Raw genomic sequence first — 72,089 nt, 5'->3', positions numbered from 1 at the left:
CATTGACAAAATGAGCCACTAAAAAGGTGTGTACTCTTTATAAAAAGCCCTATATTTTAAGTATCTCCTTTAAAAATATGATTTCCTTCTTAAAACCATGATGTTGAACTCACTGCTGCACCAAAGCAAGCATAACAATGCTATCTGTTTTTCAAAAAGGCTGTGTCTATAGTGAAAAACTGAATCATTGGTAGTTGAACTGATTGGTTAGCACAGTTGAGTATCGACAATACAGCATATCCGTGTTTAAGTTTTGCCCCACATCGACACATGGATTGAATTACAGTACTGCAGTTGCATTGCCCTGTGGGTACCTATCAGAGAGACTTCTGGAAACTTTTGAGGAGGCCGACAGAATTATGGAAGGAGAGAAACTCCCATGAATCCTCGGGTACCAGCACCATTTCCTCTAGGACTTTTCTCAAAATGGAGGTCAAGGTGAATGTTCAGAAAGAAAGGTTTCTGCCAGAGCTTGAGAAAAGCAGTTGCATGGTGACTGCAGCAATACGGGGAAGCTGTTCTTGATCTTGCAGGCAGGCAATAGTTGGAGGTGTTCCTGCAATGATTGTATATCCCTTACCCCAAAGAAACTGGGTCTGTGTGGAACTTGAGGATGAAGGAGCACAACTTTTGGGTCTGAACCATGAGCAGCTTGGAAGAACAAAATTGTTTTTAAGTTCTAGGATGAGCAGCAACGGCTGCTGAACTTCAGAGTTACAGAAAAGCTCCTTCCTAATTCTGTAGTGAGCTAGCCCCAACACCACACCACCAGAAAGAAAGTTCCACTCTCCATGAATTACCCTATGGAACCTAGTTATCCCAGATAACTGTTGGTCAGTAGAGCACCAGTTCAGGTCAGGAAAGTTCATTTTGTTGTGGAGGTTTATGTGGCAATTTGAGTTCCAATTTTAAATTGGAAGGGACCATTAGATCATCTAGTCTGACCTGTATATAACAGGCCATTAACTTTCACCCTGTTATCCAGCCCAATAAATTGGGTTAGACTAAAACATTTTAACTCCATGGGGAATCAACTGTTGTGTGCCACTGGCAGAGAACAGAAGAGCCTGACTTGCCACCAATGTTTGAGGCCCCTGCAGTGGCAGGGAACTGATTAGGTGAGATGTGCCCAAACATATGCTCTTCATATGTTGCAGGGACTTGAGAACTAGCTGGCAGAGATCACTGAGAACTTTAAACAATTGGGATTCATTTCCTGTGCTGTAGCAGCGGAAGGAACCCATATGCCCATTCTCTCTCTCCTTCCCCAAGCCAGCCGTGTCCGCCGCCTCCCCCTCCCCCCACACTACAAAAACAGCAGTCTAGGATTACATTAGCAGAGAAAGGTACTACTCAGTAGTGATCTAGGCATAGTAGCAGACTATTGGACATAGGGTGGTGGCCAGGCTTTGACTTTCAAGAGTGGACATTGGGGTCCTATGTTACCACTGTGCAATATTGACATTCATCATAGCTTATTGGCATGATCTACCCCAAGGTTCTGTGCTGGCACCAATTCTTTTAACCTGCACACAAATGACCTTCCACTTATCCACTCCTGCAGGTTCATGTACACAGATAACGTTTGCTTAGGCATCCAAGCAAGGTCATTCCCAGAACTTGAAGACACTCTAAATGCTCACTTGTTTAAGATGGCCAAATACTATAGTGGGTCACATTTAGTTGTAAATTCCACCAAGACAGTTTTGAGTGTGTTCCATCTTTACAAGGCCAGAGCAGCCCAATAACAATATTTTTCTCAGTGGTCATCGCTTGAACACACAAATCCCACCTAGTCTACCTCAGGGTAACGCTAGATAGATCTCTCTCATATCTTAACCACCTGAGGAAAACTGCTGCTAAGGTGAGGTCATGTAACAACCTTCTAAGCAAACATGGGGAGCAAACTCTCCAATAATCTGGTTTAGCCCTCAGTTACTTTGTAGCAATACGGTGCTCGAACAGAGCCAGATCAATCTCATGCCAATTTGATTAATACACAACTACACTCAACCATGAGCATTATAACTGGGATGATTTGACCCACACTAGTACCTTGGCTCCCTGTGTTAAGCAAAATCACTTCTCCAGACTTCCATCGTGAGGATGTTACATCCAGAATGATTGAGACGATCAGGGCAAACCTAAGCCTACCACTATACACTGATCTCTCTGACACCCACGGGCACGCTTGTCGAGGCACCTGTTGTGAGGCCACTTGTCCAGCTCAGATTTCTCTGTGATGTCGTGGTATGAAGAATGGTCTGCAGCTGATGTCAGAAACCAGTCTCCTGTAACTGACCCGACCATGGATGGACCCAGCTTTGATTTGCCACACCACTCATTGGCCCTTCTGAACCAACTTAGAACAGGCCAGGGTCAACGTGCAGTCAGCCTTCACTCCTGAGGCCAAGAAGAGAATCCCACATGCTACTGTGGCCAAAGACAGACATCACACGTCATTGACAACCATCCTCGGACCAGATTTGATGGTGGTCTGAGGACTCTACACTTCACTGATGAAGCTGCCACAAATTGGCTAGGCAAGCTCTGCACCTGATAAGCAGCAGCAGCTCCAAAACCACAGCCAAGACCTGGTGTTATCACTTATCTTGAATAGTTCTGTGGGAATACAAGATATTGACAGGGGAACGCTGCCTGATGCAATGCAACTGCTTCCCTAGGCTCTTCACATTTGAAGTCATTCCTTTGCTTTCACTTGGTCATATATCATTAGTTTTTGCCATTTCAGCATTCACTTGATTTCGAATACACCAGTGTTTTCATTTGAGGTCAGTGCCTGGAGGGAGGAGTTCCGAAGGAACCAGGTTCTTCAAGATCATCAGCATTTCCCTCCATTTTGTTCTCTGTAGCCTTTTGCTTTAGTATTTTGGGGTAAGGGATTTTCTGAGGCAGAGCTCTATCCCAGTGATTCTCAACCAGGGATCTGAGCACCTGTGGGGGGCCGCAAGCAGGTTTCAGGGGGCTGGCAAGCATGGCCTGTGTTAGACTTGCTAGGGCCCAGGACAGAAAGCCAAAACCCCACCATGTAGGACAGCAGCCCAGAACCCCAAGTCCCAACACTTGGGGATGAAGCGGAAGCCTGAGCAACTTAGCTTTGTGGGGCCCCGGACAATTGCCCTGCTTGCTACCCCTTAATGCTGGACTGGCTTTTATATGGAGAAAAACAGTTGTGACATAGCTAGGCTGTGGAGTTTTTATAGCACGTTTGGGGGTGGGGTGCCTTAGAGAAAAAGGTGAGAACTCCTGCTTTATCCAGACTTCAGCCTTTTGGGTGCTGGAATGTGTCCAAGCAGTGGATGCCTTGAATCATTGTGTGCCTGCTTTTTTGAAGAACTACTACATGTCAGGACAAGAGCACAGAAGTTGCTGCTTGACAAATTCTTGTATGGAGATAAAGTAGATACCCAGGCTGTGAAGACAGCCTGAAACGGTTGTACTACCGAACCACATAAAAACCCTAACTCCGAAAAAAGTTACTGACTAGTATCATTGCTTTGCTCAACCTCCAAAGTTATGTGAGCAGATAATGGGTAGAATAGTACCAAGAGGGGAAGGGCAGCTGACTGATGACCATGTTGGTTTCTGCCCAGGATGTTCATCCTGTGGTCCAGTTGCAAGCCTAACTCAATATTGACATTAAGTGTGTCACCCTGATTCTGGGTAACCCTGCCTACCCCCTTTTACCACTGTTAATGAAATCATTCCCTGATTACACAAAACCTAGAATACACAGATTTATCTATATACACAAACAGATGAAGGGCAGCAATTGGGGGGAGACAAAGCAAAAACGTGGAAATATTTGCCAGTTTCATAGACTTTAAAGGTACCTTTTTGAACCTTTTGAACCTTAAATTGCTGCTAAATAAAACTGATCAGAAGACATATGACCTTATTAAACCAATCTACCAATCAAACATTGGATAAAAACTTTGCTAATTATAAGCCTGTCAGCATGACATCACTCCCAGCCAAGTTAATGGAGCAGCTGATACAGGACTTGATTAATAAAGAATTAGAGGGTAATGTTAGTTTAACTATTTTCCATAAACCCATGTTGATTTGCATGAATTATGATTTTTCTTTATAAGATTACAGGTTTGGTTGATAAAAGTAATAGTGTTGATGTGAAAGACTTCTCTAAGGCATTTGACTTGGTACCATAAGTTTCTACTACAAAATTAGAATGATATAAAATAATGTATGTCATGTTGCTGTAGCTATGTTGATGCCAGGATATTCGAGACAAGGTGGGTGAGGTATTATCTTTTAGTGGACCAACAGAAGTTGGTGACAAAGACAAGCTTTCAAGCTTCAGGTCCTGAAGAAGAGCTCTGTGGAAGCTCGAATGCTTGTCTCTGTCACCAACAGATGTTGATCCAGTAAGAGATTAGTTCACCCACCTTGTCTCCATAAAATTAACCTGACAAGAAATGTCATCGAGTGGGTGTGTTTCCAGACTGGTTCCACAGAGATCGGTTCTTGCCCCTACACCATTTAACATTTTTATCAATGACCTGCACGAAAACAAAATCACTGATAAAGTTTGCAGATGACAAACATTGGGAGAGTGATAAATAGTAGAGGACAGGTCACCGATTTAGAGCAATCTGGATTGCTTAGTAAACTGGGTGCAAGCAAACCATGTGTTTTAATATAGCTAAATATAAAGCAGTACATTGAGGAACAAAGAATGCAGGTCATACTGACAGGATGGGTGACTCTCCTAGGAAGCATGCTTCTGAGAAAGATCAGGGGGTTGCAGTGGATAATCAGCTGAACACGAGCTCCCAGTTTGGCACTGTAGTCAAAAGAGCTAACATGATCCTATGATGTATAAAAAGGGGAATCTTGAGTAGGAGTAGAAAGCTTATTTTACCTCTGTATTTGGCACTGGTGAGACCACTGCTGGAATACTATGTCCATTTCTGGTGTACACCATTCAAAAAGGATCTTGATCAATTGGAGAGGGTTCAAAGAAGAGCCACAAGAATGACTGAAGAACTGAAAAACATGCTTTATAGTGATTGAGCTCTTTGAGTCTCTTTAGTTTAACAAAAAGGTGACTTGATTACACAAAGTGTCTACAAGGGGAACAAAAATTTAATACTGGGCTCTTCAGTCTAGCAGAGAGATATATTAATCCAATGGCTGAAAGTTGAAACTAGGCAAATTCAGACTGGCAATAAGACATACTGTTAAATAAATAAATAAAATAGTGAGTAATTAATAGCTAGAATAATTTACCAAGGGTTGTGGTGGATTCTTCATTACCAACAACTTTTAAAACAAGATTTGATATTTTTCTAAACACTATACTCTAGGAACTATTTTGGGGAAGTTCTATAGCCTTTGTTGTACCAGATGATCATAATGATCCCTTCTGGCCTTGGAAACTATGAATCTAAAAAAAAAAAATCATATGCAGAAGAGGATAGAAAGAATATTCAAGGAAGAGCAAAACAGGGATGGCAATCTCTACCAGATCTTGTTCAACCTGTGTTTCAGTGAACTACCATCCCTACTGCAGCAATCCTCAAGCCCAGGACACCACTAAATGACTTAGATTAAAATACCTGCTGTACATAGTGTGACAGGGTCAGGCCAGATGGCTATAGGAGAGTAATAGGAGGCAGATATTAGCCCCAGGCTAAGTAGGTCCCAGAACAATCAGGAACCTTCTGGAGACCATTAAGACAGGCTGATTAGAACACCTGCAGCCAATCAAAAAGCTGCTAGAATCAATTAAGACAGGCTAATCAGGGCACCTGGGTTTTAAAACAGAGCTCACTTCAGTTTGTGGTGTGCATGTGATGAGCTGGGAGCAAGAGGCACTAGGAGCTGAGAGTGAGAACGCGGACTGTTGGAGGTCTGAGGAGTACAAGCATTATCAGACACGAGGAGGAAGGTCCTGTAGTATAAGAGGATAAAGAAGGTGTTGGGAGGAGGCCAAGGGGAAGTAGCCCAGGGAGTTGTAGCTGTTGCACAGCTGTTCCACGAGGCACTCTAAACAGCTGCATACCACAGGGCTCTGGGCTGGAACCCGGCGTAGAGGGCGGGCCTGGGTTCCCCCCAAACCTCCCAACTCCTGGTCGGGCACAGGAGTTGTTGTCCTGGACTGTGGGTTCATGAAAATGGCCAAACTGTGGGCTGCTGTGAAGCTCCAAGGCGAGCAAATCCGCCAATAAGCGCAAGACCCACCAAGGTAGAGGAGGAACTTTGTCACAATAGATGATAGACATACGATCACCCATGCAAGATGGTCTCCAGGTAAACCTACTCCAGTACATGGACTCTAAAGGTCAACTGGGGAACTAGGGGGAAGGAATCAAATCAAAACCAAAATATTACAAAGACAGAGCCTAAACACACCCTAAAATTACACACACCTAGTCCTCACAAAACATGCATCAGAGCTTCAGATCAGTTATTAAACCATTACAAATCAAAAGCTTTACAGACCTTCCACACCATAAAATAAAGCCACTAGAGATACACAACCCAGTAGGTAAGCTTCTGCTTGAACTATTCAACCCAGCAATAGTCCAACCCATTCTAATATAGGTGTGTGAAATCTGGGGTCAAAATTTAACAACTGACTTCACACTATTGGGGTAAAACCCCAACAGAATTCTCCACATCTGCAATACTGCAAACAAATCATCCACATACACTAGTAGCAACAGCTGAAGAGCAGAACCAGGCAGATTCCTCTGGCTAATAAACAAAATGTTCAACTTCTGAGGGGATCTCAACCAAAGCCACTAACATTTCCAACACCGCAACAGTCTTTGGGACAGAGACTGTCATTTATATACCTAGCACAATAGGGCCACCCTAGCTGAAGTGTTTAGGTGTTACTATGATACACATTAAACAACAAGTACTAGAAAATCAAAAACTAAATCCAAACAAAATGAGCCACATATATATCATCACTCCAGGGGCTCAGCAACCTTCTCTTCCTCATCAGTGGTGCAACCAATCCCATGCAAACTGAAAATTACAAGTCACCGGAAGAACAAACCAAAAACAATAAGACTACTATGGATCCTTGCACAGAACTATCATATTAACTCACTGCAGTGAAAGTGTGCAAAATTAAGACTCAGAATTGGGGACAAATAAGGATAGGAAACTGGGAGGCAAAAAGCAGTCTAGTCTAAGGGCAGGTCTACACTTAAGTCGCAGCTTTTTAAGTTACTCAGGGATGTGGATTTGTCATGCCTCTGAGCAATGCAGCTGGGTCAATCTAGTTTTCTAGTGCAGCAGTTCCAAACTGTGGGTCAAGACCCCAAAGTGGGTTGCCACCCCATTTTAATGGGGGTGCCAGGGCTGGCCTTAAGACTTGCTCCGGCCCAGGGCCAAAGCTGAAGCCTGAGCTCCACTGTCCAGTGCCAAAGCCCAAGGACTTCAGCCTGGGGTGGAAGGTCTCAGGTTACAGGCCCCCCCATGTGGGGCTGAAGCCCTTGGGCCCTCTCCCCAGCTGGAGAAGCAGGGCTCTGACTTCCGTTCCCCCATCCAGGGTGATGGGGCTTGGGCAGACTCAGGCTTCAGTCCTCCCTCCTAGAGTAGTGTAGTAATTTTTGTTGTCAGAAGGGACCACAGTGCAATGAAGTTTGAAACCCCTGTTGTATTGTATACCAGCCTTCAGTCTTAACCCTCCCTAATGAAACCACCAGCAGGGAAGCTAAATGTGATATAAACACCTGTCCACTGGAAAGTGAGTTAGACCAATAAAATCAGTGCATGCAGACAATTAGGTGTCCATCAGATAGTAAGAGTTTTCACTCACTACTGACTTGGAGCTGAAACTTGAATCGGTGTCCTAAAGCTCAAAAGCTTCTCTCACTAACAGAAGATGGTCCAATAAAAGATATTAACTCACCCATCTTGTTGCACTCGGAGAAAGATGGTAGAGATGGCATGTGGTATATAGCAATCTACCAACAAAATCAGAAATGGCCACAATCCAACCCTGAAGGAGTGTGTAGTCTTTACTGTGGAGGAATCTCACCTACCTTTTGCAGATACTGGGAGATCTGTCTCTCCTGTTCGTATCTATATCCTCCTCATCCCTTACCAATACAATCCATAATGCCTCCATGCTATCCAAAAACACTTTGGGCTAGATAGAAATGCAAGTCCTGAGAACTCGGGCCAGCTCTTTGCAAAAGGGGTGAATTTTCCACTGTAAATCTGACTAGTTTATTGTCCCAGGGCTTACTATACAAGACCCATCTCTTAATTTTCTTGCTTTACTGCTTGACACCCCAAGTAATGCCTGCACACACACACAAAGAGCATCTAAAATCTTTTCTAGTGTAGGCCGTATTTTAGAATTAACCTGTGAACCACCTTGCTTCATTTGCAATTGTGAATATCCTTGTGCCACCAACGTAAGTTGTTTATATGGAAGAAATATTTCCAGCGGTTTTATGCAATTTAGCAGCTAGAAACAAGGAAAGCTAGCACTATAGGATAAGCCAGAGCTCTGCAAGCCACTTGCACATTCTCTTTGGACCAGATTGAGAACCAATGCATTAAAGCAGCAGTTCACAAACTTGCAGCCCTTGAGGGTAACTTAAGAAAATTTGTAATGATTATGTATTGAAAAATGTGCTCCTGGAATGGCACTCAGTAGTTCAGTTGAAGTGTCAATCAGCCCTGTGACCACAAGAAGGCAGAGGGGACACTGCCTCTTACTGCTTCCTCTGCAAAGCCTGGAGGACTGAGAAGCTGCTCTCTTGCTTGCTGCAGTTGATCAGCAGCTCCCCTGCTGCTTTGCTGGGGAGGGAGGAGAAGATGGTTCTGGCTGCTCCATCACCTGCAAAGCTGTAAGAACCCCAGGAGAGAAGGACAGATGCTTGAGTGGCTCTGCCTGAGTTCAGGGGGATCCCCTAGCAATGGGCAGCTTCCCCTCCTCCCTGCACTCAAGAGGAACAAAAAACTGTAGGCAAAAAACCAGTTACAACTGGCTGATTCTCTGCCCAGCTGGAAATGGTTACCAAGATCCATATACCAGCTGTGGATAGCCAGAGGGTAGTACACATTAGCCACTCACCTTTCCTGCCCTCAACATGATCCCTGCACCAAACACTGTGGGGAGGAAGATAAAAGGGGCTGAATATTCTGCCAAGGCCTCATTCACGTTGATGGAATCCCCTGAGGGGGATTTGGGGATGGTTTCTGCTTCTTCTTGTATTACCTGAATATGACAAATGGAGCAGAGCAGGCCAAAAGTATCTCCCCTAATGTATGACTGGCCCTTTAGCTGAACACCACTGCACTAAAATACTGCAGAGAATTCAGTTGATCCTAAATCACCTCTCTTCAGCTACCAGTGTCCACATGTCTGCCTTTGGCTAGCTGGAAGAATGCTTGAAAGCACCTTTTTGGAGACATGCAGGTGATCTGAATCAAATTAATCATTGCAGTTTTCCCAGCACAAGCTTCATGCAGCTTTGCTCCACAGTGAATATTTTTTTGTATAGTTGGTGGCTGCTGCCAGCTTGATGCCTGGAAAGTGAAACGCAGAAAGTAGACCAGACTGGCCACCTAAGTACTGCATGGCACTCTATAGGCCAATTATGGGGAAGTTACACCAGCAATCTGTCCATACCAACATTGCACCAGTGGAGACTGACAATGGCGGACCACACTGTGGTAAAAGTTTATTATAGCATCATGAGCACTTGTGTGGACAAAATATACATTAGAAGTGTGCTATAACCACCATGGTAACGTGCCAAATTTCTGTAGTGTAGACACTGCTTTAGTGACTTATTTTTCAGTTACACTTAAAAAAATAAGTCTTTCCACTTCTCCCCCTTTTTTTAAACTTGAGAATTCTGTGCTTCAATCTGTCCATCTGTAAAATGGAGATTATTTCCATTCCTTTGTAAAGTGCTTTGAGATCTAAAAATATATAGATATAAAAAGTGAGCAACCATAATAAACTCCCCAAATTCAATACTTAGATTAACTCAAATGTCACATTATAGCAATGTTAAGAAGCCCCCTAATGTAGGCCCCAGAAACTTTAATTCCCTCAAATCTCACCATGAGTCAGGACAGTGCTTTTATGGTACCAAATATCTTCAGATCTTCCAAGAAAATTGGGATCCCACTCATTCTCCACACCTGTAAACCACCCAATGCATTTCTAAGCAAGTGAAAGTATGAGACATTGATGTATGGACTAAATCTGAAAGCTCTTTTGCATCAGTAAATTTTGCCCTTCAGTGCAGTAAAAGGTTAAGCGTTCTATTTTCACTATTACTTTTTGCATAAGAGGGGGGGACATCTATGATAAATTTCATTTGTTACACATCACCCCATTCATGTCAAGATAAAAAAAGACTGACAAGTAGTATTCAACATTGGTAAGCACACGATTGCATCATCATAGAATGCATTAAGATATTAATTGCTCGTTTTAAAACTAATGCCTGTATTCACCACTTTTTTTTTAAGTTAGGTTTGTATTTGCCCTTAAAGTATCGAGAGTATCAATACTGGTCTTTCCTTGTTTTGCTGAATGTTTTAGATGTGGAAGAGGAGTTGTCAGCCCTGGACTGGGCAGGGTATTCAGGTCTAACAGACAATTTATTCTGGCATTTTAGTTACAGATGTTAAGTCCATCCCCTACCCAGTCTAAAAATCACTTCCTCTCAGTCAGATTTCACTTGTATGGTATTGCCAGTGTACGATGATAGTTCTCCAGGAAAAACATTACCTCAATTTCTATTATAAAAGGAAATAGGAATTTTTAAAAATTCCTAAGCCAGACACTCTCTGAAGACACTTGAATTCTCTTCTGAAGATCACCTTGAGGAAACATTTGCAATGCAAGTGAGCACACAATGTATACTATCCAACTCTAGACACTGGTATTCTAAAATACCTAAAGCATTTCCTAATTTTGCTTAGATTCTGAAAGTATTAATCTCACTACTTGATATTGTGATTTCCCCCCTTTTTTGGGGGGGTGGGAGAGGGAGGAGGAAATTTTGGAGACCAATGCCTGGACAGAAATTCAGCCTTTCCAAACGTGAACTGATACAGTCATCACTGATCAAATCAGAAAAGCATGGTATGGCTGTCCTGATGTTACAATACCGTAACATTATGAACCAAGTAATCAGCGCTCGCCTCAGAAAAGACTAAGCCACTGTCCAAATAGCAGCTGATCCAGTCTGCCCCAAGGACCGAAAGATAAGTATTAACAAAATAAATTGCTAAGTAGCAACTGAAAAGTTTTATAATAACCAGACAGACTTCTAAAATCAATTAGACAACTTTTACTAAATGAAAAACTACATTTAAAATATGCATTTAAAACAAAATGGAATTAGAAAAAAAGACTTAAATCCATTTTAAAGAACTTTTCCCACTGTGTCAGAAATCATTTTGCATTATATACTGTGCCGGTTCATAGAATGTAAGTTGCCAGAATCCTCAATTTAACATTTTCAAAGACAATATTAAAGTCAAGAGTTTTACATCTACTGTTGCACATTTAGAATGGTATAAATCTGAAGCTTTCCCCCCAAAGAATCTTGGCAAATTTGCCATGTTCAATAAAAACTTTTATAATCATATGCAATAGTGTTACATCCTAACATCAAATCTGTGTCTTACAATTTTTACCCTACTAACAACTTTATAACTTCCCCTACACCTTGCCATTTGTCAATATGAACCTTTTTAAGAAAGGAGAGAACAGGAAAAGAAATACTGCATAACTCTTGATCATGTACAGAAATTATTGCTACTATAGTACACTACAAAGCAAAAGTCTATACAATATATGAACTTTGATCATGAAAATCCAGGATATACTCTTTAGTGACATAAGCCTTACAATCATGTAGAACATTCACATGGCAATATTAGACAGTTCGACCATCACTAGTCAGTTGATCAGTGAACAGTAGGTTAACACCCATTTAAATACACCCTCTTACGAAAAAAAACTTCAGCTTTCCAAGGCTTATCAAATAAGGATCTTCATGTTTTGTGGAGCTACGCAAGATGCATTTTGATGCAAATAGTATGTTACTGGGAAGCTAAGCATGCCAAAGGTGTTTTGTGCTAATAAGACCTAAAGCCAAGGTACCACATAATCACGTTACCAACTAATAGGCAATACCGTTTTAGTTCTAAGTGAAGTGCCACTGCACAGTGTAATGTCAATAATTTAAAACAGTGTAGTGCGCAAATCCATTCTGTGGCAATTTAAGTTAAAAACCAAGACAGTTTTCTGTCCCTCAAACAATGCTGACCGTCAGGGTGGGCAGTCAGGGCGCTTTATTGGGTCACTAGATTAGACAGTTTGCCTTTTTTATTCACAACCATCCTATCACCTTTTTGTTACAATGGGGCACACATTTAAATAGCAAGATTAGAAAGAATGGGGAAAAAAGAAAAAAAAATCAGTGGCTGTCCTAAAAAGCCCCTTCCGTATTTCGTTAAAAATAAAAAAAAGCCAGGGAACATGACTAGATACCATACTTGCATCATTCTAGCTACAAAATAACCAAAGTAAAAGCAATCAAGCAACTATAAGACCACATTACACAAACAGAACATCATGCTCTCATCTGGTCTAACTATTACATCAAGTTTTAACTGGGATGTTGGTCAACTTTAAAAACCGTGATAAGTGAATATGTAATTCAATAGATATTTTTGAAATCTGGATTTTACTCTACGTTGGATATTAGAACTTGGAGCTATACTTGTTACAATACAGTGTTGCACATCTTTCTACTAGAAAAAATTAGTAAAGATCCTTTACCCGTCTCTTTAAGTTAAACGTGTGACATCATAAAGGGTGTCAAATGGCTGGATGGTTTTACAGTGCACACTTATTATATACTGTAATATGGAGTTTTGTCCTTGATAGATCTGATGGTGTTTTGACATTGTTCCTTTCTTCACCTCTTCTTCGGTGGATTAGCTGTACGAGGTGGAGTGACTGGACGTCCAGAATTCAATCCACCATACTGGTACTTGGCTTTCTTTTCAGATGGTTTCAATATCTTTGAAAAAACAAGGAAACATTTTTAGTAAGTCCATGACAATTGAGATACGTTTCATATATTATGAATCAATGTGACAATTCAAATTTGACTGTAGTTTGGTTACTTTTGATGAGCAAAAAATATAAACCTCACCACCCTGATTATTTCCTTATCCCACTCATGTCTCCACATATTACTCTTTAGACTGACTTAATTTCCAACTGCTTTTGTGTCCATTCTAGCTGGGTAAAAAACAGAATCTGCTAGTATGTGACTCGTCTGAAGCACAAAGAAAACACTAGTTGAGGAGAGGAGTCACAGTACAGGATCCCATCATCTCTGAATAAGGATTTGTTCTGCTGCCCAGAATTGGACTCAGAAGGAAGATTAAATCCAGTTCTAAATGTGCACTGAGAATGCAGACAAGAATCTAGCATATGGCAGCTATGGAATACGGCAAGTTTATTTACAGGAATTCCAGGCCTCTTAAAGAGCTCCCTGTGGCAAAGTTGGTTTGATGCCAGCCTGCTGTGTAGTACTATCTTCTGGAGCTTATTTTCCCTTAGTGGTGCATGTTCAGTGCCAATTTATAGTTTCTATAAACCTATCTACTAAAAAAAGAACACTGACTAAACTTTAATCTAGCAGCATAGTATACCTGAAAGGAACACATCAAAGTTTCATCAACACTCATCATGCCTCCAGCATTATCAAACTCTCCACAGTAATTTGGAGCTGAAAATAGGGTGACCAACTGTCGTTTCGCAAAGAATTCATATCCATCTTCAACCACCTGTCAACGGGAGGGGGGGAAAAATTTTAAGTCAATACAGCGATCTACTGAGATGATAAACCCTGTAGGAATTAGATTCATACTACCACCTAAGCTCGAGTTCTTAGGCAGGCACCAATTGCTTATCTTATGGTGGTGAAAAGTAGACAGTGAAAGGAACAACGTTTAATGATTGAGAGGTGACTACACGGAACACTGGGCTGTGGTGCCAAATCAGAAAAAAATTTAATATCTGAAATGAAATAGCTTAAAAACAACTATTGCTAACATGCGGATACATTTGATTAAGATTTTCAAACTTGAAGTTTGGTGACGATGCTTTCAATTGATAAATATTTGGAAACCTTATGCTGAGTACAAAAGTAGTTTTATAATTCAAACGTTTAATATTTTTAAAAGGTACCACATTACTACTGCATCTCATATTCTCTTACTATACTCCGGTGCCATTCATACAAACTCCTGTAACATGTTACAATTCCCATTTTCTAAAGAGAGGTTTCATGAAAATGATTCTACTGTACTTAGAAGAATTAGCATCTGCCAGAGATATCGATGATTCTCTTTACTAAAGAGAAAGCAGTAATTCAGCTCAAACTATAGTGCAAGAATGACCAGTTCCCAGGTAAGGCAGATCTCCATGCTGCATCCCACCACCACCACATACATACCATGGGGCAATGGAAGACAAAGTAATATACGCCTAAAATAAAAGAGCTTCCATGGGCAGCTAATCCTCATTGTCTGGGTAACGGTTACATTAACACCTTTCATAATGACAGGTTTCAGAGTAGCAGCCATGTTAGTCTGTATCCACAAAAAGAAAAGGAGTGCTTGTGGCACCTTACAGACTAACAAATTTGAGCATAAGCTTTCGTGAGCTATAGCTCACTTCATCGGATGCATTAAGTGAAAAATACAGTGGGGAGATTTTATATACACAGAGAACATGAAACAATGGGTATTACCATTACTATTGTTACAGTGTGTATGGTAACACCCATTGTTTCATGTTCTCTGTGTATATAAAATCTTCCCACTGTATTTTCCACTGAATGCATCCGATGAAGTGAGCTGTAGCTCATGAAAGTTTATGCTCAAATAAATTTGTTAGTCTCTAAGGTGCCACAAGTACTCTCTTATTAACATCATTGTTTGTCTAAAATCTATAAAAATAGTCCAGACATAAAACTGAAGTTATTTTGCAACAATAATGCCTAGAAGGATGTTGTTAAGGAGATATGGTAGGTGAGGTAATATCTTTTATTGGACCAAGTTCTGTTGTGGGGGGGGGGGGGGGGCTTTTGAACACCACAGAGCTCTTCTTCACATCTGGGAAAGGTACTCCCAGCATCACAGCAAAATGTAAGGTGGAACAGATAGTTTAGCATAAGTAGTTGGCACATACTCCAAAAGAGCCATTCAAGGTAGAGTCACATACTCCAAAAGAGCCATTCAAGGTAGAGTGACCCATTAACACCTCTGCAGTCATAAGACAAAAAAAGGGGGTTAGTGGGTTACAGATTGTTATAAGCAGCCATAAATCCAGGGTCTGTTCAGTCCATGGGTTTTTAGTGTATAGAAGAATAATAAATTCAAGCTACTACACTTGAATTTCAAAAATGTTGTGTAGGTTTCCTTTGAGGATGAGGACTGATAGGTCAGATATAGAGTGACTCCTTTGTGATAAGTGTTCACCCACAGGTGATATGATATTATTTGTCTTATTTTTCCTATGACAGTTTATTCGAGAGCCCAGAGATAGTCTGGTTTCACCCACAGAGTTATTGGGGCATTTAGTGCACTGGATGAGATATACCATATGTTGCGATAGGCATGTGTAGGATCCATGGATCATGAAAGAGGTGTTGGGGGCGAGGGGGGTGTTGATCATTGCAGCAGTGGAGATATATCTGCAAGATTTTGCATCTCTTCTGGCAGGGTCTGGTGCAGCTTTGAGTTAGTGTTTCCTGGTCTGTGTGGAGCTTGCTTTTGATGAAGAGCTTGGGGGATGGTTTGAAGAGAAGTGGGGGTTCCTGAAAGATTTCTTTCAGGATGGGGTCCCCTTCAAGTATGGGTTGTAGTCTGATGAGACCCTCTATGGGCGTGGCGAGCTAGGTGATAACTAGGGGAGTGTGGTCAGAAGGGGGTTTCATTTCTGTATCGAAGCAGTACTTGCGGTTATTCTTAGGGTACTTGGGTTGCCTGTTCCATGATGCAATCTACTTCTCTGGTGGAGTGTCCGTCTTTGGTGAAGGCGGTTTTAAATGTGTTAAGGTGTATATCCTAGACTTTTCCCTTGGAGCATATACTGTGGTATCTGAATGTCTCGCTGTATTTAACAGATTTCTTGGTATGTTTGCGGTGGTTACTGGATCTATGAAGGTAGCTGTAGTGATCTGTAGGGCTGAAGTGGATGCTACTGTGGGAGTGTTCCAGATAGAGTTTAATGGACGGGTGGTGGTTGTTGAAGTTGTGGTGAAATTATGAGGGAGTTTAAGCGGTCTGTCCAGAGGATGGAAATCTCATTGATGTATCTCAGGTATCATTTGTTTTGTGGTGCATTTGTCCAAAAATTCTGCTTCAAGGTGGCCCATAAAGAGGTTGGCATATTGGGAAGCCATCCTAGGACCCCTGGCTGTTCCCATGGTTTGGACAAAGTTTGTTGAACATAAAATCGTTATGGGTGAGGATGAAATGGATGAGTTTGGTGACGTGTTTGGGGTGGGCATCTGAGGGTCGTCCATTGTCTTGTAAATATTTGAGGCAGGAAGCCATACCATCATTGTGAGAGATTCTGTGTACCGAGAAGTGATATCCATCATGGTGCGGATGGTGTTCTGAGGGAGGCTTTTAATATTGCAGCGTCCTGGAGGAAGGTGGCCCTTTGTGTGGGGAATGTTTTGAGGATAGTTTCTATGGGTCCCAGTATTTCTTCATATCTAGCCATGGGATGTTTACTGATGGCTCTGCCTGGGTTCCCTTGTTTGTGTATCTTGGGAAGCATGTAGAAGGTCCCTGGGATGGGTTCATGGGGGGTGAATTTGTAGTTTCTCTTGGAATTGTTTGGGGAAGGATTTGAGGATATGCTTATGTTTCTGGGTAAACTGTGGAGTGGGATCTTCGAGTTCTTTATAATAAGTGGTATCAGAAAGTTGTCAGTGAGCCTCATTAACACAATCATGGTTGAGGACTACAAAGGCACCTCTTTGTCTGATGGTTTGATCACTAACTGGAAAACTACTCAACATTTTCAGACGACAAGCCTGGGAGCTTAAATTCATTACTCTGCTAGACACTAAAAATCATGGGCTGAACACAGTCACTGGATTTATGGATCATTACAACAGTTTAATACACCTTTTTGTCCTATGACTGCATGTGTTAACTGACTACTTTACTTTGAATGGTCCCTTCCAGCATGTGCCAGCTACTTATACTAAACTATCTGTTCCACCTTGCATCTTGCTATTATGCTGGGAGTATCTTTCCCAGACCTAAAGAGCTCTGTGTGGCTCAAAAGCTTCTCTCTCTTACCAACAGAAGTTAGTCTAATAAAAGATATTACCTTATCCATCTTGCGTCTAACATCCTAGGATCAACAAAGCTATAACTACACTGCAGGTTTTTTAAGAGACTGCCTGAATAACTGATACATTGGCAGCAGTGCCATCTGAAGGTACAGATCTTAAAACACCTACTGTCTGTCACAATTATTGCTGCAGGAGAAAAGATCTGTGACTTGCATCAGTGGGGACACATCCATTAGTGTCCAATCAAAGTGCCTGTGCAAAATGTTGTTAGTGCAAGACATACAGTAAAAACTTGCATCCTTTTATTTTCCAGAAGTAGAAAAAGTTGATTAAAAAAACCAGTACAAGTAGTGAAACCTAAACTCCAAGATGGGAACCACTCTCAAGAGGTTAATTCTTAGTCTACGAAGCTTAATGAAATGTTTCTATTCAAAAGGAATATAACATTAAAGTCATCTGCATACTTAAGCATTACATTAGGCAGTTTCAGAATCTTTAACAAATCGCACAAATAGATTCTTCCATGGGAAAATTTATCTATGTACTGGAACCAGAATAAAGTTAGCAACTCTGGAATGCGGATTTCAACACATTACATTTGTTTATATTTCCACAATTTAAAGGGGCTCAGTATCTCTGAAAATGTAGGTGTTAAGTTGGAGACCCAAAAACATAGACCACCCAAATCAGTGTCACTTAAATTTTGGCTTAAGCTGTATTGCTCAGTGCCTCTGATTCCATGTCCTGTTTTTAAGCCACTAGTCTACACCATTCTTGAAGCCTAGGCACCTAAACTGTTCTTGTAAAATATTCACATGCTCCACTGAACAAGAGTGTCACAGCAATTACATAATGTGGGGGTGCGGAGTAGGCATGACTTCATGGTTGTTGAAACTGAAATAAGTATTTACAAAATATTGGTGACAGGAATTAGATATTGTTTTTTGAGGAACACCCCTGTATTTGATGCTTCTAGAAGTACCAAGACAACTACATCCGGTCAAACTGTAAATGCTAGATTGGGAAATGGATTCTGCAGATTAAGGTACCTGCAAGTGATATTCTAAATATAAATGAAGATAATTCTTTCAATCCCTAATACCTCAAAGTAAGACTAGAAGTGGAGATTTAAATTAGCAAAGATAGTAGAGTTTGTACCTGATGAGCTCGACAGATCAAATCCAGATCATGACGGTTGAGAAATTTACTGACCACATCAGCACCAAAAGTGAACGAGACCCCACGATCATTTTCGCCCCATCCTTGCACATCTTTGTCTGGATCCGACCACAGCAAGTCGCATAGCAAGCCTTTGAAAGACAGTAATCTTAGAAAGTGTCCTAATATTCCCTTTTAAAAAAACCCTATAATTGTGGGGATCAATAGTCAGTGATTACTTATGCAAATATGATGAAAAGCTCTCCTCAAAACAGGGTGGATAAAAAAATATTTTGAGGGAGAGGGAAAAAAGGATTGTAGTAAGTCTCTTTCTAAAAATAAACCTGTTTAAAGTGAAATCTGAATTTAACACAAAATATGTTAAGGCCTAAACTTATTCTGATCTCTATCCACATTTACATTAAAAAAGTTTGCTGCATCTATGAGCCCCTATCAAAAACTTTGAGTTAAAGGCTGCTTTTTTATATAAAGAAATTCAGGGTAAAAAATTTACTTTTGAGGTCAAGCTTAATTACTACAGCACAAGGAGGTCAGCCTAAGTAACTTAGGAAACTCTTTTTCAAGCGAGATATAGGCAAGTGGGAACTTAAATTCCAGTCAGTTTCACTTAGGCATATTTAAAAATTTATCCAGTTTGAGCTGAAATAATCAGCTTGATTCACTGACTACAGTTAATCTGTTTAATAAATCATTTAGTTGTAGATATGAAACATGTTTTGATAAGAGACGCTAACATATGCTATTGTGTTTAATTAAACAGCAGCTTGACACAAATTATGAGCAAAAACTATATACAGTAAAGAAATATAACATTTTCTAACATACTAAAAATGTACAATTAAGAATCTGAAAACACTATGCTATAATCGCTTAAATAAATGTATGTATTTATAGTGTACCCTCCTACACATCAAAAAGATGTAACCAAATCTAGAATAAAGGCTCTATTTAGTTGTAAACAAACACGTTTTAATGGTTATATCAATGAGACTGCATCACGGGTTTCTGCTTGGTGATTTAAATGGCTGATTTGAGTTTATTTATTTAAATAAATAAATCAGCCAACCAACCTTGCCTCAACAGATCCACAAATGCTATCACCCAAACTAGCAAGATTGTAGAACTGGGGCCAGGCCGTGACCTTTTGCAGCTAAAGGCCTGTGGGATCTGGTAAGCTGTAGTATCATAGAATATGATTAGTAAGAAGCTTATGGAGGTTTTTGGGTGGAACATGATTGAAAAACATTTAGATGAACTACATAGTAAGATCAGCACATTTACTGTGATTATCTGAGCAGTTCTTGAGTACTGCTATACATCCATAATTGCAGAGCAGCAACCAACTCTGATTGGGGTCCACAGATCAATGTTCAGTCTCTGAACTAGAGTCTCAGATGGCTCTCCACAATATTGTAGTACAGCAGTCATGCTGGCAAGTACGTTCTTTGATATGAAGTGTCAAAAGGATTTCATCTTTGTGAATCATTGACTCAAAACCTCTAAAAACCAAGAAATGTATCTAATTACACTGTATAGTATCTAGTCAAGACCACCACTTTAGTACTCCTAGTTACAAATTGCTGCAGTCAAATGGGTTACATCCAGGCCCCAATTAGTTTTTCAGAGAGTTCCACAACAGCCATGACATTTGACTCTAGATGTATAATTTCAATTTACATGTTTAACTTCTTAAACCTCCTCCATTTATAGTCAGGCTTCAAGTGTAGTTACAGTAAAACTACATAGTAGGATTAAGTGAATCAGGTATTCTAGGTAGGTACTCAATTACAAATATGAAAATGCGCTAGTCTTCTGTTATAGAAAAACACACTATTAAGTAAAATAAATCTAGCTATTGACAGTATTAAAATGATCAGTTACTGCTCAGTGTCTTATCTAGATTGAAGCAAGTGATGCTACTGTACACTTTAAAGCTGAAAATTTGCCATATGAGCTTATTTGTGTGGATGTTACTTCATAAATCTACTAATCAAATACCAAAAAACATTGTATTTATAAAGAAAACAGTTCACACTTCTTCCTTTTGTTCTGCATTCAGCACTCCAGTTTGGTGCCCATAATAGTTATTCACTCTGCCAAAATAAAGTTACTTCATTTCTTCCCAGACAAAACCCTTTTCAGGTATGCAACTTTGCCATAAAATGTTATGAGGCAAAATTTTGGTATACTGATTCAGTCAATTTGTTTCCCCCCCCCCCCAAACACTAGTTTTGTGGTGTACTACTTTTCATAGAACCCATTTACCATTTTGAAATCTGAGGTTGTCTACACTAGAGCTGGAAAATGTCAATTCCTATTTGAGGAGCCATACAGGTCTCAGATAGGACTATATGCAGGGTGATTAGCCTCTCCCATCACTCATGCTACCACAGACACACTTCTATTTTTTTAGAGCACTAGCATCAATCAGATGTCTCCAAGCTGTAATTTATACCTTCCGGCTCCTGTGTAGACACACACTGTGTGTAAGCCATTCGCTTTTCATCTGTACTTCTAAACAGTGGCTTTGTTTTAACAATTCTTGCCTGCTTGAAATGTAACTAAATAGACAAATCTGAAAGTCTAACATTTGTCATTTTAACTAGAGCTTTTAGGGTACATCTACACAGAAATTAAACATCTGTGGCTGGCCTGACTTGGGATCACAGGGCTGTAAAATTGCTGTATAGATTTTCAGACTCAGGCTGGAGCCCAAGCTCTGGGACTCTGAGGGGGGAGGGTTCCAGAGCCAGGTTCCAGACCAAGCCCGAACATCTACAAAACAATTTTTAGTCCTGCAGCCCGAGCCCAAGTCAGCTGACCCAGGCCAAAGCAGCCATGCCATGGGTCTTTTATTCCAGTGTAGATGTACCCTTAGATAGATAACAGATGTATGAACACAACAAAACTGTTTTACAGTACAAACGAACCAGAAAAAGGAGGAGTCTGAAAGAGTTTCTGGTAAGTGTTTAATAATCTTCCATGAAGGTGTCTTCAATTTCTTTTCACAGTCACTGTGCTCTGTCCTAACTTGTCCCATCCCCACCAAATAAAGTACAGACATTAAAGTTTACTTGTCTATTTTGACAGGTCATCCAAAACACAAGGTACAGCTAGAGACTGCATGGAAACATCTAGTCCACCTGAAATACTAAAATGTACTGCCTGCATTCAGCAATTTGTATCTACCAGGAAAGCTTGCTTTTTGGTTAGTACTCTATTTTAAAATATTAAAGAACCTGCAAGAGATTGAGACCCTCAATTCTAGGTTTGGACGTACCTTGAGAGGGGGCAGAAGGTGGCATCACTGCCCTCCCTGATGGTTCTCTCTATAGGAACATGCTGACAGAAAGATTTCTATAGGAACATGCTGACAGAAAGATTTCTATAGGAACATGCTGACAGAAAGTACTCTGGAGCTCTCACTTTTTGGGCTGCACTTGTCCCCTGATGAAGGGGATCATATGACCTTTCCTTTATGACTCCACACAAGTGTCATGAATATGTTAGATGAATATGGCCCATGATATTTACAGTGCTATAACAAAACTCCACAACATATTTTGGTTTCATCTATACAATTAAGACTAAATCGTACTACCGCACTGTATGTTTAATGGTATGCTAACATGATCTCCCAACACCACGAAAACAGCATATAGACTGAATCTTAGTATACTCAATAAAATTAATACACGCAATTCTGAAGACATTGGAATAGGAAAGCACAGTGGTAATTTTCCGATGACCATTCTGATTACCAAACACTCAATTCATAGTCAGACTACACCAGCCACTTCAGTTTTATCACATCAAGTGTATGAAGGTGAAAATACTATTTAAAATTACTGAAGACAGGAGTATAGAGGTAGGCCGCAGGGAAAAAAGACTTAACAGCCAGAGCCCCACAATATTGCCAACTTAAAGGTGTGCAACTTTATGTTAAAATTCAATTTCATAGGCTTTTGTGAAGAAAATTTAATGCTAGAAGGGACTATAATAATCTAGTCTAACCTCCTACCAACAGACTACAGAATCTTTCCCAATGATTTCTGCATCAAGCCCAATAATTTGTGACTGAACTAGATTGGAGAAACAGCCGGTCATGATTTAAAGAAGTTATTAGGAATCTACCACACTTTTCAGAGATATCTGAAATAATTTTTTTTTTTTTTTGGAGGCAAGGGGGGAATTTAAGTAGATTTTCCCTGTTGATGCTTAGAAGACCAACCCTCCTTTTTCTCGCTCTCTACTCACATATTTTTTCTTCAACCTCCTCAGTTTCAGCTTTGATTTTACTGTTGCTGGTCAACACTGTCTTATAGCTTGGCAAGGGCAGCCCCAGCAACAGAACAGTGAAACTGAACAAGTGCTGTCAAATGCACCAAGTAAACTGAAAAGAAAAAAGTGTTTCTTTAATCTTCCACTTACAGTAGTTTTGGGGGTCGTTTGCAACAAGAGCAGGTACAAGATTTTCAGAAGAAAGTGTCCTTGTGAACTAGAATCAAATAATTCTGCAGGCAGTCTTAAGATGGATTGGCTCTAGCAATGACACCAGACACGTTGGTTAAAAACCCCTCCTTTTTTAAGACTCTTTCTGATGGAAGCCAAGTACTGAAGTTTAAATTTCTTCTTTTCATGTTTTTTTAAAAATCCAGTTAAAGAATACAATGTAAGGAGACATTTTAGGTATGAATTAGTGTTGTAATTTACACTTGTGTTGTGAAAGTTCACTACTTGCCTCATGCTGCATCTGGATGCAAATTACATAGGTATTAACTTGCACCCTAATATATTTTGCTTATGGTGATGGACAGGACACTACCCACTCCTAAATCGACACAATAAAATTAATACAGACTGACATTTGAAGTCAGCTGTGAAAAAGGAGCTTTATAATAAAATCTTGGACTTAAAGGAGATGGTGTACTGATAGAAAAAGATAACCCTCTCATAAGACCTCCCTTAACACGCAAATTGACTTCAAACCAACTACTCAAAGCAAGATCATACATTACTAGACACCACCTATGCAGGGCTAAGGATCTTCTTTGATACTAGGGAACAAAATACTAATTCCATCTCCTACAGTTCTGGGGAAGGGGGTAGTTTTCAATAAAAATGATACAGAAGTGGCTATTGTAGTGGTAAAAAGGACAGATCAATTTGCTCCCCCCATAAAATGTATTTATGCAATATTAATAGGATAGTGGAAAAGTGAACTTTAGGGCTACAACATTAATACAAACAAGCTCAACATCTGGCAGCAGAAAAGTAGCAGTAGAGGTTATAAAAAACTGACAAGCCTGCACAGCATGGAGATAACTACTAACCTGAGATTAATTTAAACTCTGATGCTATGATGAGAAGCAGAGGCCTGAGAAACCAAGAGAACTCTAGAAATGTGGGTTATTTTCAATAGATTTTGAATAATTGTAAATGTTTGGGCCCTATTTAACCAAGGTTAGGGAGAGAGAACCTGTATTTTCAGTTTAGTTTCTCATTTCACTTTCATATTCTATTGATTTTCTAGAAAGCCTTGTTTTATTTATTTGGGATAATTCACTACAGTCCAGTCTCTTAAACAAGGAATACAAACTTCGTAATTCTGCCAAGCAGCAGCCAAAGGGTGCAAAACAAACACCCAGGTGCTCTGTCAAAACAAGTACTCAGTTAACAAAAAGCACAATTCACAGTATGCACCAGGAAAGCCTTGGGATCTTAGGTAGGAACAGGAATAGGGTACTGAAGATTACAATTAAAGCACAATTAGACTGTTTCAGGACTCTGAACTGCATAAATAGAAATTGGTTCTGATATTCTAATGCCACTGGTAAGTTTGCTTTGGCATCACAGCAAGATACATATAAAGATACAATAAATTGTGTATGGCTTACCTGTGTCAGGAACATCTGTGGGTCTCATAATTCTCCGAATCTGCTCCATTGACTGGAGATCTGGTGACAGTCCTGTAAATATATAAAATAGATAAACTAAGCTTCCTGTATTTTTACTTTTAAAAGGGTACCAGGAAATGCGTAACTGGAGGCTCAAGGTGATAGAGCATGCATCATTTTCACTGTAAGATAAAGTGAAAAAATCAGGAGGTTTCTAGACACCACTTAAAAGACAACTGGTTTGTGCATTAGGACTGTAACAGCACTTAATGGGCGGACTACAGTAGAACCTCAGAGTTACAAACACCCCAGGAACGGAGGTTGTTCGTAACTCTGAAATGTTTGTAAGTCTGAACGAACAGTTAGTTGTTGTTCTAAAAGTTTATAACTGAACATTGACAGAGGTTTGAAACTTTATGCAGAAGAAAAATGCTGCTTTTCAGCCATCTTAATTTAAATGAAATAAGTACAGAAACATTTCCTTACCGTGTCTAATTTTTTTTAAACTCTTTATTTTAATAGTTTACATTTAACACAGTACTGTACTACGCAGTATTTTTTTTTTTCTGTCTCTGCTGCCTGATTGCGTACTTGTGGTTCAAATGAGGTGTGTGGTTGACTGGTCAGTTTGTAACTCAGATGTTTGTAACTCTGAGGTTATGCTGTAGTACTTATTTATTTGTATGCCACCTTCTCATTCAAGGAACTTTGAACTGCAAAATAAGTCAGTCTCATACCCATTACACAAACAGGTAAACTTAGGCAGGTGAACTTTATTTCATCTGCATAAGGCACAAGTAACTTGTGAAGCAAAGTTCATTGAGAAAACTAACTTAAACAGCATACTCCATGCTATAGTCAGGATGCAAAGCTGCAGCACACCACTTGTGCAGAATATGAAGGCTAGTCTCCACTAGAAGCACTACAGCAGCATTGCTGTAGTGTGTCTGGTGAAGATGCTCTACGCCAACAGGCGAGAGCTCTCCCATAATAAAACCACTTCTGAGAGAGGCAATAACTGTCCATACCAGCGCTTAGGTCAGCGTAACTTACAAGCAGAGTGGATAAAAATCAATGATTTTTTTGAGTTGTATTTTTTTTTTAAATTTAAATCTGATTTTTTTGATAAAATGTTTGAGGAAAAAACTTATCTAAAGATGGTTTTAATTAAGATATCTTTGAGCTATAATGTATCTCATCATGGAATAGGGATTATAAATTCTAATTCTATAGTATGAGACAATATATTCATGTAATGTTTAAGAAAAGTTTTGTAAATGAATTCTAACAGTTCATGGATTAGGAACCCAATCTTATGGGGTTCCACAGGCTTCTGTATAGATTATTTAGATTAATCTTTCTATCTACCCCGAGACTCAGTGCTCAGTCTAGAAGATCCCATCAGAGATGCTTAGTTTTGCAGTTCTCAAACTGTGGATTTGTGTCTCCAGAGATATTTTTGCTGTTAACAAGCATGTTGTTTATAAATAAAATAAATAAAGATGTGAGAAAAAACAGGCCTCAACCCTATTGTCCCTCTGCAAATTTGTGTACAGAGAGTCAATCCCTTACCTCTCTAAAAGCCCAAAGTTTCAAAAATGTCAGTGAATAGAAGATTGTTGGGGGCAGAATAGATCTGAACAAGAAGTCTAGAGATAAATGTGAGAAGGGAGGCACAGGCAGTAGAAACAAAAGTGAAACTGTCTGAGCAGCATATTCCAGAAGTCTTGAGGTCTTTGAGTGTAGCCTTCATTGATTTGATATCTACCATACCATTCTCACTAGAAGGGAAAACCTATAATGGCAGTAGGTCATAAAAGAGACACAGTTTGGGAATAAGAACCATTCAAGAAATATATGTTTGCTGATGTTTTAAAGAAAGTCACACCAGTGAACTGGTAGAAATCACTTAAGCACTTGGATTCAGACACCGCTGAAGAGATTCTCTCACTTTGAACAGCAGTAGCTTCTTCTGCCAGTGTAGAAAGAATATTTTCTTCCTTTGGACTAATTCATTCCAAATTGAGAAATTATTTGGGACCTGAAAAAGCAGGAAAGCTTGTTTTTCTTTTCCAGATTATGAACGAACAGGAAAATGAAGGTGAAGACGACTGAGTTAGCTGCAGAAGTCAATATTTTAAGTTTCTCATGTTGACCTGGTTGACCGTTTTTGTTTTTTTTTCGTTTTTTTAACCCAAAAATTAAATCATTTTAGTTAACAAAAACAAACCTGATTTTAAAAAATTTGAATGTTTAACTAAATTCAAAAATTCATATGCTTGTTTTGTTAAAATATTGTGTGTTTGTTGTTGAAGAAAAAAATCCAGAATACATAATGTTGTTGTTTTCGTTAAATAAAACAATTTAAATGTCTGGTGATATTCTCCTCCCTAATACAGCATGGCAAGAAAATCCTCCAAATATTAATGATTAACCTGTTGAATTGGAAATAGTTCACCTCCCAATGACTTCATAAATATCTGCTTCAATCACCTTTGGTAAATGAAATAACCAATCATTTGTTTTCTGATATAGCTGTAAAACCAATCTGAAAAGTTTTCAAAATAAATCACTTAAAACATGTATAGTGTACCTTCTAAAAATGAAACCTACATCTATCTCTGAGTTGTGAAGAATATGTATTACGGTTATAACAACCAACAAGAATGCACTTTTATGTAGAAATCCATGATTAAATCAAATCTTCCTGAATAGTGATTTAACTCAATTTGATTTAAATCAATCCACCCTACTTACACCACTCAGGGGGTTCCTTATTCACACACCTTATACGGACATAAGTGGTAGTGTGTACAAGCCCTTAGGGTCACTACAGCCACAGTTTGTGATTCCCACTGTCCCTCTCCACACTAGCCTAAGCAGTGCAGACATGGAAGCATTCTCCTTGACATGCAGGGATTTAGAAGAGTACCTACAAGGCTGCTTTACTTTAACACAGCCCCACAGCAAGGCTTAAGATGGATGAAAGGGCCTTGAAAAACCCTCAAAGGATTGTTTCATCTACAGAAGTTAAGTGATTTGTCCAAAACCACATAAATCAGTCACAAAGCTGAGAACAGAATCTAGGAGCTGTAACAGAATAAAACTCCTTTCCCTTACATAGGCTTAACATTAAAAGAAAGTCTATTTTGCTCAGTCCAATGTTCTAAAGAGTTCACATGGCAGGAAGAATCTTTCACTATAAAAGTCACTTAAATTTTGACTTCACTTGAAATTTCAGAGTTGACAGATGGTGGCAGCTGTATTATTCAAGAACACCCCTTTATGTCAGTAAGAGCCTTCTATTATGAATACTAATTTTCAATCTATTTTAAGACTGATTATTTTTGTTCAATATTCCAAGCATTTAATAAGACAGTTTTATCTTGTTATTTAAGAAAAACTGGTTCTTTGGCTTAATATAAAGAAAGAGGTATATGTAAACTGGTGCAAATTACACCTTCGAAATTGGGTCCAAACAAGTTTAAATTTCTGTTAGCTACACATCAAGAAGGAAGTAGTCATGTAAAAGTAGGCCCTAGTCAGCTTTAATTGACACCCTCCTGTCAGTTACTTATCCTTCCACAATCCTCTTTTGACCTACTGACATGCAAGTTACATCAATTTAAAATCTCTTCTGGATTTGTCTCGTAAATCTTATCCAGCAAAATCATTGTGCAATATGGTACAAGGCAGGGTCACGTGCAGAGGTTAGTCAATGTGGACTCCTAGGAAAAAAAGATATTCAAAGCATCCAAAGCTACTCAAAACACCATCAACAAATACAAATTGCCTTTAAAACAAGTGTGCTACCTGGATCAGCAGAGTGTTGTAAGTCCAGTGGATGCAGGGTTGAAGATTGTGCAAGATAGCAGCGTATAGCAGCACAAGGATTTTTTTAAATGCTGAAATACAATTTGAACATCTGCAAATAAAGATCACTTTTGCAAGAAGCTGAGATTGCCTCTTATCCCACCTCCTCCTATTCTGAGCAATAGAGTGGTCAAGGGTTAAGATCCATATACTATCTGGATTTAATACAAATTAGAAAAGCTACTGTCAAACTGCCCCACTACAATGATAACTTGTAAACTTCAATACCTTGTGCATTAAGAGTTTACCATCTTTATCCAACAGTGTAGTTTCCAGACTGCAACCTGTGACATGGCAACAGTTACAAGCCTGGTCCTCTGATGCAGCCATTTGCTGGTAACAAGATACAGACAAGTGTTTTTATAAATTTAAATGCACTAAAAGGATTATACAGGTGCATGTTCAGTCTAAGCCAAAGCAAGATCAAAACATGGAACTTAAGGGGCCTGATTGTCCTCATCAAATCCAAGCACTGGTGAATCAAAAAGGGAAGAACATTATAAATAGTAAGAAGAGCACTGAGAAAGCCCTGCTGGCTGTCTCAGATTTTTACTCAAGGAAAAAGTGCATCCCATATAGAATCATACGATAAAAAGGGCACAAGGGGTACTCTGCAAATTAGGAATTTAACCCATGGCTCTCCACAGGTATTCTCAAGTCATCTTTTACCATTTCCATATTGATGCTTCCCCTCACAGGAAGCCCCAACGCTATGCTGAGCAGTATCACACCAATCACAGAATTCCCACCATTGAAACACCACTTCTATGCTTTGTGTTGCACATGAAGATCTTGCTTCCTCCCTCAAGAGATGAAAATCTAATTCAGGCAGACAAACTATTCTGGCAGTAGACATGGTGACCATATGAAATTAGCAGTGCAGAAGGTGAACAGCAGTTATCACTGGAAGGCCTCCTGAAAGAGTGGCTCTGAAGCAGCAAAGCCCTTTCACTCATGAGGAGAAGAGTGAAGCAACGACCAGCATGGAAGAGGACCCAAAGAAAAAAAGAGTGAAAGGAGGAAACTGGGGATGGTTAAGAGCTAGGCTAAATTTAAGCAAAAAGACAGGGTAAAATGAAGAAGTGAGTACAGAGCTATGGAAGACCCTAAAAGCAAGGATGAGACTTGAATTTCATGTGCAGTCAAAAAGCCAGTGAAGGGATTCAAAGAGGGGAACATCTGAGTCAGTGACAGAAGATAATTTCAGCAGCAACATATTGGAGAGACTGTAGCAGAGGAGATTTGGTTTATATAATCAGATGTGGGCAGGGCAAAGAGAAGAGGACTGCAGAAGTCAAAGCAGAAAAGGAACAAGGGTGTGAAATCAGGATTTCAGCATGCTGCCTAACTGGAGAAGTCTGAGGTGCCTTTTGTTTACTATGTCATGCGGTTTTGCAAAGTTTTTATTGTATATCCCAGAGGGCAAGGTTTTAAAAATAAACTATGCAAAAATACGCAATATAGTAAAAAAGGCACATACCATACTCCTATAAGCTGGCTCCGAGTTCCAGCAGGTTTGTGTTATTACCAGTACAGTACACACAGACTCAAACATCATGAGTAGGTGCTGACAATCCATAGCTTCGGGGACCTGAAAAGCAGTTTGGAGGGGATGGGGAGGAGAAGAGAGGGCAAGGTTTACCATTCAAATGTGCTAAGTGCCACCCTGAGCTGCTTGTTATTTTGAAGTATTCAGGACATTTTGCTAAGCTTTTCATATCTGCAAATCAGCTTTAATAGTGTAATACTTTTGCTTCTCTCTGGAAGCGTTACAAGTCTTAAAGGGGCCCCCTTAAGGGGCATTTGTTTTTAAAGTTATTGGATTAGTCAAGTTTCTTAGAATACCCTTTAAACAGTACACAGAATTTGGGGTCTTCTTACTTTTTAAAGAGAAAATAGATGTGTTTTTAAATCCGCAATTATGTTTATAAGGGAAGCATCTTTACACCTTATATTTGTTTTCCAGAAGTAAATCACCTTCCAGGATTCTCTCATGGGCCCCTGTTCCCAAGTACAATACATGCAGAACTTCAAGCTCTTAAGTTTGTTTGTTTTTTTTAGTCTAAGGTCAACAGTAACAGGGTCTGCACAAGCCACATACCCCTACCACCACCTCACTGGTTACTGCCTATTTCCTGAGTTTAACTGATATCTGTGTCATGATTTGGGAAATATTTCTGCACATCTTATGAATTCTAGTTCACAGAGAAATTATGATATTTCTGTATCAATGTAATTTATAAAGTATTTCTATGGAGAGTAAATCTTGTCATCTGGAGTAGCTATCTCCCCTAAAGGGATTAGCAAAAACCTTCAATTATATGCTGTTTTAAGAAGCTTTTAAGTATCATACCTAAACTATTTGGAAGAGATTCAATACCTGTAAATCAAGGTTCTTTGACAATGCATTCAACAATCTGAACCAATGGTTTTCCTTCTGTTGTTCAAACTTGCTAGTCATAAGCGACCAGCTTCCAAATTTATCACTCTGCCCAGATGCACTCCCTCTACAGCAGAGGTGGGCAAAGTACAGCCCATGGGCCACATCTGGCCTGCGGGACAGCCCTGCCTGGCCCTTGAGCCCCTGACTGGGGAGGCTAGCCCCTGGCCCCTCCCCTGCTGTTCCCCCCTCCCTCGCAGCCTCAGCTCACTGCGCCACCAGCACTCTGGGTGGCGTGGCTGGCTCCATACAGACCGCACACCTGCAAGCTCCTGCCACTCTGAGCAGCATGGTATGGGGGTGGGGGTTGGATAAGGGGCAGGAGATCCCAATAGTCAGGGGACACTTGGTCAGGGGATGGGGAATAGGGGGGTTAGATAGAGGGTGGAGTCCTGGGGGGCCTGTCAGGGGGCAAGGGGTATGGATAGGGGTCAGGGCAGTCAGGGGACATAGGAGATAGATGGAGGTGGAGTCCGGGGGGGATGGGGGTGGGGTCCCTGGAAGGTGGCGGTCAGGGGACAAGGAGCAGTGGGGGTTGGATGGGTCAGGGGTTCTGAGGGGCAGTCAGGGGGTGGGGACCAGACTGTTTGGGAAGGGGCAGCCTTCCCTACCTGGCCCTCCATATAGTTTTGCAACCCCGATGTGGCCCTCAGGCCAAAAAGTTTGTCCACCCCTGCTCTACAGGCTTGCTTCTACTCTTTCATTTGGATTCACTGTTGGCATACACACTTATGAAAAATTAGACGATCCCAGAGAGTAGCTTTTTAAAAAGCTAGTAATTCTCAGGATCAAAATAAAATGCTGGGAGAACCTGAAGATTTCACTGAAAAAAATCTGTATTATAGGTAGTGAAATCTGCTTCTACTCATTTAACAACCTGGACCAATGCCAAGTAGCAGTGTGCAAGGGCTCCCCAACTCGGGAGAGAGAGCCCAGTATTTCAGCATATAAAGCTGCTGAGTTGTCTTACCCTAGCAAGACTCAGCCACTCTACTACTAAAGCAATGGATGCTTCATGAGCTAAAAAAGGAAAAAGGGCTTTAATTGAAAGTTATGCAAGTCTTTAGCAGATTCCACTTTGGGCTGACAGAAGCTGAACACCTGCGGTTGATAAAGGAACACATACTCACACTCTACCTTGGAAGACATATGCCTATTCCGTGTGCGATAAGCACTGACATCTGTAAGAGAGTAACACCTTCTCTTTGCTAAGGCAAAAAACTTGTTTTCAGGCAAGCGGTACTGAACAGGTACTGTTCTACACCCAAACACTGAACCCACACACTAGAAACAAACCGCTCATTACATTTTATAAATCCTTCACCATTACCCATGCAGATGCTCTCATATCCCACCTCATTGCTAACAATCAGCACCACGAGATGACCCCTGTGCACTGCTATGGACAACCTACACAACTTAGCACTGAAATTATGCATACTGGATCCCTCAAGGTACACATGCATCTCTTTCATTTGATCTTTTTCACATATGTGCGGGGGCGGGGAAAGAGGGGGAATTCAGATCTCATATCATAATCATCCCTCTACCAAGCTGTTCCAACTAATGCCCCCACCATTCCGCACAGCTATAGCAAACACTGAATGCAGCTGGAGTGCATGCAGGTAATTCCCAATGGCTACTGTGAGGTTGAGGGGGCCTTTATCCATCTAGCTAGGATGATCTAGAAATGAACTTTTGAGAACCTTTTAGGCCATAACTACAGAATTCTCTTCTTGTTTTTTGTTGAAAAGCTATGCACGCGGCCTTAACGGCAATCAGAGAAAGTATGCTTCTGGTGGCTTTTTATTGGGAGATCAAAAGGAGAATGTGAAGATAAGAAGGGACTGAGCCAGATGAAGTGGAGAAAATTAATATATAGCTATTATGGACAGGACCCACTGCAGACTGAAGCACTTTCCTCTCATTCCCTCTAACAAAGGAGCCTCTAGAGCAAGATGGGTACTGGCTCAGCAGCCCTTTGAGATCTGTGGATCCTATTAGCTTAAAAGTTAATATGGGGCATCTGGAATATTGAAACCTGAATGAAATCCTTCAGGGGACCTTCAAGAGGACACTCCATTCCTAGCAGACTTCGGTAAGGTGCTGTCAGGCTTTCGGGGCTAGTCTCAAGGAAGCAACATCTTGAAATCAGCCAGGACTTTCAAGGTTTGGTCCACACTTTTTCTGAAGAGGTGATGCCCCTACCAGGATAGGGTCATAAGTCACGTTCCTCTGGCTAAGGCCATGGGTAACAGTGTTGCCTTGTCATTACCAGGACATGTATCCCAAGTTGGTTGGCAAGGAGAAAGAGGTCTAATTTAACTTTCTAGGCAGGCAAAAAATGAGCTTCAAAGAGTCTTATAAGACAACAGATAATCAGCAGTGAGGAACACACAGAAACACTAAGATTTATTAGAGCCAACTACAAGGCCATACATCTAGGAACAAGGATTTCACGTTATACCTACAGAATGGAGGACTGTATTCAGGAAGGCAGTGAATCTGAAGAAGATTATGGGGACACAAAAGACAGGCACAAGACCACATGATCTCCCAGTATGATGCTATGGCAAGGGCTAATGTGATCCTTGGATGTATTATCAGTACTGAGTAGAAACAGTGAGGTGATTTCACCTCCACATGGCACTGAGGAGACATCCTGGATTACTGTGTACAGTTCTGGTATCCACTTTAAAAAAAAAAAGATGTTTAACTGGATGGGGTACAGAGAAGCACCACAAAAAATTAGAAGACTGGAAAAATGGCCTTACAGTGAGCCTTAAGGCGCTCAAGTCTATTAAACTTATCAAAAAGATCAAGAGGTGACTTGTTTATGGTATTAAGTACCTTTATGGGGGAAAAAAACACCAGTTACTATTTTAAAGAATCCTTATTGAGGTTACAGGGACAAGCCATCCCAACGTATAGAAAGAATAGTAAATATGGTAGGCGACCAGCTTGGCTTAACAGTGAAATCCTTGCTGATCTTAAACACAAAAAAGAAGCTTACAAGAAATGGAAGATTGGACAAATGACCAGGGATGAATATAAAAATATTGCTCAGGCATGCAGGAGTGAAATCAGGAAGGCCAAATCACACCTGGAGTTGCAGCTAGCAAGAGATGTTAAGAGTAACAAGAAGGGTTTCTTCAGGTATGTTAGCAACAAGAAGAAAGTCAAGGAAAGTGTGGGCCCCTTACTGAATGGGGGAGGCAACCTAGTGACAGAGGATGTGGAAAAAGCTAATGTACTCAATGCTTTTTTTGCCTATGTCTTCACGAACAAGGTCAGCTCCCAGACTGCTACACTGGGCAGCACAGCATGTGGAGGAGGTGACCAGCCCTCTGTGGAGAAAGAAGTAGTTCAGGACTATTTAGAAAAGCTGGACGTGCACAAGTCCATGGGGCCAGATGCGTTGCATCCGAGAGTGCTAAAGGAGTTGGCGGATGTGGTTGCAGAGCCATTGGCCATTATCTTTGAAAACTCATGGCGATTGGGGGAAGTCCCGGACGACTGGAAAAAGGCTAATGTAGTGCCAATCTTTAAAAAAGGGAAGGAGGAGGATCCTGGGAACTACAGGCCAGTCAGCCTCACCTCAGTCCCTGGAAAGATCATGGAGCAGGTCCTCAAGGAATCAATTCTGAAGCACTTAGAGGAAAGTGATCAGGAACAGTCAGCATGGATTCACCAAGGGCAAGTCATGCTTGACTCATCTAATTGCCTTCTATGACGAGATAACTGGCTCTGTGGATGAAGGGAAAGCAGTGGACGTGTTGTTCCTTGACTTTAGCAAAGCTTTTGACACTGTTTCCCACAGTATTCTTGCCAGCAAGTTAAAGAAGTATGGGCTGGATGAATGGACTATAAGGTGGATAGAAAGCTGGTTACATTGTTGGGCTCAACAGGTAGTGATCAATGGCTCCATGTCTAGTTGGCAACCGGTTTCAAGTGGAGCATGCCAAGGGTCGGTCCTGGGGCCAGTTTTGTTCAATATCTTCATAAATGATCTGGAGGATGGTGTTGATTGCACCCTCAGCAAGTTTGCAGATGACACTAAACTGGGAGGAGAGGTAGATACGCTGGAGGGTAGGGATAGGATACAGAGGGCCCTAGACAAATTGGAGGATTGGGCCAAAAGAAATCTGATGAGGTTCAACAAGGACAAGTGCAGAGTCCTGCACTTAGGACAGAAGAATCCAGTGCACCGCTATAGACTAGGGACCGAATGGCTCGGCAGCAGTTCTGTAGAAAAGGACATAGGGGTTACAGTGGACGAGAAGCTGGATATGAGTCAACAGTGTGCCATTGTTGCTAAGACGACCAATGGCATTTTGGGATGTATAAGTAGGGGCATTGCCAGCAGATCGAGGGACATGATTGTTCCCCTCTATTCAACACTGGTGAGGCCTCATCCGGAGTACTGTGTCCAGTTTTGGGCCCCACACTAGAAGGATGTGGAAAAATTGGAAAACGTCCAGCGGAGGGCAACAAAAATGATTAGGGGACTGGAACACGAGTTATGAGGAGAGGCTGAGGGAACTGGGATTGTTTAGTCTGCGGAAGAGAAGAATGAAGGGGGATTTGATAGCTGCATTCAACTGTTTAAATGGGGTTTCAAAGAGGATGGCTCTAGACTGTTCTCAGTGGTAGCTGATGACAGAACAAGGAGTAATGGTCTCAAGTTGCAGTGGGGGAGATTTAGGTTGGATATTAGGAAAAAAATTTTCACTAGGAGGGTGGAGAAACACTGGAATGCGGTACCTAGGGAGCTGGTAGAATCTCCTTCCTTAGAAGTTTTTAAGGTCAGGTTTGACAAAGCCCTGGCTGGGATGATTTAATTGGGGATCAGTCCTGCTTTGAGCAGGGGGCTGGACTAGATGACCTCCTGTGGTCCCTTCCAACCCTGATATTCTATGATTCTATACTACTGGGACCTTTGAGCTAACAGAAAAAGGCATAAGAGGAACCAATGTCTGGAAGCTGAAGTCAGACAAAATCAAGTTAAAAATTTTGTCTCGTTTCTAACAATGAGGGTGACTAGCCATTGAAACAAACTACCGAGTGGTGGAATCCCCATTTTTGAGTCTTTAAGCATCTTTTAGAAAGGAATACCTTAGTCAAACAAGTTATCAGGCTGTATACTGGGTCAAGTACTGTAGTCTGTCTTATAAAGGTAAGACAGATGATTTAATAGTCCCTTCTGGACTTATAGATGTCCTAATTCATGATATTTCCTCAAGATGGAGTCCAGATTCTGTCTTCCATATCCATGATAGGGGTAAGTTAAAAGGCTAATGGGATGGAAGACTCTCCACAGACTGACCACTTGGCCAATTTTTGTGAGGACCATCACTTTTCTGCAGTACCAGTGGGAGACTGTGAAATGTACAGCCTGGAGTTGTGGAGAACAGACAATTCTGGATTTCTCCAAGTATATCTTGGCCAACTTCTTGGAGAAGGGAAATGTTCGCAGGACTTGTCTATATGGGGGATTTGTCCCTATACTTAGTATAAACTCCAAGTGTAGAGACAAGTAGCACTATCTACCTCAGTTTCAAGTAGAAGCAAAACTGCAACTTATGAGTGCTGCTTGCCTGTCTACACCAGATATTTACTCTAGTGCAGTTACCCTGCTGGCTGAAATCCCCAATGGAGACAAAGCCACACCCTTTCAAACCCCTAGGAATCTTTGTCCTAACAATCCCCTTCAAGGGCAAATCGTACTAAGGCATTGGACCCTACTAATTTGCTTATTAATCAGGTCATCAGAATTAAAAAAATCCACGTTCTTTTCCTTATCAAATGCCTTTGGCTTTCTCTTAGGGGCAGACCCTTGACCTTTCAGAGTTTTTGCCTTTTCAACCCTGATTTACATTTACTGTCTGGTTCTGGAAAGAATAATCACAGGACGAAGAAGGGGAGCAGCAGAGGGAAGGTAAAGCATATGGAGCTGATCCACTAAGGACAGCAGTTAGAGTGAACTCCCACAGAAAGCATTCCTTACTACCCTTTTGGCATATTTTTGAGTTAGGGCCCTGTCAAATATAAAGGGAAGGGTAAATCCCTTTAAAATCCCTCCTGGCCAGAGGAAAAATCCTTTCACCTGTAAAGGGTTAAGAAGCTAAAAGTAACCTCGCTGACACCTGACCAAAATGACCAATGAGGAGACAAGATACTTACTTTCAAAAGCTGGGAGGAGGGAGAAAAACAAAGGGTCTGCGTCTGTCTGTGTGATGCTTTTGCTGGGGATAGAACAGGAATGGAGTCTTAGAATTTAGTAAGTAATCTAGCTAGGTATGTGTTAGATTATGATTTCTTTAAATGGCTGAGAAAATAGCTGTGCTGAATAGAATGAATATTCCTGTCTGTGTGTCTTTTTTGTAACTTAAGGTTTTGCCTAGAGGGATTCTCTATGTTTTGAATCTAATTACCCTGTAAGATATTTACCATCCTGATTTTACAGAGGTGATTCTTTTTTACTTCTATTAAAAGTCTTCTTGTAAGGAAACTGAATGCTTTTTCATTGTTCTAAGATCCAAGGGTTTGGGTCTGTGGTCACCTATGCAAATTGGTGAGGATTTTTACCAAACCTTCCCCAGGAAGTGCGGTGCAAGGGTTGGGAGGATTTTGGGGGGAAAGATGTTTCCAAACAACGGTTTCTCAGGAACCCAGATAAAGTTTGGTGGTGGCAGTGGAAGTCCAAGGGCAAAGGGTAAAATAGTTTGTACCTTGGGAAAGTTTTAACCTAAGCTGGTAAAAGTAAGCTTAGGAGGTTTTCAGGCAGGTCCCCACATCTGTACCCTAGAGTTCAGAGTGGGGAAGGAACCTTGACATGGTGGCAGAGCGGTGGGATTAACTTGAAATCATTGAGATCAATCTGAGATTTTTTGATCCAGAAAAACAGATTTTAAAAGGAAATTTTTAAAATCCTTTGTGCTGCTAGAAAGCAGGTCTCCAACTGGCAATAGTTGGAAGTTTTTTTTATTTTGCTTTGCTTTGGGGCCAGAGCAGAGACAAAAGGGAATTGTCTTTGGGAGCTGCAGTTTCTCTTCCTAAAGGCAGAGTAGTTAACCTCCTGCAGGGAAATTCACAAGTCTTCACAGACCGAAGAGCAACTAGAGGAGATTTCTACCTAGCTGCATGAAGACAAAAGTGTTAGTTTTTGGGTTTTTTAGGATTTTGATTTTTTTTTTTTTTTTGGAAGATGACGACTTTTAATAGAAGTAAAAAAGAATCACCTGTAAAGTCAGGATGGTAAATACCTTACAGGGTTATTAGATTCAAAACATAGAATCCCTCTAGGCAAAACCTTAAGTTACAAAAAAAAGACACACAGACAGGAATATTCATTCTATTCAGCACAGCTATTTTCTCAGCCATTTAAAGAAATCATAATCTAACACATACCTAGCTAGATTACTTACTAAATTCTAAGACTCCATTCCTGTTCTGTCCCCAGCAAAAGCATCACACAGACAGACGCAGACCCTTTGTTTTTCTCCCTCCTCCCAGCTTTTGAAAGTAAGTATCTTGTCTCCTCATTGGTCATTTTGGTCAGGTGTCAGCGAGGTTACCTTTAGCTTCTTAACCCTTTACAGGTGAGAGGATTTTTCCTCTGGCCGGGGGGATTTTAAAGGGGTTTACCCTTCCCTTTATATTTATGACAGACCCATATTTTTGAGTTAGGGTCTATAAGTAATATTCCCCTACTGCTCTTGTGAGGGGAAACAAAAGTTATGGAGGTTGCCAGAGTCTTCAGCTTCTGCAAAGAGAAGATAATCCTTATTAGAAGAGGGCTGGAGCACCAACAGCTGTGATGTGCCATGGCTGCAGTCCTGCAGCATTTTATTATTCTGCACCATCAGGGGAAGAAGGGTAGAGACTTGAAGTAAGCAAAGGCATTAAAAGCCAGGTGGCAGTAGAGCGATGGCTCTTTTGAGATGCTACTGACCCAAGAAGGGGAGGGGAAGTGCTTAAGAAACAGGATTGGACAACTGCTCAGCAGCTCTTGCAAAAGGCTGTGGGTCCCATGCCCCACATTGGATTGGGAAAATGGAAGTCTGAGCTCCAATTTAGGCAGCCTCCAGTTGTTGGGCAAAACAGGGGCTACTACGCTCACTCCCTGAATCTTGAGGCAAAACTGAGCCAAAGCCTCCTACTTTGTTACCACTGCCTTGCTGTAAGAAGCATTCCTGTTCACCAAGAAAGCAGAAGGAAATTTAGAGCCCGGGCCTGCTCCAGTCAGTCTTGAGGGGAGGCATAACTGCAGCACCATGACGCCCATAGCTGGAGCAGTTTGGGCACAAAACACTACAGGCGTGGCTGTGCTCACTTGGATGGCTGATCATTCTACAAGGAGGTAGATATGTTACATTCTGCCTAGGATCCAGTGAGAAAAAGTGAAGAAAGCAAAGAAGCTAGCTGTGGAGGGAATGGATATGAGCAGGGAGAAAAAGCCTTGTAAGCCATTGAATGTTCATATAGATGAGAAAAATACACTGGTCCATACGACTGGACACAGGAGCAGGGGGGGGGGAACAAAAAGCTGTACAAACTTGTCAAATACAGAGGCAAACAAGTTTGTTATCCCACAATTGGACAATTTATTATGCAATTCTTTGGGAGTGGGAGGAGGGAATCAGCATGTAAGTCAATTCTTTAAAGCTGACCTCACATTAAATTTCAGACTGATTCTGAAGAAGAAACGTGCAATTTTTGGTCTGTCTTTTCTGTTATTTTACACAAGGACTTAGGCATATTGGAAGATAAATGCAAAGATCCTGTTCCTGAGCACAACAATAAGGGAGAACAGAGAGTGAGGATGATAAGATCTGAACAGGAATAAGCCACAGTTATCTTAATGGTGCCATTAAAGTTACTCTCAATAATAATTTAATTGCTATTGTATGAAACATAGGACAATGTTTTAGTCTGATCCTGGGCTGGAAATTTATGCTAATTATGCAATGGATAGGAAAAATATAACTACATTCACCGTCAGATTGAAGTAATTATCTTACCTCCATGACAGCAGAAGATCTTCTCATCCACAATGGCTGCAATAGGCAGACAGTTAAAGCAGTCTGTGAATGTCTTCCAAAGTTTAATATTAAATCGCCGTTTGCCTGCAGGAACAGAATAGTCTATTAGGAAAGGAATTATACAGCCAACCTACAATGTGTATTATACCCTGCACAAAGATGTAGGTAAAGTCTGAAAGCTGAACTATTCAAGTTTCACAAAACCTGTGAAGATGATCACCTGTTAAGGCATTTCACAGTAAGTTTACTTCAAGTAAAAACACACATGTAAAACTAAGTATTAAGAGACATAAGGTATGTTTCAAAATAATTTATGGAAAGCTTTTCCTACAGACTGCTTTGATAAATTCTTGCAAGGAAAAACAGACATTATTTGGTTAAAAATAATCTACTTTCTACTCCTACAATATATTGTTAAATAGAAGCAACTTTTGAGAACTAGAAGGTTTTCTTACATTCATCATAGAATCCATAGATACGATTAATGCTAGCACACTCATGGTTTCCTCTTAGGAGAAAGAAGTTTTCTGGATACTTGATTTTGTATGCCAGTAATAAGCAGATGGTTTCCAGAGACTGCTTGCCTCTGTCTACGTAATCTCCCAGGAAAAGATAGTTGGCTTCTGGTGGGAATCCTCCATACTCAAACAATCGAAGTAAATCTGTATATTGCCCATGAATGTCACCTGAGTAAGGTAAATTTAAAGAAATAAAGATTAGTACAATATTATAAATATCTTACTGAAACCAAGACATTGAATTAGTACTCATTTTAGAGGGTCAGTTAAGAATTGAGAGGCAGTTGACGGACTGATATTCTGGCAAGATCTTTCAGATGGTCTGTTGAGAAAGGATAAAGAAAGCCAAAATGGAAGCACTCAATCTATGGAAATTGCCCACAAGATTTACAGAGAATTGCAGCGTCAGTTCTGGAAACATTCTGAAGGGTACCGAATCTTCCTTTCAATTTACCTAAGTAGTCCCCAGAAAAGATGGGAAATTCCAGTTTATTTGTACAAATTTAAAAACTTAAATTCAGAAGAAAGCTGGCTTGATGCAACTAATACACAGTAGAAGGTGGCAAGTCTAACTATTTTTAAAAAGCAAAGCAACTTGTAGGTTTGTATGCCAACTACCACACACTCTGCTCTCCTCCCAAAAGCAATCAGTAAAGAAACTGGACAAATCAATAGAGGCAGGTGCTGCATTAAGCTATTCTAAATTTGTTTTATACCCTACAAAGTCATAACAGTTGACCTGCTGGTCACCCCGGCAATATTACAGCTATTATACAATGTCATTGGACAAGGTAGCTTGGCTAAGTGCCTTCCTTCATGGAATTGTGTGCGCGCGTGTAATTTGCTATACCACATGGTGCAGAACTCTTGAAAATCATATCCTATACAAAAGATATCCAGCAAACTTGCAAGTAGTTAATTAAAAACTGCTACAATAAGTATTATTTGACAAATTATTCAGCCAGATTCACGTACCACTTACCATATATTCCACAACGGGCCACTTCCAAAAAAAAATAGGCAGGCTGCATGGTGCAACAGTTCTATGGTTACTAGTTGGCACAGAATACTATATCACACAGAGGCTGGCTAACTATAACTGTGTAGATGGGTGTGACGGAAGAAGAATAGAAACTTAAACACTAAAGAATTCTCTAAAATTACTTGTGTATAGGAAGGCAGTGTGGCTTACAAGATAGATCACTGGACTGTGGTTCTATTCCTGGCTTTGCCACTGGTCTACTGGGTGACCTTGGGTAAGTCTCTTCATCTTGCTATGCTTCAGTTTCCCCATCTGTAAAATGGGAATATGATACTCCCATTGTAAAGTCATAGATTCATAGATATTTAGGTCAGAAGGGACCATTATGATCATCTAGTCTGACCTCCTGCACAATGCAGGCCACAGAATTTCACCCACCACTCCTAAAAAAGACCTCACACCTATATCTGTGCTATTGAAGTCCTCAAATTGTAGTTTGAAGACCTCAAGGAGCAGAGAATCCTCCAGCAAGTGACCCGTGCCCCATGCTACAGAGGAAGGCGAAAAACCTCCAGGGCCTTCCAATCTGCCCTGGAGGAAAATTCCTTCCCGACCCCAAATATGGCGATCAGCTAAACCCTGAGCATATGGGCAAGATTCATCAGCCAGATACTACAGAAAATTCTTTCCCGGGTAACTTGGATCTTACCCCATCTAAAAACCCATCACAGGCCATTGGGCCTATTTACCATGAATATTTAATTACCAAAACCATGTTATCCCATCATACCATCTCCTCCATAAACTTATCGAGTTTAATCTTAAAGCAAGATAGATCTTTTGCCCCCACTACTTCCCTCGGAAGGCTATTCCAAAACTTCACTCCTCTGATGGTTAGAAACCTTCGTCTAATTTCTAATCTAAATTTCCTAGTGGCCAGTTTATATCCATTTGTTCTTGTGTCCACATTGGTACTGAGTTTAAATAATTCCTCTCCCTCTCTGGTATTTATCCCTCTGATATATTTATAGAGGGCAATCATATCTCCCCTCAACCTTCTTTTAGTTAGGCTAAACAAGCCAAGCTCCTTGAGTCTCCTTTCATAAGACAAGTTTTCCATTCCTCGGATCATCCTAGTAGCCCTTCTCTGTACCTGTTCCAGTTTGAATTCATCCTTCTTAAACATGGGAGACCAGAACTGCACACAGTATTCCAGGTGAGGTCTCACCAGTGCCTTATATAATGGTACTAAAACCTCCTTATCCCTACTGGAAATACCTCTCCTGATGCATCCCAAGACGACATTAGCTTTTTTCACAGCCATATCACATTGGCAGCTCATAGTCATCCTATGATCAACCAATACTCCAAGGTCCTTTTCCTCCTCCGTTACTTCTAGTTGATGCGTCCCTAGCTTATAACTAAAATTCTTGTTATTAATCCCTAAATGCATGACCTTACACTTCTCACTATTAAATTTCATCCTATTCCTATTACTCCAGTTTACAAGGTCATCCAGATCCTCCTGTAGGGTATCCCTGTCCTTCTCTAAATTAGCAATACCTCCCAGCTTTGTATCATCTGCAAACTTTATTAGCACACTCCCACTTTTTGTGCCCAGGTCAGTAATAAAAAGATTAAATAAGATTGGTCCCAAAACTGATCCTTGAGGAACTCCACTGGTAACCTCCCTCCAACTTGACAGTTCACCTTTCAGTAGGACCCGTTGTAGTCTCCCCTTTAACCAATTCCCTATCCACCTTTCAATTTTCCTATTGATGCCCATCTTATCCAATTTAACTAATAATTCCCCATGTGGCACAGTATCAAACGCCTTACTAAAATCTAAGTAAATTAGATCCACTGCGTTTCCTTTATCTAAAAAATCTGTTACTCTCTCAAAGAAGGAGATCAGGTTGGTTTGGCACGATCTACCTTTTGTAAAACCATGTTGTATTTTGTCCCATTTACCATTGACTTCAATGTCCTTAACTACTTTCTCCTTCAAAATTTTTTCCAAGACCTTGCATACTACAGATGTCAAACTAACAGGCCTATAATTACTTGGATCACTTTTTTTCCCTTTCTTAAAAATAGGAACTATGTTAGCAATTCTCCAATCATACGGTACAACCCCTGAGTTTACAGATTCATTAAAAATTCTTGCTAATGGGCTTGCAATTTCTTGTGCCAATTCTTTTAATATTCTTGGATGAAGATTATCTGGGCCCCCCGATTTAGTCCCATTAAGCTGTTTGAGTTTCGCTTCTACCTCAGATATGGTGATGTCTACCTCCATATCCTCATTCCCATTTATCATGCTACCATTATCCCTAAGATCCTCTTTAGTCTTATTAAAGACTGAGGCAAAGTATTTGTTTAGATATTGGGCCATGCCTAGATTATCCTTGACCTCCACTCCATCCTCAGTTTTTAGCGGTCCCACTTCTTCTTTCTTTGTTTTCTTCCTATTTATATGACTATAGAACCTTTTACTATTGGTTTTAATTCCCTTTGCAAGGTCCAACTCTACTTGACTTTTAGCCTGTCTCACTTTATCCCTACATATTCTGACCTCAATAAGGTAGCTTTCCTTACTGATCCCTCCCTTCTTCCACTCCCTATATGCTTTCTGCTTTTTCTTAATTACCTCTCTAAGATGCTTGCTCATCCAGCTTGGTCTACAACTCCTGCCTATGAATTTTTTCCCCTTTCTTGGGATGCAGGCTTCCGATAGCTTCTGCAGCTTTAATTTAAAATAATCCCAGGCCTCCTCTACCTTTAAACCCATAAATTCTTCAGTCCAATCCACTTCCCTAACTAATTTCCTTAATTTTTGAAAGTCAGCCCTTTTGAAATCAAAAACCCTAGTTGCAGATTTATTTTTCTTAATCCTTCCATTCAATTTGAACTGAATTAGCTCATGATCACTTGAGCCAAGATTATCCCCTACAACCATTTCCTCTATGAGGTCCTCATTACTCACCAAGACCAAATCTAAAATGGCATCCCCTCTAGTCGGTTCAGCAACTACTTGCTGAAGGAATCCATCAGCTATCGCATCTAGGAAAATCTGAGCCCTATTATTATTACTAGCACTCGTCCTCCAGTCTATATCTGGGAAGTTAAAGTCTCCCATGATCACACAGTTTCCATTAGTATTTACTTTATTAAAAACATTAAAAAGGGCTCTATCCATATCCAGATTAGATCCCGGCAGTCTATAGCACACCCCAAGCACTATCCCAGGGGAGGCTCTAATAGTTTTCTTCCCCAATTTAATTGTTGCCCAGACAGACTCAGTCATATCCATTTCATCGCTTCTTATTTCTTTACATTCTATCTCATCATTGATATACAGTGCTACTCCACCACCTTTACCTTTATTTCGGTCTTTCCTAAACAGCACATACCCTTCAATACCTGTAGCCCAGTCATGACTACTATTCCACCAGGTCTCTGTTATACCTATAATATCTGGTTTCACTTCCTGCACCAGTAACTCTAGTTCCTCCATTTTGTTACCTAGGCTCCTTGCATTAGTGTACAAACATCTTAATTTTTGCTGTTTTGAGTCCTTTGAGACCTACTGTTAAAATAGCTATGTACCCTTGCTATTTGCAGCATTCATCACATAAGCATACTGCGGACTGATTTAAAGAGTGTAAGTTTATACTTCTTGATCCATTTATGCTTTAACTGCTTTGTAGAACACTTCGATGTGATCTAGTTTGACTGCTGGCAAAATGGTGAAGTACCTCCTACAGAGGTCAAGCGAAGATGCTTCTTGCTAACTGCAATCCAGTCTCAGTTTCCAGAGGCTTTTTGAACAAACAAGCCCAAGCTCCTCTCCATACTCAGGTCCATGTCTTTTTGCCTTCTCTGTTTTAAGTTATAGAATCATAGAATATCAGGGTTGGAAGGGACCTCAGGAGGTCATCTAGTCCAACCCCCTGCTCAAAGCAGGACCAATCCCCAATTTTTGCCCCCGATTCCTAAATGGCCCCCTCAAGGATTGAACTCACAACCCTGGGTTTAGCAGGCCAATGCTCAAACCACTGAGCTATCCCTCCCCCCAAAAAGTGCAGAAGCTAACAGGACTTCAGAACCACACCCATCTCTTTAGAATCTTCCTTTTTCATGCATCAGAACACTAATTGCAACAGAGAAGGTGGATAATGTAAGAGGTAGAGAATATAATATTTTATGGAGTGATCCACAACATGATCAGATAGGTATGGGAATCATGATGGGATATCTCACTGCTGCAGTGAGAGCTGGGGGGAGTCCTCTCTTCCCGCCACAACCTAGGGCAGCCTGCACCCCAAACCCCTTATCCCCACCACAGAGACTGCACCCCAATGCCCTATCCCAGCCCTGAGCCCCCTCCTACACCCAAACTCCCTCCCACACCCCACCCACCCCCTCCCGATCCAAACTCTCTACCCCTGCCCAGAGCTCTCTCCTGTACCCTGAACCCCTCATATCTGGCTCCACCCCAGAACCTGCATCCCCACCCTGAGCTGCCTCTCATACTCCAAACCCCTTGGGTCCACCCCCACACACCCAAGAGCCACCTCCTGCACCCCAAAACCCTCATCCCTGTTCCCCTAGCCCCGAGCCCCCTCCTACACTCCAAACCCCTCTGACCTACCCCCACCACACATCACCTCCACAGTGATGCACATAATAAAATTCATTCTGCACATGGATATTTAAAAAAGGGAACATTGTCCTAGAATTATAATTTTTCTTTAAAGGGACATTAAACCTTATGCTTCAGGGTTTAAGCCAGTCTCTAACAACAACAGATAAGGATGAGACCTAATGCAGAAGGCAGATTATCCCACACCTTCAGAGATCTTTGTGAAATGTAGAATCTGGTACTGGTCATTGTCAGACAGGCTAGATGGACCTCAAATGAGTTCCAGTCTGGCTATTCCTCTTAAAATGTTCAAGAAGCACTATAAGAAAGATAGTCATTTATATTTATTTCATGCCATGTCCCTGGTCCACTGAAGAAAAAAAATGTAATAGAATACAAGCTTATTAGCTTGGTGTATGGCAGTGGTTTTCAACCTTTTTTCATTTGCGGACACCTAAAAAAATTCAAATGGAGGAAATCTTAGTCTGTGGACCCTGCGGAGTCCGTGGACCACTGGTTTAAAACAACTAGCGTATGGAGTTAAAGCTATTGCTGTACACAATTCACTAGGTTAAACATTTATGCTGCTTATTCCAGAGAAAGTTACGTAGCTTGTATGAAGAGGGGCCCAGAAGCCAATTTGGTGTTTGAGGACACTTGCTATCCTGGATCTGTCATAATACTAGACAAACTCTATTATTTGACTTTGTGTCTAGTTTAGTTACTGATTCCTTTAAAGAGAAAGATGGTTAAGCCAAAGTAAGCAAATTCTTACAGTGCATACTGATACAGTTAGTCTTTCCCTTAGATATACAAGGCAATGGTCACAGAAGAAGAGAGGGATTTTGTTTGTTTAAGTTTTCCTTTACAGCCTGGTACCTTGTAGACAAATACCTAGATGCATATTGAACTAGAACTAGCATCTGACAAAGATCACAAAGATGCTGCAAAGATGACAACGTTTGTAGGCCACTAGGGCATAAACTGGAGCAGAACGCTCCTTCAGACCAATATTTAGGGCAGAGTAGTATTAGGTGAATGGGTATACATATTCTATCCATACTTTCAATAAGCCTAATTTAACAACGTAACTAAGGATATGGAACTTAACTGTCAGCCACCAACTAAGCATATTACATGGATAATCAATAAAATATTTGGGTAACGTTTCATTATATTTTGTTTGGAATTAGACCCAGTGGTGAGCTGGAGCCGGTTGGCACTGGTTTGTGTGAACCGGTTGTTAAATTTTGAAGCCGGTTTAGAACCGGTTGTTAAAGGTGTGGGCAAATTCCGGCCCACGGGACCATCCTGTCCAGCCCACCTGAGCTCTCGGCTTGCGAGGCTCCCCTGAGAATCCCTTTTTAATTTTTACTCCCCCGGCGGCGCTCTGGGTCTTCGGCGACACTTCAGCAGCGGGTCCTTCACTCGCTCTGGGTCTTCGGCAGCATGTCCTTCAGTGCCACTGAAGACCCAGAGTGACTGAAGGAACCGGTTCTTCAGCTGTTGGCAGCTCATCACTGATTAGACCCACAGTCAAGTGTTGAAAGAGGATAACTGGACAATATTTTGCAGAAACCATTTTGTAAGTAGGCCATGACTCCACATTTAGTAATCTGTTCAAGATGCTTGATAGATACAAGTTTTGAGCTAAACTGCAAGTCAAATCTGAAGCCTGCCAGAACAAGAACTACATTGTTTTTAAAGAGAAAACTGGCATAAAATGAAAGTGTGTTATATGAAAGGTATTGGCTTATGTAACCCACATAAATCCCAAACGTATGAGTTAATTTAGCTCTACATTTTAATCTGATTTGACAGTATAAAATCTCATCCCATAGCAGCTCCTTTGATTTGTCTTGAGATAAAATTAAATTACTAGGCCAGATCATTAGTGTAGCTGCACATTGTTTTATTTAAGACTAGTTTAAAAATTATTTCTACCTGGACAAGAGCTTTTCTTAGTCCCCATACATAGGGCTCAAGCTCCCTAAACATCAGAAACATCCTAATGCTTATTTCATGTTCTCCTGCAAGTTACTACTAAAGTTTAGCTTCAGATTTGTTGCCTCATCATTTTCTACATAGAACATCCTCTGAAAAATCAGATCCAAAATTTAGTTTAAAGGGGCATGGGTGCAGATTTGCCTAGTATAATGTGTCTTCTGTTTCAATTAAAATCAGTTTGGATTTAAAATATTCCCGTACATAATTTCATTAGTTTCACATTGGCTTTTTTTTTAACTCAGTTTATTGTTCATACCAAGTGAAGTACAGAGGGTTAACAGCAAAACTAGATTAAGCTTCAGTTTTAAGATCCGTATAACAGGACATGCTTTGGAAAAAAAACCTAGCCATTTAAGATGAGTTTGCCATTAATATTAGGATATTGGTAATTAGAAAAACCCCTGTAATCATATAGCACAAATTACGAAAGTTGATGGTTTCTGCATGACTGGTCTAATCTAAGGGATGGGATGGCCCATGAAAGTCTTTGGGCACACACATGAGCAAATTTGAACCATGACACTTCAGTATTGAATACCTAATTCAAGAAATTCAGGATTTGAACAATACTATGATGCTGCCTTTTCATTACATGCAATGCTTCCGCCCTATGTAAAAGGCTGACAAAAACTGTGGAGTGTTTACTAACCAGCATTGGGAACGATATTGTGCTTGTACAACAATTACTGCAAGACTCCCATTTAAAAAAATAATTACTGAAGTATTGTTTTTGAAAATATCCAGCATTAATTTTATAAAGAGTTAAATAAGGAATTACATGGATTCTAGGTTTACCAATATTTATCTGAAAGGACCTGCCAAAGTCTTCTACAAAGCTTGAAGAGTTCATTACGTAGAACAAAATCAAACTGGTTTAAAAACACACATCCAGTGTAATTACATAAGACAGGGAATTTTAAAATTTCATTTAAATTGCTTGAAGTGAATGGGAATCCATTCTGAGAATACAACTGAATTAATTAAATGTGGCAATGAATGTTGGTTAAAAGACTTTGCATTTTGCATATATTTTGAAACGAACATGTTCTAGTATTATGATATAAGTGTTTATTCTGTGTTTTAATGTGACTCACAATTTACAGAAATACACTTGAAATTAGATCAACACCCCAGCCTAGTGGCTCTCCTCCTCTAGGTGTGGAGCCACACAATTTTCACTACAGACGGTTAGATTTAACCACACTCCACCCTAAATGCTGACAGTCTTTCAGAGTAAATGCTCTACCAACTGTCAATAAGCTCTTCAGTATTCAATCAACGTAATTTCTTATCTAGCTAGTGAAGACAGCCGTTTTTGCAATCCATATTACCCAAGGCCATTTGGCATGTCACTCAGACAAAGATGCAAAACCACCACAAAACCATCTTCAATTTATTATGTTTCCACCATCCCCAATAAAATGCCAATTTTGAAGTATACAACTAGAGATATAAGACCAGATATACCTAATTTACATACCACAAATTTTCAGGGGTGCCTCCAGTTCCAGGAGAATAGGCTGGCTAAGAAAGATTTCTCGCGATTTTATGCACAAGCCCCGAACTTCTGCTTCTGTCATCTGCACGATCTTGCCAGGACGACATCCTCGCACTGAAACAAAATTTTTGCATGTAAATATCACCAAAACATACTTTTGTTTAGGAGGATTGCACAGTGGACGCCTAGCTGCCATATGACTGGCCTTTTATCCACACATTTATACTACTTTCATCACTACAGTGTATTACAGGAATAAAATGTATTATATGTTTAGACTATTGTGGTGGGGGGGACATGAGTATTTAGAGTACACACATCCTTACTGTATCGAGAACTTTAACAATTTAGTTTTCATTTTAACCTTTATCTGAAACAAATTATGTTCTAGCATGGTTTGTGTTAAAGCAACATTAGAAAGATTAATTGGAGGAACTTCTATAAAGAGGCCAAGACTCACCTTTAAAAAAAAAAAAAAAAGTAAGTGTATCACACAAACATGTCTGACTAGTCTCCACTTCCTATTGAAGAGCTGGCTTATTTCCTGCTATTATGAAATAATATCTACTGGGGAGAAGTCTAACACTTAACTTCTTTCCTGTACACATCAGGGCTCCTTGCATCCCACCATCCTCCTTGGAGTGCCATCCTCCCATTTCTCTCTATCGCACAAGTCCCTGCAACTCCCATGTTCTCTCCCTGATGCCTGGGAACTATTGTGAACCCCATTCTCCCCTCACCATGTGTTGTGCCCACCAACACGCCCCCCCAATTTTCAATACCCATGCCAGCAATTGGGTGTGCAGCACCATTGCCCCTTCCCCATATAGTCAGCTCTTGGGAGAATGGGCAGAGGTGAGATAGCAGAAGGCAATAAGGAGTTCTATCAGCCAGTTCTTTGATCTGCAGACAATTGCAGGGAGCTTGAAGCTGTGGCTTTACTAAACAGAGAAAAGGCACTCATGTCCCCTACTTCCCCTCTTTTGGGGTTTTGATTTCCCCAGAAATCAATAGGGTTCTATCTACTGATTCCTAGAACATTCCATACATTTTGGGATTGATCACATGCCCAATAAAGAGTTATCACATTAGCCAGAAAAATATCAAGACATTATGGCCTCGCAAGTTCAACCAACTAACCAGACAGGTTACAGAGCGTTCCATATGTAGTTTAGAACAAGGAATATTTCACCCTATCTTCAAGGGCAGGATCCAGAAACCAGAGGAAACTGATAGCTGTTCTAGTAAGGTAGGGTAAGAGAGTACTCAATGGTAGATCAAAAGTGGATGCAAACAAGGCTAAAGGATATTCCTATAGTTGATGAAGAATATGGAATACAAAGATAGGGGCTGAAAGCCCCTTAATATCTGGTGGTCAATACTGATGGGGTTATTTTTAAGTGGAATCAAAGGGGCTGGAAGGGACAAAGTTGAAGGCCTCTTTCTCTAACAGCTCAGGGAGGAAGGTGACAAAAGACTATCACTTGCTGGAAGGGATAGTGGAAGAGCAACACCGGCTTTCTGAGGGTATGTCTTCACTGAAGTTTGCCCAGGGTTAGCCTCTGCCCCAGGTTCAGAGGTGCTTTAAGATGAGGGTATAGATTAGAGCCCACCTCCAGTTTAAACTAGGGCTGGAATGCACCCACTTTGCAGTGAAGCCATAGGCCCAAAAAACAAAAACAAAACACCCCACACAAACCAAACCAAACCCTGAATGCCAAAAGTCCTCCAAAGCCCTGTTTCTGTGATTGTTTCATTTAAATTACGATGGTTAAAAGCAGCATTCTTCTTCTGCATAGTAAAGTTTCAAAGCTGTATTATTTCAATGGTTATAAACTTTAGAAAGAACCACCATGATGTTCTGTTCAGAGTTATGAACAACCTCCATTCCCGAGTTGTTCATAACTCTGAGGTTCTACTCTAACAGTTTTACTAGCATATGTCTACGTTTCAGAGGTGCCTAACCTACGGCCTGTCAGAGCATTTTGTAAGGCCCATGACTTGCTTCAGCACAATACACTAATGGCAGATTCATTAGAGTTTTGTCGTCATGTTATATCATTTTAGTTTACACGTGTATAGATAATACTGCATATAGAAATAACCTAATACATATGAAACAAGATGAATATAAAATATCAATAGTTAACTTTAAATCTTATTAAAATATGTAGAATCTGTCTGGATCGAACAAGGTCATGCTGAGGTTTGTGTGGTCCTCTGTGTAATAAGGCCAGGCATGACTGTCTAGTTAATGGATTCCCAAGTTAAAGTAGCCAGAAATAAGTGTTTGGGAGACAGTCTACATTAACCTTCACAAGTGTTCCCTCCTCAGGAATGGTCTACACTAAAAAATAAGGTGCTTTAAAAAAAAAAAAAGTTAATTTATAGCAAAATGCTAGTGGAAACAAGACACTGGTAGTTTTACTTTGATGTAGCTAGATGAGGTGAATCCTAGACACCCCTTGCCCCCAACACACACACACTCCAAATATCAGTTTTCACTTCTACTAGTTTCATCAAGGTAAAACTAGTCTGTACCTTGTTTCCACTAGCATTTTACACTTTAGCTAACATTTAGCTAAAAACCATACCTTTGCCCCACTGAAGCTACAGTCTTGGCATTCTTTAATGGGACTTAATTTTCTGATTTGCTGAGAGCCCTTCCCTTACAGGATCACACCTAAAGACCGCAGGCCATGAATGACTCACTGTCCCTTTATGTTACACAGAGCTATATGTATATAAACTTACACATAAGAATACAGCTACAGAAGCAAGCTATTAAAGAATACCAATTCACCAAGTCTTATAAGATTAGTTAGGCCAGTGTTAAACCAAGGCTGTTATTCTTCAAGTACGTACCAAAAGGAATTCATTCTTTTCAAAACAGGTTTTTAGTTTGATTTCAAAAATTTCCTGAAGTATAGTTGGGAGAACAGTATTCCTATGTTGTACATTTAGTGAAGTCCAGTGCTTCCGTGAACACCAAAACACTAATTTTCACTGCACTTGTTTTCTATTATGTTCCTATAATAGACATACGCATATTTTTAAGTTGCAATATTTAAGTATATAATACTTGGTTAAAAAGAACAGATTTTTCCTATTTGGCTGCTGTTTTGAAAATCATCAAAAGGTATGTCTATACAACAGAAAGAAATCCTAGGAAGCAAATCTCAGAGCCCAGATCAGCTGACATGGACTCAGCTACAAGGCTAAAAATAGCAGAGTAGACATTCCAACTTGGCCTGGAGCCCAGGCTCTAAGAACCTCACTCCTCTTGGTGGATTTCAGAGCCGGGCTCCAGCCCGAGCAGGAATGTCTACACTGCTATTCAGTCTTGTAATGCAAGGCCCAGACACTTGAGCCAGGTTCTGAGTGTCACTGCCATGGGGGTGGTTGGGTATTGGAGCTGTGTAGATGTAACCATAGTATTATACTGCTGATAGTTCAGACCTCAGGACTGGGAGTAGGACAACTGGACTGTTAAGTTTACAACAATAGGCTCCTGGGTCAAAAAAAACTGCTGAATAAACTGATTAAATATGCTATGGCCCAAACACAAGCTAGAAATTGCTTTGTTCTATTGACGCACGACAGCTGTTATACTAATCGACAAGAACAATGCCAACATGTCACACATCTTGTTAGTTAGAATTTTTAGTCACATAACCATACTAAGATTAGAAATAAAATATAAACAGGCAACTCAGATCTTGCATTCACTAGGAATAAGTGTTTTAGCACATGACCCAATCTGTTAGTTTATGTGCTAACACCACCTTTTCCTAGTAACGACAAGGCCAGAGGCGAAACACAAGAGGTGGGTCACGAGCCACAGGGGTGTATGGGCTTCCAGTTCTGAACATATTAAGAATGCTTGCTGAATAGTATTCTTTGGTATGTTTGCCTTTAGCATTTTATGTAAACACACATTCTGCAAGTATTCCCGCCAAAGGAAGTGATGAATAATGGTAAAGGTCTCGCAGTTAACAGCCCTTGCACTTGTGTTGCTTGCTCAGTTTGCAAGTAGTTTTAGTAGTTTGTATTATGTGGTAGCACATAGGACCCCAAGTCATGGGCCAGTATTGACCTGTACTAAGGAATTACTGTATAAACACAGCAAAAAGAGTTCCTGTCCTGAAGAATTTACAAAGTTATAAAGCTTCAATAAAGTATGGTTGGCTTTAAATAGAAAAGCTATTAAGAATTAATTTTGAAGCTCTACCTACAAGGCTCTTGTCCAAGAATGAGATCAATGACTATAGTTTGAGTCATAGGCTGCATACAGCTTGAACTGCACTTTCCTTCAACAAACTGTTGTTTCTCTTGATTTAATTTGCCTGGTCAAGAATGTTAAAGTCTAATTTTCCCTTCCTTTTCTAGTTTGGGAGTAAAAAGAGTTTTGGCATGTTCTTATCTCATTTTCAATGTATACTGCTTCATCTACTGATGATGCTGATGATCCTACAGATAACACTGAAAGAGCAGATATGTAGCAAAAACACATGAGACTATATCCTAACCAGAAAAATATGCTCCTCTGTAGATTAAGCACATCTACTGCCCATTTCTTTGGGCACTTATTACATCCACAAAAAGGAGTTTTTTAAATATGTAAACACAGTAAGCTTTTATGTAATTCACAGTATCAAACCAGATACAATGTCAAACTTCTTAACTCATTAATTACCTGCCCAGCAGACCAATGCCTATCAGTTTTACAAGGTCTGGGCTTCTTGAAGACTGGAAAGGGGAAAAAGCAAACTTCAGAACCACAGGGTTTTTCATGAAGAATATGCTGCCAGCAGCCTCCATGGATTTACAGTTGAGAAAAACTTTAGTTTGAGACCAAGTGAGGCAATACAAGCATGGATAGATGTAATCTGAGGTCATCTGGTACCAAATCACTCAGGCATTGGCTCTACAAAAAAAAAGATGCATTCTTAACTTAAGTTAGCAAACTAGTTAATTAACTGAAATTAAATCCTAGTGAAGATAAGGCAGCTTTGTAGGTTCAACTCAAGTTAGCAGGTTGAAGTAAACTACCTTCCACCAGTGATAAAAGCTAACTGGGAAAAAGGCACTCATACTTTGTCCCCCCACATGGAGAGTTATACTGGTATAACAGTTTGAATTCATACCTTATACCAGTATAAGACTTCCCTACACACAAGCTCAAAGACACAGATATCGGTAGCAAAGTCCACTCCCAAAAAAGTGGTTGCATTTGCCTTACCAGATGCAGATGAAAAGGGGTACTGCCATCCATGTTACCTTAACATCTAACAGCAATCTTGGATCTAATACCCCTAAACTGTACATCTGTTATAAATGGTTGGTTTAGAGTAACACCCGCGTTAGTCTGTATCCGCAAAAAGAACAGGAGTACTTGTGGCACCTTAGAGACTAACACATTTATTAGAGCATAAGCTTTCGTGGGCTATAGTGCACTTCATCGGATGCATAAAATGGAATGGATCGATAGATACAGAGAAGGCAGAAGTTGCCATAAAAGCTGTAAGAGGCTAATTAATTAAGATGAGCTATTATCAGCAAGAGAAAAAAAAACTTTTGTAGTGATAATCAAGATGGCCCATTTAGACAGTTATAAATGACACACTAATCCATCCAACTGGGTACCAGCATGACTCTCACCATTTCTTGTTGCTTCTCAGAGCCTACCAATATTAACACAGTTTTTAGCAGGATTGGGCTTCAACCATCTGGCAACCTTCCAAACATACAGACCTCATATGGGCACTGCACTATCTGTTTCACTGTATAGATGCAGAGTCAGACATGAGGGGGAGACGGAGCTGAGCATCTTCAGCACACTGAAGACTCCTCCTTTTATCTCCTTACCTAGGCTAGTTTTGTCACTGAAATCATGAATTTGAATAAAGTCTGGTGACATCTGTAAAACACTTTTGATTAGGCCCCAAACTGAGTGGCACTGCAACCTGAAGTACAGGGTCAACGCCTGGAATGGTGATCTGTACCCAGCCTTAAAAGACAGGAGCTGCCACTGCAAGACGGGTGGGGGATAGGCTCGTTCTCCAAAACTCTGCCCGCCTGCCTTCCCCTGGCCTCACCTTTCAGCACTCCCACTACAATCTCGTGTAAGCTAATGTTGTGAAGCTACATCATTTGGTGACCTTTCAATTACTTATCTTTTTATCTGGCACTCCTGCTGTGAAATTTACTAAAATTTCCATGACAAAATTGTAGCCTTACTTCAAAGCAGCTTCTAGTGCTAGAGGATAGACTGAAACTCTGCACAAGGGCTCTCGGACAGACTTATCACTGTTCTTTCTTTGGAAGAAGTAGGACTCAGAGAATAAAGGATGAGACTTTTTCAGAGACCAATCTACCCAGGACCACAATTGCATCAACACCTCATAAGCAGTGGAATTTAAAGCAGATGACACATCCAAGAGTGGTCTTCACTGCACAGTTAACTCCGGCTGTATCTACAGTACAATTGCTACAGTCATCCACACACAAAACCTCACCCAAGACTGTGGTGCTGTATAGTCAAAGTAGCTGGCCAATCCTGGAATACAGGCTAAAGCTTGAGCACTACTTATACTCAGGCTGGTAACCTTCTTTTACACTGTGAGCATAGCCTAAACCACTCAAATGCTGACTGGTAAGGACAGCCCTAACTATTATGGTGCCCTATGCAGCCCAAACACCTGCTCTTCTCTCCCCACTTCCCTCCCCTGCAGGGGGTCTGGGCTGTGCTCCAGGCCTGCAGGGCCGCAGAGGCAGAAGCTGTGGGGGGGTCACTTTGGGGCCCAGAGGCCAGAGGATTAGCGGGGATCCTGGAACCAGCAGCAGGAAGCAGAACGACCCGAGCCCAGACCGCTACGCTCCCCCTGCCCCAGCAGTGTTGCTCGGGGGAAGAGGTCCGCCTCCTGCCGCACTCACCAGCGGTGGGAAGCGGAACGACACAGTGGGGAGCCAGCAGAGTGGAGCGCGGGGAACCAGCAGAGCGAGCTGGGTTTCTCTGCTTCCCGCCACCGCCAGTGAGTGTGTGGGTAGCCATGACCCCAGCTGCCAGTGCCAGGCCAGCGCTGGGGGAGGGGGCTTAGGAGAAGGGGTGGAAAATGGGCAGGGGAGGGAGAGAAGAGGTGGGGGAGAGAGAAGAGGAGGGGCAGGGGCGGAGGGAGTTGTCCCTGGGCCCACACTCCTGTAGGAACACATAGGTGGGTCAGCTGGGGAATGGGGATGGTTGCTGGCGCTGCCGCATACACAGAATACGCAGCTGTGTAGGGCACCATGAAATTTGGGGCAATTTGGTGCCCCAAATTTCATGGTGCCCTATACAGCTGCGTATTCTGTGTATGCCTAAGGATGGCCCTGCTGATAGTACTCCAATGCCATCCCACAATTCCCTTCATGTGCCTGGAAAGACTGACAAGCTCTCCCACAATTCACCGAGGGGGGGGGGGAATCAAAGTGGCACAGCTCACTGCAGAACTAAGAATCATGAATAGGACCCCAGAAGTCCTAGCACCTCACACAAGTACAGCACCACTGTGGAAGCTGCCACTCACACCCAAGTTAGGCCAATGCAGGGTAAGCCCCAGCGTACTGATTACCACAGTTAACTCTGCAGTGAAGGCCTACCCTTAGTCTATCAGGACAGGGACACTAGCCTCATCTTTCACTAGGAAATGGAACTGTGTGTCTAGTGCAGTGGTTCTCAAACTTTTTTACTGGTGACCCCTTTCACACAGCAAACCTCTGAGTGTGACCCCCCCCTTATAAATTAAAAATGTTTTTATATATTTAACACCTTTATAAATGTTTGAGGCAAAGCGGGCTTTGGGGTGGAGGCTGACAGCTCACAACCCCCCATGTAATAGCCTTGTGACCTCTTGAGGGATCCTGACCCCCAGTTTGAGAACCCCTGTACTAGTGCAATTTCAATTCAATATCACGCTGACAGGATTCAAGGAAATTCAAGAATTCCAGATATGACCACAAAAGCTTTGATCCAGTTTTAATGTTTGGTTTTGTTTTTTTTTGCTAACCTCAAAAAGTGCCCAAAAACAACCAAATCAAGAGTATAAGCTTCATTATACTTAAACACAAGTTTCAAACTTATTCAAAAAATAGTTAACTATGTAATCATTCTCAAAGAGCCATACGAAACTAGAATTGCTCTACATACTATAAATCTTGAAGAGGCCTTCTAAATTGAAATAAAAACACACAAGAAACCAACTACACTAGGAAAGTAATCCACAACAGTAATCCACCATTGCCATTTTCCCAGGTGTACTGTAATACAAAGCTTTAGGATTAAGCAAACATTTTTCAACATGGTTTTGAATCAGAAAAAGGTGTTATTTTATACATAATGACCAGTGCAGTACCAAGGCACTGATTATATTTCAGAAGTTCCTAGGTAAGGATAGGGACTCAGATTACTATTTATGTAATGCTATGCATGTGCATGGTGTTTAGACAGCTAAGAATAGATCCCTGCCCCCAAGGAGATTCATCTGCATTAAACGGCAAAAAACTACAGTAAACAAAGGTCACTGGGAGGAGGGTTAAAACGGATTATATTATGCTTGCATCCTCTAGTTTTAGAAGAATATAAAGTGGTGCAGTGTTGGGAAATCAGGCTTGGGATGGAGACCAACACTAGATTAGTTTCAGCATCTACAGTGGCTTTACACCTCACTACTCAGGACTTGACACTTGAGAACATGAGTTTTTCCCTACTGCATGACAGCTTCTCCTCCAAACATCAGTATTTTTATGTTATTTTAACAAATTGTACAATTGTCATCCTAAGTGTCCTTGGCCTATATTAATGTAACTTTTAATAAAGGGTCAAAGCTGCAAAGTCAAGCAATTAAAAATTAGGATTGCCAGAAATATGGTGACTTGAGCAACCTTAACTTGGCCCTCTTTCATGTAGGCATGACAGAGTCTTTAATTACATGATCACATACCACTTTCTCTTCCCTCCACCTCACCTCTCAAAATTCTTGGCTCATTCAGAGCACAGGACTGACAACTGTCAACCAGCATTTGTTTATATACCATGTGACCCTATGCCTTATTTACTGCACACCATCCATACCCTACACTGAATGCAGATTAATGTTCTTATGGCTTTATTTATGAAACACCACAATATAGTATCCAAGTACTCTAAACATCAATCTTTACAAGAGATTTGTGAGGTGATAGCATTATCCCCATTTTACTGAAAAACCAAGTGGCCACTGTTGGACAAAGGTGATTTAAATAGATTTGTGGCAGAGGCAGGGATGGAATCCAAGCCTACAGTAAACTCACAATCAAAACGAAAAGGAAGGCATTCAGAGCAAGATTGTTTTACTGAAAGAATGCAAGATGTTCTTTATGAGTAGAATTTAAGTCTGTAATTTTAAGAAAATGGATCTGTCTGTCAGAACTCATTTATTCCTACAAAGAACAATCATTTAAAGCCAATTTAGGATGCTTAAGGAATCACACACCCAAGCAAACCCATAAAAGCAGAGAAATGTCCAGCTAGATATCCTTTAACATACCACAACCCCTCCACACCATATTAACCACTTTGACTGACTTTGTCCTTATACAAATCCTGTACACCAACATGGACAGTCAAAACATAAATTCTTCACAATTACACAACAACAATTTTAACCCCAACCTCAGCAACATACATGTGTTAGACAGCATGAGTACACTAAGTATTCTTATCCTATGGAAAGGAGTACTCTTTGTGATTCTATGCCAACATGCTGAGGAGTGGGGGATCTGTTTTGGCATTTTAGTTTTCAAAAAAGAAGAAATTCTTAAAGGGAAGGAGTATTTTTTTGGGGGGGTTTAAAAAAAACGGGGGGTGGGTTCTATAGTTCAACAAGAATGTTATCTGTGGGACTTCTGATGGGTGCTACCATTTTAGTGCAAGGGGATACAAATTCTGGAGACATCAGGCAAAGTGTTGAAGACTGATTTTGACCATTTCTTTTCTAGGATTACTGGCTAGTAAATGCATCAAAAATTCTCACCCATGCCCCAAGTCCACTTAACTTGTTAGAATACATCTGCATCAAAACATTTTTATAACTATATCTCCAACTTTGGAGTCAAGCTAATGCAGTTATACTGCAAATGGACCCTGGCCCTTACACATACACACCACAGCCTTTTAGCGTAAAAGCAATGATGTGCCACTCCCAATTCTGCAGTCTAGTGTTTGACAGTTTCTAAAACTAAACTGGAGACAGGTATGCAATAATCAAGATTTTAGTGATCAAAACAAAAATCTTAATTCACCAGATGGGAGAAGTTCATCACATTCAAGGCCAACCCCACACAAACTCAATTATGAAGTCTAACTTTCTAATCTAGTGCTTGCTCTATGATTGCATTTACTCTATTTTCTTAATTGTATTACTATTGGCTTTGGCTTACTTCCCTCCCCATTACCTTACTGCATGAAAAGCTCACCAAGTAAAGTAATATGTAAATTCAAAGCTTAAAAAAAAAATAATTGCAGCTCCATTTTTAGAGAATGGCGAGAGTACAATGCCTACAAAACAGAAAGACAGCAATTAAAGTTATTAATCTTTTAGAAGGTAGAAAGTAAGGGAAAAAATTCTTGACACCTTTTAAATACAAGCTAAGGTTTGTTAGTTAAACTTTCTCCTGTGGCTCTTTGACTTAGTTGTCTGTAACCTGCTAGTTTGATATGTAGCTTGCAAGTCAGCTAAGCATACATACTATGTGCAGAGCTAACTATTTAATGTTAAGATTTCATGGAATCATAGAATGTCAGGTTGGAAGGGACCTCAGGAGGTCCAACCCCCTGCTCAAAGCAGGACTAATCCCCAACTAAATCATCCCAGACAGGGCTTTGTCAAGCCTGACCTTAAAAACCTCAAAGGAAGGAGATTCCACCACCTCCCTAGGTAACCCATTCCAGTGCTTTACCACCCTTCTAGTGAAAAAGTTTTTCCTAATATCCAACCTAAACCTCCCCCACTGCAACTTGAGACCATTACTCCTTGTTCTGTCATCTGCTACCACAGAGAACAGCGTAGATCCATCCTCTTTGGAACCCCCTTTCAGACAGTTGAAAGCAGCTATCAAAACCCCCCTCATTCTTCTCTTCTGCAGACAAACAATCCCAGTTCCCTCAGCCTCTCCTCGTAAGTCATTTGCTCCAGCCCCCTAAACATTTTTGTTGCCCTCCACTGAACTCTTTCCAATTTTTCCACATCCTTCTTGTAGCGTGGGGCCCAAAACTGGACACAGTACTCCAGATGAGGCCTCACCAATGCCGAATAGAGGGGAATGATCATGTCTCTTGATCTGCCGACAATGCTCCTACTTGTACAGACCAAAATGCTGTTTGTTGACGCATGTCCAACTTCTCTTCCATGGTAACCCCTAGGTCCTTTTCTGTAGAACTGCTGTCTAACCACTCAGTCCCTAGTCCAGGGGTCTCAAACACATGGCCCACGGGATTATTTTCTGCGGCCTGCCAGCTCCCCGCACCTCCCCCCCCCTCGCGCTTACTTAGAGCGGTTTCAGCCCGGCACTCACTGGCGGCGCCTTGCTTCCAGACACCATCCCCTGCAGCTCCCATTGGCCAGGAACAGGGAACCGTGGCCATTGGGAGCTTCGGGGGAGGTACCTGGGAGGAGCAGCCAGGGCAACACAGATAGCCCTCTGCCCTCCATCCCCCAGGTTCCAGCCATTTCCCGGAGTGGCCCAGGGGCAGGGAACCTGCCCTGCCCCCGGTGTGTGCCGGGCCGGAGCCCGCCCCCCGCACCCTTCCTGCACCCCCAACCCCCTGCCCTGAGCCCCCTGCTGCACCCCGCACCCTGTCCTGAGCCCCCTGCCACACCTCCTGCACCCCCTGGGGGCAGGGAGGGGGAGGAGTTGGGGGTGGGGATTTTGGGGAAGGGGGTGGAAGAGGTGGGGCCTCATGGAAGGAGTGGAGTGGGGGCTGGGCCTGGGGCAGCAGAGGGGTGGGTGTCAGTGGTGCGGCCCTCGAGCCAATGTACTAGTCCTCATGTGGCCCTTGTGGTCATTTGAGTTTGAGACCCCCTGCCCTAGTCTGTAGCAGTGCATGGGATTCTTCCATCCTAAGTGCAGGACTCTGCACTTGTCCTTGTTGAACCTCATCAGATTTCTTTTGGCCCAATCCTCCAATTTGTCTAGGTCCCTCTGTATCCTGTCCCTACCCTCCAGCACATCTACCACTACTGCCAGATTAGTGTCATCTGCGAACTTGCTGAGGGTGCAATCCACACCATCCTCCAGATCATTAATGAAGACAGATATTGAACAAAACCGGCCCCAGGACTGACCCTTGCGGCACTCTACTTGATACCAGCTACCAACTAGACATGGAGCCCATTGATCACTACCTGTAGAACCCACTGATCTAGCCAGCTTTCTATCCACCTTGTAGTCCATTCATCCAGCCCATACTTCTTTAACTTGCTATTTATTTATTTTTAGGAGTTGTGGGGTTTGTTGAAATACTAAAAGGAACTAGTCTACATTAGGAAAGCATGAAATTGTACTACAAAAGTAAAAAACACAAAAAAATCCCCTATGCTTTGGAGACAAGCTTAAGATGAAGTTTTTCAAATACCCTAAAAATTCTGAAGGAACATGTTACACATTACATTGTTAATCAGTAAGATCTGATGTTCTTCCATGAGGTCAGTTTCATATGAAACTTGACCTCCCTAATTGCCAAATATAGTATGCTTCACATTAGATAGAACACACAGTACTAACTGCATTGATTGAATTTTTCTAAAATCCACAACCACATCCCAGGTCACTGACTTAAATAAAAAAATTCAGCTCAATTGTCCACTTAAAAAGCACATTCTATTAAAATTAAATAATTACTTTTTCCTCACCTCTATTAAAATGTAGCTATACTCTGAATGCAAGAAAGTTGAAGGATTCAGGCTAAAACTTATTTACATGCCATAGAATAAATAAACAGAAAGATATGTTAAATGATCAATACTTTGTTACAACCTTAATGAGATACAAAACCAGCAAACTGAAATTTTCCTTAATTTTACAATAATGAGGTCATCCAAATGGACAAGCTTTTTAGCATGCTCTCTCCCCCCCCAATTCAACGTTTCCAGGATTTACAGACTGCTAAAAAAAGGCTAGTTTATGATTTTAATGCCCTTCAGGACTGATGTTTAAAATGCAATATGATTCCCACCTTTTTGTTACCCTCCACACCCAATATTAATTTCAAGATACGCCTGCCCTCCCAATATTATCAGTTGAAACTGAATACACTATTACAATTGTCTCTGAAGTTTTCTTTTTCAGGGGGAGAAGATAAAGCAAACTGGTATCTTGCTTCTTTTTTCCTTGTTATACTCTCCCTCCCTCCCTCGGCTGTATCTATGATACTTTATGTCTGAATCAAAAATGACAGTTTGTTCCTTGCAGTCTATTTTTCATAATTTGTTTGTGTATCCTTGTGATAGAACTTTTCTAGTTCTATTTTTCTTTTCTGAGAATGTCCCTCATTTCCCACATCTATGACGATCCATTCTGTGATATGGCATACAACAGCATTATCCCAGACTGCCAAATTATTTTCCCCACAAGCCAAGTATAAAACATTTTTGGAGCAATAATGTACGAGAGAAGAGAGTGAAAAAGCATGGTGGCTCCTTTATGCTTAAGTGCTTTGTGAAAAGGAAGAAAAGTGATCTTTCAAAACCACCAAAACAGTTTGTCATTTTCTTCCATAATACTGAATGGTTTGAATTTAGCTTAGTTTTCATTTTGGAACTATTCCAATCTCAGCCTTTAGTTTGAGTTTTGCACGAAAACCTGACCCTGCAAGGTGCCAGGTGTCTACCTCCTATTGAAATCAACAAGAATTAAAGATGTTTAGTACCTTGTAGGGTTAGGTCCCAACATTGCATAGTACAAATATTGCACAATGCACACTATTTTACTATGACAAATATAAAAGACAAAAATGTAACAACTTCAGAATATGGCAGCTTAGGTGTAAATCTAGACAAGCAAGAGGTTTTTTTTTCAAGTTACTGGTACTGTGTAGCAAGGGCTGACTAGATAAGAATGACTAAGAATCTGAAGACTGCCTGTATTTTTTTTTTTTCCTTTTTTTAAATCTAGTCAGAGGAACCAGTGATTTTAAGTAAATTATCTCACGCCACCAGGGATGGAAACTAACAGCAGCAATTAGAAAGTTTGGAGTTGCATCTTTCCAAGGATTAGTTTCAGCTATGGGGGTTTGTAATGTACAGCTTAAAAATCTCTCCCTTACATACTTACAATTCCTAACTGATTTTAGTGACCTCTACCTCAAAAATTGTTTGAGCTAGAACCAATGTTGTATAGTGTATAAAAACTTGTATTCTGTCAATAGTAAAACATTTGTGTCTCTCTCTATACTTGTGTCTTCATGAACTCCTAGAGTCTTGATGAAACTGTAGTTAAAGGATGGAGTAGTCTAAATGACATGATTTTAAAGCCATGTGTAACCTAGTTTGTTTTTTCAATATTTGTTATTGAACCTTAATTACACAAAATGTTAACAGTTCCACAAAACAAATGGACATCACTAACTAGATTTTCACCTATTTCAAAGAATTTGAAACTACTGCTACATGGCATAAGGGGTTGGGAGGTAAGTGCTTTTACATGCAATTTATTATTTTAAAAAAATGTTTCTTTCCATTGCTGCTCTGGAAGCTGGCTATGCTTGGAGCGTTGCAAATGCACCAAGTAAAGCTGAAGAGACCTTCGACCACCAATCTTATAGTAACCTTTAGATAAACAGACAATTGTAATTTTTTGCTGAAAAGGACACTGTTTCTAAAGAATGTACCTTGGCTGCAATTCTCTCTCAGAACTATATGAGAGGCTGTTTGAGTTTCATGTTACTGGCAGACTTTCTTGCTTCTACATTCAAGTAGCTACAACTGTCCAATGAAATCAAATTCCCAAAAAATCAATTTTTAAAATAGGAGGCTAAAGTAAGTTCTCTCCACTTGATTGGGCACTTGCAGTTTTTCTTGAATATGGAAACAAGTCTTATATCAGCAAACGTCTCAGATTTTACCAGAGAGGGAACCAGCTGAGACCATTACCTTTCTTTAAACTGTAAGCTTCTGAAATGTTACATAAATTTTGAACAAAGGTAATAAGTTAAGAGACACTCAGACTTTACGGAATAAGGTTTCACAACTTATCAGGTGACCGACAGTTTGATGAATTAGTATTAACAGAACTAGTAAGCTTTCTTATGCCTAGTCTAAAAATCAGAGTTTAGAAAGAAAAATTGTCACACAGAGTATGTCTATACCAGGGAACAGTCTTATTTTTTCGGTCAAGGTCCAAATTTCTTGGTCAAGTTATAGTTAAGGTCCAGACTCCAGAAAAACATTTTTCATACCACAGTATCAATGTTGGTAATAATAAGTATACAAAAAGACTTCATGGTCCACGCAAAAGCACCTGGCAGTTTGGATTTGGCCTGCAATCCGCCTCTTGATTACCTATGATCTACATTATGGGTTCTACAGTTTCACAGCTACAGCACTGCAGCTGTGTCACTGTAAACGCCACACTGTAGATGCTTTCTACAGCAACAAAGGGTTTTCTTCCACCGCTGTAGTTAATCTGCCTTCCTGAGCTAGGATCTAGCTAGATCAACAGAGGAATTCTTCCACTGACCTAGCCGTGTCTAGACCAGGGTTCGGTCAGCTTCACTACAGAGCTCAAGGGTGTAATTTTTCACACCCCGACCAATATAGCTATTCTAGCAAACCTAAGTGTAGATCAGGCCTTATATTGATTTAAGACTGTTTGGTGATGCTCTGGCCAAAAGGCCTAATGCAATCCTTGGATACATAAACACGGAAATATCGAACAGGAGTAGGAAGTTACAATTCATCTGTATTTGGCACCGAGGCAACCACTGCTGTAGTACTATGCCCAGTACTTGTGTCCACAATTCAAGAAGGATGTTGAAAATTGAAGAGGGTCTAGAAGAGAGCCATAAGAATGATTAAAGCAGCGGTTCTCAAACTTTACTGCACCGCGACCCCCTTCCAGTCGTATTGTAATTTTTGTTGTCAGGAGGAGGGACTGAAGCCTCGGCCTGCCCAAGCTCTGCCACTCCTGAAGGGATGTGGGAGAGAAAGCTGAAGCCTAAGGGCTTCAGCCCTGGGCGGTGGGGCTCATGCATCTGCTTCAGCCTCAGGACCCAGCAAGTCTAACGCTAGCCTTGGTAACCCCATTAAAATGGGGTCCCGACCCACACTCAGAGAACCACTGGATTAAAGGATTGAAAAGCATACCTTAGTGATATACTCAATGCTCCAGTTTGAACAGAAATTAATCTAGGGAAGTCCTATACTCTGTGTTACACAGGATGGCAGACAACGTGATTACAATGTTCTTCTGGCTTTATGATCTATGAAACTCTTATGTTTAGTTTACTTCAGTAAATTTACAGGCTGAAGCTACCTGTGAAGCAGGGAACAGTCTTTATTTTGTGTTTGTACAGTATCTAACACAAAGGGGATCTGTTCTATGATGGGGGCTCCCAAGTGCTACTACAATACAAACAATCAATTTCAAACAGGTGTGTCCACAGAGAGGTTTGTACTGGCTTAAGTTTTAAACTGCTTTAAGTTAGACCAACACAACTTCTGTGTCTAGACCAGCCCTGATTCTCAGCAGCCCCCTAATCAACACACAACCTGTATCTAGTCGCTGTAACTCAATATCAGCCACCAGGTTCAAAGACCAGACTTATGGCACATGTCTGCAAGCATTAAGTGAAAAAGCAGAGGGTCTCTCTCCCCATCTCAGTGCAAGAAGAATAGGGGTGTACGTCTGCCAGCTCTTAGGAGCTGGAGGGCAGGGAAACAAGACAAAGGACAAGGCATGCCTGCTATGTTCTGTGCTAGCAGCATAATTTGTAAACCAGTCAGTTTACTCATAGCATGCACGTTTCAGAGTAGCAGCCCTGTTAGTCTGTATTTGCAAAAAAAAAAAAAAAAAAAAAAAAGGAGTACTTGTGGCACCTTAGAGACTAACAAGTTTATTTGAGCATAAGCTTTCGTGAGCTACAGCTCACTTCATCGGATGCAGAATTCATTCTCCTTGTTTTCTTTATATAATAGGTACTTCTAAGGCAGTGGTTCTCAACCTTTCTAGACTATTGTACCCCTTTCAGGGGTCTGATTGGTCTTGCATATCCCAAGTTACATGTCACTTACAAACTACTTGCTTATAAAAAAAAGACAAAAATGCAAAAAGTATCAGAGTACACTACTGCTGAAAAATTGCTTACTTTCTCATTTTTACCATACAATTATAAAATAAATCAATTGTAACAAATATTGTACTTACATTTCAGTGTATAGAGCAGTATAAAGTCGTCTGTATGAAATTTTAGTTCGTACTGATTTCACTAGTGCTTTTTATGTACCTGTTGTAAAACTAGGCAAATATCTAGATGAGTTGATATACCTTCAAGACGACCTCTGCATATCCCCAGTGGTACACATACCCCTGGTTGAGAACCACCGTTTTAAGGCACCAACAACCGTAGCATTTATATTCTGGACAAGTTACAAATAAAGAAAGTGAATTCAAAATAGGCTCTTCTTTGCATCCTGGAGTTCACCACTTAAAAGGGGAGGGAAGAATCTAAGTTCTCTAGCATGTATGGGAATCTAATGCTATGAAAAGGTGGGTTTTGCAATGGTCGCTGACAAGCCAATCTAAGAATTGCTCTGATCTCTTCAAGAGGAGTGTTTAGTCTAGAATCCAGCATTAAGAAGCTTGCCTTCCAGATCTCAAGAGTTTCCATTCTCTGAAATGAGTGTGTGTGTGGTCATGAGTGCAGGTGTCCATGAGCTTCAGATGGTAAGGCATTCTCAGAGGTAGTATGCTTCTGATCTTTGAGAACTAGGACCTAGCAACAAAAGGGAGGCAAGTGGAGGGTGGAATCAACTGATGTGCTCTCAGCAGCTAATTCTGATCAAGAGAGACAGGTTGCTCTGTGTTGTACAAGACAGAGTTTAATTGGCCTTGATTGACTAAGGCACAGGCAATTATAGTACTGTAATCCAGTCTTAAAGTGCATGGATCATCACTGCTAGGTTAATGTTCAAAAACAGGTGTAGTCATCCAGCAACCTAAAGAGGGCAGAAGTTTCTTGGTTCAATAGCTACTGCTGCTATTTTTATAAGTACCGGTAGTTAGTACAGTAGCTCTCAAACTGTGGGTCACAGCCCCGTTTTAATGGGGTCACCAGGGCTGGCTTAGATTTGCTGAGGCCTGGGGCCAAACCCCGAGCCCCACTGCCCAGGGACGAATCTGAAGCCTGAGCCAAACTGTCCAGGGCCAAAGCCGAAGCCCAACAACTTTAGCCCTGGGCAGCGGGATTCAGGTTACATGGCCCCTGCCTGGGGCTGAAGCCTTTGGGTTTCAGCTTTGCCCCTCCCCCCCCTTCCCATGGCAGTAGGGCTCGGGCTTTGGCCCCCTCACCCCAGGGCAACAGGGCTTGGGCGAGCTCAGTCCCTCTTCCTAGGATCATGTAGTAATTTTTGTTGTCAGAAGGGGGACGCAATGCAATGAAGTTTAAGAAACCCTGAAAAAAAACAACAAGGAGTCCGGTGGCACCTTAAAGACCAAGCTGTATATGAGCATAAGCTTTTGTGGGTAAAAACTCCCTTCTCTTCATGTGTCAGTATATTTATGTCTACATCTGTAATTTTCACTCCATGCATCTGAATAAGTGGGGTTTTTACCCACAAAAGCTTATGCTCATATAAATCTGTTAGTCTTTAAGGTGCCACTGGACTCTGTTGTTTTTTTGAAACCAGACTAACACGGCTACCCCCTGATACTTGAGAAACCCTGAGTTAGTACATTGCAAAATGAGCTGTAAGCAGCAGCTATTGAAAGACTACTGTAACTGCTGTTCAGAGTTAAAACCATCCATTTCATTTAAAGGGAGCAGAAGGTCCTAGAACATGCTATGGACCAACACACTGCAATAAGATTCTCTTAAAGCTTTTAATAACATTTTTACACTATAAAACCACTATTTCTGGCCATCTAAGTGGAAATGGCAAAGACAATTGACAATATGTAACATACTGCTCCTAGATTGAGAATTAACAGGCTTACTTTTTGCTTGAAATCTACACTGCAACTTTACCAAAGCAGAAGCAATGCCATAACAAATTATAAATTGCTAAGTATCTGATTACATATAAGAAACTTTAAAGTTAAAACTGGAGTACTCAAGCTTTTATTCATCCTATGGTACATTCATAGTGCAGAAACTGGAAGATGTGAAATATAAGCAAAAATTTAAATTAAAGCAAAAAACCCCACACCTGTTTGGAGACACTTAAACACACACACAAGAACAATGCAGTGATAGAGGAATCTATTTTCCCTCTGATGCAGAGAGAGGTTATACAAGCTCTCTGTTAAACTTAGTGGGAGGTAAGTGAAGAAAAAAAAATCTTTCTGGTTCAAAGTTAAGGAAAATCTGTTTTGTTTACACTCAAGTCAAACAAAAAGTAAACCAAATCTTAGATTTTAAAGATGGTTTAGAAAAAGTTGTCTGTACAAAGACTTGCACAAATTTGAACAGTTAAGTCTAAAATTTGCCTCATCACACACATTTTAATATTGTGAAAAGATTTAAGCACGAATTTCCCCAATACAGTCTTGACTGTGAATCTAAGTAACCTACAAGGTGGCTGTGACCTGTGACTAACAGTCACATACACCCTTGAAACACTTCGTATTATTTTATAAACTACTTTAATATGGATATGAACTTCAGATAAAAAACAAAACAATTACTGGACATATACACAAGATTTTAGCTTTATTGTTTTAATAGGCTAATATTTTAAGATAAATGGTAACAGGCAGGCTTAGACACTAACAGCAACTTTTTAAAAACACAAGTCTATAATTTATAGATGAATAAAGTGAAAACAATTAAAACATATTAGAAAGTGCTATCCCAGACAAAGATCTGAGCCAGAGCATTTTCCCCACACACCCCACCCTCACAATTGAGCTTATGGTAGGAAGTGAATGCTGACTAGGTCACAAATGGGCCTATCTGTAATTATAGGAGTAAAAACAAAACAGAATACGGCCTTCACTGGTAAAAGTGACTTGTTAAAACTTGTTAGCAGTGTTTCAAGCTTCAAGTCACTCACAGAAATGAACTCTTGCCTAATGCCGAACAGACAACAATATCTACCTACATTTCATTATAAATACAGATGCCTGCAAGTTCTCATTATACACTCGATAACATCCTAGTAATGCATTACCACTCCATTTCACCCTCAGAAGGATGGAAGAATGACTACAATAGGATATTCACAAACCTATATATTACATTACATTACCAATGTAGTTAAACAAGATACCACCCAAAAATTAGAGGATATACAAAATTCAAACAGATTTATTAAACTTCTGTTTCTCTCTTCCAGGCCAAGAATCCCCACTCCAAAACAAAACCTGTATGAATGTCACATTGGTAGCCTTCCAAATCCAGAAGTTACATCCATTTTAAAAAGGAACCACACACATCCGTACCCGTTCTCTTCTCTGACCAGATATTTGTCGGGGGCAAGAGGAGGAGGCTGGGAAGACTGGATAGTCCCAATCCAAGATCATCAAATGATGATGCTAAGGATAGAAGTAGTATCCTGCTCCTTGGCAAATGGGAAGTTAGTCAACTGTTTTCCCCTACCTTAACAAAAAATATATTTGGTAATACTGAAAAAAGGCGTATTGACCCCTTCACCGATTATTCTCACACTATAGCCACATTAGAAATAACCCCAGAGCTGGGCAGAGGAACTGCATTAGACAAAATTCCTTCTGCCTCCCCTTACACACACCCACCAAAAACCCATCCCTAACGTTTGTCAATTTTTGTAAGCCATGAAAAAGTGCTACTAACCTGATGGGAAAGAGGGAGAGACCTCCCACTAGCTAGGCTTTTCTATCTCACCCATCACCCTGGCAGCTTTAGCAGGACAATCCTGGGGTTTAAACACTGATACGAGTCAGGCATTCGCATTACAGAGACCCCGCCAAGAGGGCGCGTGTACACACACACACACACACACACACCCCTCCTGCATATTGGTGCAAATATAATGTTTCAAAGCACTAGCCCTTGATGGCCCCTCTAACAGAACAGCACACGCTGATGGCGAAGGGGCCAGTGCACCCAGGACATCACCTACCTACCTCCCCCACCCCTCTCAGTCTCAGCAGCGAAGTATGTAGCAGTACGAGGTGTCCCCTCAGCCAATCACTGAAATAGGTTAGCGCACCTAGCGCCGCGGGAGTGACCCCCCCCCCACATCCTTCCCTCGCCGCTGCTCTCCCTTCCCCCACGGGGCCAAGAGCCTCAGCCCCATCTCCCGCTGCGCGCGCATAGGGTTGAGAGGGGTCCCGCCTTGCGCCCCCCTCCCCCTCGTGTGGTTGGGAAGGGTCCCGCCTTGCCCCCTAACCCCCTTCTTCTCCCGCCCCTCCCGGGTGTGGGGTTGGGAAGGATGCCGGCCCCCGGTGTGTGTGTGCTCGCCTGGGGGGGGGGGATCTCTTGCCTCGCCCCCCCCCCGCCCGCCGTGTGTACGTGCTGGGGGGTGGGGCTCGCTCACCTTCCAGCAGCCGGGTGATGAGGCTATCCACATTCAGCTCCCCGTCCGCCATTTTGTGTGCACCGGACTCAGTAGTCCCGGGCGGGGATAGGCGGGGTGGAGAGGGCTTCACGGACTAGAGGAGGTGGCGACTCGCCCCAAGAAACCCGCCGGGCGCTTCGCTTCTCCAGCGCTGGCACCCAAAAGCGCCGACCTCGGTCCCGCTCCGTTAAATGGGGGAGATCAACCCCCGCGCCTCCTCCCCGCCTCAGAGATCAGGCTACCCCCACTGCGCATGCGCCAACCCCGCTCCCCCGGCCGTGGCTGCTTCGCTTCGGAACTTCAGCAACTGCGCAGGCGCAAAGGACTCCTCTAGGCCAATATTACTGCGCAGGCGCAACGGGGTGGTCTTGCTGCACTTCAGGCCCTCCTGTAGGTGGGCATAGGTTTGAGATGATTTTCCTTCCCCCACAACACTCCCGCCCCGGGTCTAGTAACCAACTGGGCCTCCCAGTGCTGGAAGCGGGGCCGGGCCGAGCTGGAGTCCGGTGGGGGCAGGGACGGGTTCTCCCTCTGCCATGTACATTGGCCAAACCGGACAGTCTTTATGTAAAAGACTAAATGGACACAAATCAGACGTCAAAAATTATAACATTCAAAAACCAGTCGGAGAACACTTCTGTCTCTCTGGTCACCTTGATTACAAACCTAAAAGTCGCAATATTACAACAAAAATACTTCAAAAACAGACTCCAACGAGAGACTGCTGAATTGGAATTAATTTGCAAACTGGACACCATTACACTAGGCTTGAATAAAGACTGGGAATGGATGGGTCATTACACAAAGTAAAACGATTTCCTCTTGTTTATTTCCCCCTCTGCTGTTCCTCACATGTTCTTG

General features: G+C 41.1%; 1 protein-coding gene across 1 annotated transcript; it reads right to left on the bottom strand.

Moving 5' to 3' along the window:
- Positions 1-12,321: 12,321 nt before the first annotated feature.
- PPP1CB (protein phosphatase 1 catalytic subunit beta) lies at positions 12,322-71,487 on the bottom strand. Its single transcript, XM_084622683.1, has 8 exons — positions 71,208-71,487; positions 49,444-49,575; positions 40,267-40,497; positions 39,791-39,895; positions 24,455-24,526; positions 18,537-18,688; positions 13,711-13,845; positions 12,322-13,070 (listed from the first exon to the last, which is right to left on the bottom strand). The coding sequence occupies exons 1-8, from the start codon at positions 71,257-71,259 to the stop codon at positions 12,966-12,968; spliced, it is 984 nt and encodes a 327-aa protein (XP_084478809.1). The 5' UTR covers positions 71,260-71,487; the 3' UTR covers positions 12,322-12,965.
- Positions 71,488-72,089: the final 602 nt, after the last annotated feature.

The sequence above is a fragment of the Lepidochelys olivacea genome (assembly GCF_965140295.1).
Source record: "Lepidochelys olivacea isolate rLepOli2 genome assembly, chromosome: 3".
Lineage (NCBI taxonomy): Eukaryota > Metazoa > Chordata > Testudines > Cheloniidae > Lepidochelys > Lepidochelys olivacea.
Note: the sequence above shows the minus strand (reverse complement) of the source record. Positions and strands in the feature narration are given on the sequence as shown.

Bases quoted from the DNA above. Each gene is read 5' to 3' on its own strand.
- PPP1CB (XM_084622683.1), bottom strand. From the start codon at position 71,259: ATGGCGGACGGGGAGCTGAATGTGGATAGCCTCATCACCCGGCTGCTG. The intron at 49,576-71,207 runs GTGAGCGAGCCC...ATTTTGTTTCAG, and splicing joins CATCACCCGGCTGCTGGAAG to TGCGAGGATGTCGTCCTGGC. The intron at 40,498-49,443 runs GTATGTAAATTA...TACCTTACTCAG, and splicing joins GGCACCCCTGAAAATTTGTG to GTGACATTCATGGGCAATAT.